Raw genomic sequence first — 72089 nt, 5'->3', positions numbered from 1 at the left:
AGGGGCGAGTTTATTGGGCAGCGTCACTCATCCTGTGAGTGGACACACCGCCATAGTAACAGTATTGGGCAGCGTCACTCATCCTGTGAGTGGACACACCGCCATAGTGACAGTATTGGGCAGTGTCACTCATCCTGTGAGTGGACACACCGCCATAGTGACAGTATTGGGCAGCGCCACTCATCCTGTGAGTGGACACACCGCCATAGTGACAGTATTGGGCAGCGCCACTCATCCTGTGAGTGGACACACCTCCATAGTGACAGTATTGGGCAGCGCCACTCATCTTATGAGTGGACACACCGCCATAGTGACAGTATTGGGCAGCGCCACTCATCCTGTGAGTGGACACACCGCCATAGTGACAGTATTGGGCAGCGCCACTCATCCTATGAGTGGACACACCACCATAGTGACAGTATTGGGCAGCGCCACTCATCCTGTGAGTGGACACACCGCCATAGTGACAGTATTGGGCAGCGTCATTCATCTTATGAGTGGACACACCGCCATAGTGACAGTATTGGGCAGCGCCACTCATCCTGTGAGTGGACATACCGCCATAGTGACAGTATTGGGCAGCGCCACTCATCCTGTGAGTGGACATACCGCCATAGTGACAGTATTGGGCAACGCCACTCATCCTGTGAGTGGACACACCGCCATAGTGAGAGTATTGGGCAGCGCCACTCATCCTGTGAGTGGACACACCGCCATAGTGACAGTATTGGGCAGCGCCACTCATCCTGTGAGTGGACACACCGCCATAGTGACAGTATTGGGCAGCGCCACTCATCCTGTGAGTGGACATACCTCCATAGTGACAGTATTGGGCAGCGCCACTCATCTTATGAGTGGACACACCGCCATAGTGACAGTATTGGGCAGCGCCACTCATCCTGTGAGTGGACACACCGCCATAGTGACAGTATTGGGCAGCGCCACTCATCCTATGAGTGGACACACCACCATAGTGACAGTATTGGGCAGCGCCACTCATCCTGTGAGTGGACACACCGCCATAGTGACAGTATTGGGCAGCGTCATTCATCTTATGAGTGGACACACCGCCATAGTAACAGTATTGGGCAGCGCCACTCATCCTGTGAGTGGACATACCGCCATAGTGACAGTATTGGGCAGCGCCACTCATCCTGTGAGTGGACATACCGCCATAGTGACAGTATTGGGGAGCGCCACTCATCCTGTGAGTGGACACACCGCCATAGTGACAGTATTGGGCAGCGCCACTCATCCTGTGAGTGGACACACCGCCATAGTGACAGTATTGGGCAGCGCCACTCATCCTATGAGTGGACACACCGCCATAGTGACAGTATTGGGCAGCGCCACTCATCCTGTGAGTGGACACACCGCCATAGCAGCGTGTACAACACTCCCCAATAGGAAGAAAACCCGCTGGGTTGTTCATCCTGTCACTTGTACGCACCACCGTCCCTCCTCCTAAGCACAAGGAACCTCTAGACACATCAGCACGACCAACCATCCTGCATTAGGACACTAAGAAGCCACCACTGCCAAGCACATTGGGTTCGGTAGATTTGAACTTGGCTACACACTCAGGAAAAGCTGATTCAGTGTCTGGCGGTGCAAGTATCTCTGTTTATACTGGGCCTGCTGTGTGTGTGTGTGTATTTACTACTTGTATTTACAATTTCTGTCTGCAGAATCCAGCTGTTAGCTCTTGGACCCCGCCTTTCTAACCAATCTGTTTTTCCTCTATTATGTCTGCTACATATATTTATCACTAACACAAACACACATCCCCAGGAAGCAGCCCGTAGCAGCTGTCTAACTCCCAGGTACCTATTTACTGCTAGGAGAACAGGGGGCATCAGAATGAAAGAAACTTTGCCCATTTGTTTCCGCCTCCGCCGAGGATCGAACCCGGGCCCTTAGGACTACGAACCCAGGGCGCTGTCCACTCAGCCGCGAGGTCCATTCCTGTGTGTGTGTGTGTGTGTGTGTGTGTGTGTGTGTGTGTGTGTGTGTGTGTGTGTGTGTGTGTGTGTGTGTGTGTGTGTGTGTGTGTGTGTGGTGTGTGTGGTGTGTGTTATGAACATATAAGTGTTCATTAATCTCTTTAAAGAGCTACATAAAGTCCACCATTAGCAGGATGATAATAATACTTAAAGCTGATCAACCAGACTGTAGTAGGTGCGTGAGACTGAGAGCAGGAGCGTCCAACAGCCTGGCTGACCAGACCACCAACCAGGAAGCCTGGTCAATGAAACGACAACCAGAGAACATAGATCTTCGGAACCTTTATTATTATTAACATCTTTATTGACAAAATTAATTACAATTTTGCCTAATCTGAGGATTTCGATGAAGTCTTATTAAAGTGAGGATAATTCTTCGGAACGTCTTCCAGTTAACCTGAAGGTATCCTCCCTATAAGTGCCGTGTTATTAAGATTGTTTACTAGGCACTTTAAACGTAAGGGAGATTGACAGGATTATTCCTACCTCTCGGATCTACGGTCAGATTCACGAAGCAGTTACGCAAGTACTTACGAACGTGTACATCTTTCCTCAGTCTTTGATGGCTTTGGTTACATTTATTAAACACGTTCACAAGCATGAAAACTTCCCAATCAACTGTTGTTATTGTTATAAACAGCCTCCTGGTGCTTCGGAGCTCATTAACCGTTTAATAATTATAAACTAAGCCGCCAAAAATTGAGAAAAGATGGACAGGTTCGTAAGTGCTTGCGTAAATGCTTGGTGAATCAGGCTCCTGGTAGCTCCGTTCTCTAAGATGTGCCTGTATAGTATAACCTGTACTCCTCTTCAAGGTCTTCGCTTTTCCCCATACACGAGTAACTGGAATTTCTCCCCTTTATACATGGTTTATAAAGGTGAGATATTTGTGATGCTCAATGGAAGACATTGTTGATGTTTCAGTGTAGTTCTGTTCTGTCAGGACCACTTTCATACCCGTTCTTGTGTCGTCAGCCAAAAATGACATGAAACTGAGTTGTGTTCCTGTTTAGGCCCATGTCTGCTGTGAGGACGAGGAAGAATAACAGTGTAATGTCAGTCCTGTGAGAACAGGTGTGGTGGCCTGTGAGAACAGGTGTGGTGGCCTGTGGGAACAGGTGTGGTGGCCTGTGGGAACAGGTGTGGTGGCCTGTGGGAACAGGTGTGGTGGCCTGTGAGAACAGGTGTGGTGGCCTGTGAGAACAGGTGTGGTGGTCTGTGAGAACAGGTGTGGTGGCCTGTGGGAACAGGTGTGGTGGCCTGTGGGAACAGGTGTGGTGGTCTGTGGGAACAGCTGTGGTGGCCTGTGGGAACAGGTGTGGTGGCCTGTGGGAACAGGTTTGGTAACCTGTGAGAACAGGCTGTGATGGCCAGTGAGAACAGGTGTGGTGGCCTGTGAGAACAGGTGTGGTGGCCTGTGAGAACAGGTGCGGTGGTCTGTGGGAACAGGTGTGGTGGCCTGTGAGAACAGGTGCGGTGGTCTGTGGGAACAGGTGTGGTGACCTGTGAGAACAGGCTGTGGTGGCCAGTGAGAACAGCTGTGGTGGCCAGTGAGAACAGGTGTGGTGGCCTGTGAGAACAGGTGTGGTGGCCAGTGAGAACAGGTGTGGTGGCCTGTGGGAACAGGTGTGGTGGCCTGTGGGAACAGGTGTGGTGGTCTGTGAGAACAGCTGTGGTGGCCTGTGGGAACAGGTGTGGTGGCCTGTGAGAACAGGTGTGGTGGCCAGTGAGAACAGGTGTGGTGGCCTGTGAGAACAGCTGTGGTGGTCTGTGAGAACAGCTGTGGTGGCCTGTGAGAACAGCTGTGGTGGCCAGTGAGAACAGCTGTGGTGGCCAGTGAGAACAGCTGTGGTGACCTGTGAGAACAGGTGTGGTGGCCAGTGAGAACAGGTGTGGTGGCCTGTGGGAACAGGTGTGTGAGGGGACGTGACCAGTCTCTGGTGGGCTGGCCGTGTCGGGTGGAGGCGTGACGTCACACTTAATTAAAGTCCACACATGTTGACGCTTGTATGAGCAAGCCTCAAGTCGGGTCCCTTATTACTGCCAAGCTTGGCCACGTTAAATATACCTCAGCTGAGAGCCACTTCAACTCCAGTATTTACAAATGTTTAAGTTTGTAATATTACTTTGAGTAATTATACCAAGCAACGTTGCAGTGATTTTTTTGTTGACACCAGTTCCAGTTTTGGGAGGCGTGGTACTGGCCGCCTCCTTCATAATTATCTATATATTACAACCACCTGCTTGTTAAATGATTTGGCGGGTCGTATTCCAGGGGAAATTAGGATTATAGGATCTTATAGGATCTATTAGGAAATTAGGATTATAGGGGGAATTAGGATCTTATATTATAGGGGAAATTATATAGGGGATTATAGGGAAAATTAGGATTATAGGATCTATAGGGAAATTAGGATCCATATCATCACCGAGCATGAGCCGTAAACCCTGCCCGAAACGCTGTGCTGGTGGCTTTACAAGAATGTAACAACTCTTGTTCCAAGGGTTATCTTGAGATGATTTCGGGGCTTTAGTGTCCCCGCGGCCCGGTCCTCGACCAGGCCTCCACCTCCAGGAAGCAGCCCGTGACAGCTGACTATCACCCAGGTACCTAACTACTAGGTAACAGGGGCATAGGGTGAAAGAAACTCTGCCCATTGTTTCTCGCCGGCGCCTGGGATCGAGCCCAGGACCACAGGATCACAAGTCCAGCGTGCTGTCCGCTCGGCCGACCGGCTCCCTGGAGGGGTAGAAATACCCTAAACTATTTCTAGCCCTTTGAAATGTGTTTTTTTCTTGTCTCAATAAAGATACTTGAACTCTTGTTCTTATAATAATAATAATAATATTTATTTAGGTAAAGGTACATACATAAAGAGATTTTACAAAGTTTGTTGGCTTTATAGATAGAGCTAGTACATACAATGCCTAAAGCCACTATTACGCAAAGCGTTTCGGGCAGTAATTCTTTTTTTAATTCTTTTTAAAAAGTAATTCGGGCTTACATTCTTTGTTCTTTATGTAACGAGGATACAAATTGGACTAGACATTGTCAACTAACTTCCCAGTTAGCCTGAACATATACTAGAACATCTGTTTTTCCTCCCTCCTTACAGTCGTCATACGAGTTCCACTGACGTATTTCATTTTCCAGCGAGGAGCACTTTAATGACACTAGGCTACATGAATGGTGATGTAAAGCGTGCTGTGTGTAGGTGATACAAGACCCGCCAGTGAACGGTGGCAGTGTTGGTGGTCCCTGCCTCTCCCATCACAACTTGAACCAACTCTTAATACACGCTGCCGCCCCACAAATGGCACTACACGCCTCTATTTGATGAGAATCGACTTGATAATGGTCCAGGACGGACCGAAACGTCGTCATCCCTTCACCTTCTAGTGTGTGGTCTGGTCAACTCTATTTGATGCTTATTTGGTAGAATTTAAATTCGCTCATTTGGCCCAGTCTTAAAATATAAATGAAGCTTTTTTTTGGCTGAATTTCTGGTGCGGCTCCTACCAAGCTATTTATTTTTTACGCAAGAGGGTACACGATACAACTGTATCCTCTTGTACAACTGTACGAGGCTACAACTGTATCCTCTTGTACAACTGCACGAGGCTACAACTGTATCCTCTTGTACAACTGCACGAGGCTACAACTGTATCCTCTTGTACAACTGTACGAGGCTACAACTGTATCCTCTTGTACAACTGCACGAGGCTACAACTGTATCCTCTTGTACAACTGTACGAGGCTACAACTGTATCCTCTTGTACAACTGTACGAGGCTACAACTGCTATCTCTTGTACAACTGAACGAGGCTACAACTGCTATCTCTTGTACAACTGTACGATAATACAACTGTCTCTTGTTAGCAAACTTCGAGCTCTCCCTTTCCCCGGCTCATCTTAAGACATATCTTACTCATTTAGGGGAACAAAATGCGCGAATCACATAAAAAAAAACAGGGACTCAATTACTGGGTGAAGAGAGGTAGACATTTATGGATCGGTGCCCAGTCGACCCTCCCGGGCGATAGTGGTGGCGAGACGGGTGTTGGGGGACACTTACAGAGCTGTTATACAATCTACATTAATAACAAAACTGCTAAAGTGTAAAATCTTCCTAATATATCTTCGTTTATGTGGATGAAGGAAGGTTGCCTATAGTCCCCCCTTCATCAGTGCTTGTACACCACCTAACTCAGGCGAGGGGGAGACTGCGACACTCACCTCGCTCATCTCTTGCAAGGTTAAGCTGGCATATTCCTCCAACACGACGTCATGGGACAAGTCTCGCTGAGATGGAAGACACAATAACATTTTAACCGAATAAAACGTTCAATAAAACGTTAACAAATAGCGTTAAACGGTATATCAGACCTACAAGCTTCGAACACTGTGGCTGCCACGTTTTCTATGACTAGCAACTGATTACGTCATTTGGTTACCGCCCTTGCAGGTGTGGGTTCGAGTCCTTATCCTAGCACATTTGTAGCGTTTAATTGTACATTTTCCCCTTTATCATTTTGATGGTAGTACATATATATTATTTAAACATTAATTTTCCTTCGGTCACCCGGCGACTTCACTTGGGTTACGGGCCAGAGGACCACACCTCCACACAGCACTGCTGCCTCGCTCTCTACCCTCACTCACTCCCTTGTGTCTACTTGCATATAATTAATTCCCTTGTTTACGACACTTATTAACGCCCACAAACAGACAAACGGTATGATTATTTCTTAGCATAATAAATCCAAAATATCAAACGCGCAAAACTAAACTCCCCGTAACATCGTTCACTGAGCTGAGCTTTGTAAAAACTTTTTTGTAAAAAGTTTGACGTAAATAAAGATTAAGAAGGGGAAGCCGCAGGGTATGCGGCTTCCCCTTCCCCCAGGTGATCTCTCACCTGAGTTCCTCATGCGGGGATGTGTGAGGCGTCACAGGAGCCGGGCCAGGCCTGGGATCGAACCCGGACCCACCTGGTGGTGTGTGGATACTCGTACCACCTCACCACCAAGTTCCCCGAGCAAGCGCTGCAACATTTGCAACTTGCACATTATTGTTGCTCCCGTGGCTCCGTTCCACAAGGCTGAGGCTCCTGTAGTGATGCTCCACAAGGCTGAGGCTCCTGTAGTGATGCTCCACAAGGCTGAGGCTCCTGTAGTGATACTCCACAAGGCTGAGGCTCCTGTAGTGATGCTTCACAAGGCTGAGGCTCCTGTAGTGATGCTCCACAAGGCTGAGGCTCCTGTAGTGATGCTCCACAAGGCTGAGGCTCCTGTAGTGATACTCCACAAGGCTGAGGCTCCTGTAGTGATGCTCCACAAGGCTGAGGCTCCTGTAGTGATGCTTCACAAGGCTGAGGCTCCTGTAGTGATGCTCCACAAGGCTGAGGCTCCTGTAGTGATACTCCACAAGGCTGAGGCTCCTGTAGTGATGCTCCACAAGGCTGAGGCTCCTGTAGTGATGCTCCACAAGGCTGAGGCTCCAGTAGTGATGCTCCACAAGGCTGAGGCTCCTGTAGTGATGCTCCACAAGGCTGAGGCTCCTGTAGTGATACTCCACAAGGCTGAGGCTCCTGTAGTGATACTCCACAAGGCTGAGGCTCCTGTAGTGATACTCCACAAGGCTGAGGCTCCTGTAGTGATGCTCCACAAGGCTGAGGCTCCTGTAGTGATGCTCCACAAGGCTGAGGCTCCTGTAGTGATACTCCACAAGGCTGAGGCTCCTGTAGTGATACTCCACAAGGCTGAGGCTCCTGTAGTGATACTCCACAAGGTTGAGGCTCCTGTAGTGATGCTCCACAAGGCTGAGGCTCCTGTAGTGATGCTCCACAAGGCTGAGGCTCCTGTAGTGATGCTCCACAAGGCTGAGGCTCCTGTAGTGATACTCCACAAGGCTGAGGCTCCTGTAGTGATGCTCCACAAGGCTGAGGCTCCTGTAGTGATGCTTCACAAGGCAGAGGCTCCTGTAGTGATGCTCCACAAGGCTGAGGCTCCTGTAGTGATGCTCCACAAGGCTGAGGCTCCTGTAGTGATGCTCCACAAGGCTGAGGCTCCTGTAGTGATGCTCCACAAGGCTGAGGCTCCTGTAGTGATGCTCCACAAGGCTGAGGCTCCTGTAGTGATACTCCACAAGGCTGAGGCTCCTGTAGTGATGCTCCACAAGGCTGAGGCTCCTGTAGTGATGCTCCACAAGGCTGAGGCTCCTGTAGTGATGCTCCACAAGGCTGAGGCTCCTGTAGTGATGCTTCACAAGGCTGAGGCTCCTGTAGTGATGCTCCACAAGGCTGAGGCTCCTGTAGTGATACTCCACAAGGCTGAGGCTCCTGTAGTGATGCTCCACAAGGCTGAGGCTCCTGTAGTGATACTCCACAAGGCTGAGGCTCCTGTAGTGATGCTCCACAAGGCTGAGGCTCCTGTAGTGATACTCCACAAGGCTGAGGCTCCTGTAGTGATGCTCCACAAGGCTGAGGCTCCTGTAGTGATACTCCACAAGGCTGAGGCTCCTGTAGTGATGCTCCACAAGGCTGAGGCTCCTGTAGTGATGCTCCACAAGGCTGAGGCTCCTGTAGTGATGCTCCACAAGGCTGAGGCTCCTGTAGTGATACTCCACAAGGCTGAGGCTCCTGTAGTGATGCTCCACAAGGCTGAGGCTCCTGTAGTGATGCTTCACAAGGCTGAGGCTCCTGTAGTGATACTCCACAAGGCTGAGGCTCCTGTAGTGATGCTCCACAAGGCTGAGGCTCCTGTAGTGATACTCCACAAGGCTGAGGCTCCTGTAGTGATGCTCCACAAGGCTGAGGCTCCTGTAGTGATGTTCCACAAGGCTGAGGCTCCTGTAGTGATGCTCCACAAGGCTGAGGCTCCTGTAGTGATGCTTCACAAGGCTGAGGCTCCTGTAGTGATACTCCACAAGGCTGAGGCTCCTGTAGTGATGCTCCACAAGGCTGAGGCTCCTGTAGTGATACTCCACAAGGCTGAGGCTCCTGTAGTGATGCTCCACAAGGCTGAGGCTCCTGTAGTGATGTTCCACAAGGCTGAGGCTCCTGTAGTGATGCTCCACAAGGCTGAGGCTCCTGTAGTGATGCTCCACAAGGCTGAGGCTCCTGTAGTGATGCTCCACAAGTCTGAGGCTCCTGTAGTGATGCTCCACAAGGCTGAGGCTCCTGTAGTGATGCTTCACAAGGCTGAGGCTCCTGTAGTGATACTCCACAAGGCTGAGGCTCCTGTAGTGATGCTCCACAAGGCTGAGGCTCCTGTAGTGATACTCCACAAGGCTGAGGCTCCTGTAGTGATGCTCCACAAGGCTGAGGCTCCTGTAGTGATGCTCCACAAGGCTGAGGCTCCTGTAGTGATACTCCACAAGGCTGAGGCTCCTGTAGTGATACTCCACAAGGCTGAGGCTCCTGTAGTGATGCTCCACAAGGCTGAGGCTCCTGTAGTGATGCTCCACAAGGCTGAGGCTCCTGTAGTGATGCTCCACAAGGCTGAGGCTCCTGTAGTGATGCTTCACAAGGCTGAGGCTCCTGTAGTGATGCTCCACAAGGCTGAGGCTCCTGTAGTGATGCTCCACAAGGCTGAGGCTCCTGTAGTGATGCTCCACAAGGCTGAGGCTCCTGTAGTGATGCTCCACAAGGCTGAGGCTCCTGTAGTGATGCTCCACAAGGCTGAGGCTCCTGTAGTGATGCTCCACAAGGCTGAGGCTCCTGTAGTGATACTCCACAAGGCTGAGGCTCCTGTAGTGATGCTCCACAAGGCTGAGGCTCCTGTAGTGATACTCCACAAGGCTGAGGCTCCTGTAGTGATGCTCCACAAGGCTGAGGCTCCTGTAGTGATGCTCCACAAGGCTGAGGCTCCTGTAGTGATGCTCCACAAGGCTGAGGCTCCTGTAGTGATCTTTCTCCTATTAATATTGACTGCTGTTGGTCAGGACTTCCAGCGTTTCTTAAAGATTTAAGCGTTTCTCTCTGATCAGATGTACGTGAAGTCAATTAGGAATTTATTTTATATTAAATGAATTTAATACGTGATAAATAAAACTTAAAAGATATGTTTTATGCAAAGATGTCTTTATATACAATTTGTGTCAAGGTTACCATAAAGTGCGATACATGTTCACGAAGACCTGTGTTATGTGGATACATGTTCAGGAGGCGCGGTACTATGTGGATACATGTTCACGGGGCGCTGTACTATGCGTATACATGCTCATAGACCTGTGCTACGTGGATACATGTTCACGGGGCGCTGTACTATGCGTATACATGTTCATATAGACATGTGCTACGTGGATACATGTTCACGGGGCGCTGTACTATGCGTATACATGCTCATAGACCTGTGCTACGTGGATACATGTTCACGGGGCGCTGTACTATGCGTATACATGTTCATATAGACATGTGCTACGTGGATACATGTTCACGGGGCGCTGTACTATGCGTATACATGCTCATAGACCTGTGCTACGTGGATACATGTTCACGGGGCGCTGTACTATGCGTATACATGTTCATATAGACCTGTGCTACGTGGATACATGTTCACGGGGCGCTGTACTATGCGTATACATGCTCATAGACCTGTGCTACGTGGATACATGATCACGGGGTGCTGTACTATGCGTATACATGTTCATATAGACATGTGCTACGTGGATACATGTTCACGGGGCGCTGTACTATGCGTATACATGCTCATAGACCTGTGCTACGTGGATACATGTTCACGGGGCGCTGTACTATGCGTATACATGCTCATAGACCTGTGCTACGTGGATACATGTTCACGGGGCGCTGTACTATGCGTATACATGCTCATAGACCTGTGCTACGTGGATACATGTTCACGGGGCGCTGTACTATGCGTATACATGCTCATAGATCTGTGCTACGTGGATACATGCTCACGGGGCGCTGTACTATGTAGATATAAGGTAATATCGTAGGATTTTGGTGTTATCAACAAACTAGGCAGGAGAACTGCATCAGAGGCTACACGCCTTCCCCCGCCACCCACCACGGACTGTAGTCAACTGGAAATAATAGCCTATTTCCTAACACGATTAACATAACCTAACACGCTCAGACCATGTTAAATTGCTGTAGACTTAGGATATACACGTTGTTTAAAGCATAGCTATAATTAGACGATTCCGGGATAGATAAATGAAGTAACGTGACCCAGGCCGACCGCACCCCAATCTACATGATAGCTTATACACATCGGGAACGGAATTTGACTTCATAAACAAAGCGATTAATTGTGAAGAAAACGGGCGGAAAGGTCTTGGAAACACTTGTAAAATACTAAAGTTCAAGTACGTTTATTGAGAGAATATAATACATCTCAGAGGAATAGAGCAGCTTAGGCTATTTCTAACCTACTGCAGAGTCTTTGTGAACAGGTACTCTGTAAAAGTCTTTGTGAACAGGTGCTCTGTAAAGTCTTTGTGTACAGGTGCTCTGTAAAGTCTTTGTATCAGGTGCTCTGTAAAGTCTTTGTGTACAGGTGTTCTGTAAAGTCTTTGTATCAGGTGCTCTGTACATGTCTTTGTGTACAGGTGCTCTGTAAAGTCTTTGTGTACAGGTGTTATCTGAGGCGTGAAGAGAGAGAGAGCTGAAGCAGGCAGGCGTGGCAGCGCTCAGCCTCCACTCCCACCTCTCTGCTCAGAGCAACTCCCCGCCACTCATACTGATGCCCCACCTTCTAAGCGCTCAGGAAACTCAATTGGTATAATAATATTATATTGGTATAATGCTTTTTGATGATGTGTTTTGCAATGAGATGGGAGGCCATGATAACCCATACCCTCTCTGGAGGGCCATGGTGACCCTTACCCTCTCTGGAGGGCCATGGTGACCCCTTACCCTCTCTGGAGGGCCATGGTGACCCCTTACCCTCTCTGGAGGGCCATGGTGACCCCTTACCCTCTCTGGAGGGCCATGGTGACCCCTTACCCTCTCTGGAGGGCCATGGTGACCCCTTACCCTCTCTGGAGGGCCATGGTGACCCCTTACCCTCTCTGGAGGGCCATGGTGACCCCTTACCCTCTCTGGAGGGCCATGGTGACCCTTACCCTCTCTGGAGGGCCATGGTGACCCCTTACCCTCTCTGGAGGGCCATGGTGACCCCTTACCCTCTCTGGAGGGCCATGGTGACCCCTTACCCTCTCTGGAGGGCCATGGTGACCCCTTACCCTCTCTGGAGGGCCATGGTGACCCCTTACCCTCTCTGGAGGGCCATGGTGACCCCTTCCCCTCTCTGGAGGGCCATGGTGACCCCTTACCCTCTCTGGAGGGTCATGGTGACCCCTTACCCTCTCTGGAGGGCCATGGTGACCCCTTACCCTCTCTGGAGGGCCATGGTGACCCCTTACCCTCTCTGGAGGGCCATGGTGATCCCTTACCCTCTCTGGAGGGCCATGGTGACCCCTTACCCTCTCTGGAGGGCCATGGTGACCCCTTACCCTCTCTGGAGGGCCATGGTGACCCTTACCCTCTCTGGAGGGCCATGGTGACCCTTACCCTCTCTGGAGGGCCATGGTGACCCCTTACCCTCTCTGGAGGGCCATGGTGACCCTTACCCTCTCTGGAGGGCCATGGTGACCCCTTACCCTCTCTGGAAGGCCATGGTGACCCTTACCCTCTCTGGAGGGCCATGGTGACCCTTACCCTCTCTGGAGGGCCATGGTGACCCCTTACTCTCTCAGGAGGGCCTTGGTGACCCCTTACCCTCTCTGGAGGGCCATGGTGACCCCTTACCCTCTCTGGAGGGGCCATGGTGACCCCCTTACCCTCTCTGGAGGGCCATGGTGACCCCTTACCCTCTCTGGAGGGCCATGGTGACCCCTTACCCTCTCTGGAGGGTCATGGTGACCCCTTACCCTCTCTGGAGGGCCATGGTGACCCCTTACCCTCTCTGGAAGGCCATGGTGACCCCTTACCTCTCTGGAGGGCCTTGGTGACCCCTTACCCTCTCTGGAGGGCCATGGTGACCCCTTACCCTCTCTGGAGGGCCATGGTGACCCCTTACCCTCTCTGGAGGGCCATGGTGACCCCTTACCCTCTCTGGAGGGCCATGGTGACCCCTTACCCTCTCTGGAAGGCCATGGTGACCCCTTACCTCTCTGGAGGGCCTTGGTGACCCCTTACCCTCTCTGGAGGGCCATGGTGACCCCTTACCCTCTCTGGAGGGCCATGGTGACCCTTACCCTCTCTGGAGGGCCATGGTGACCCTTACCCTCTCTGGAGGGCCATGATGACCCCTTACCCTCTCTGGAGGGCCATGGTGACCCCTTACCCTCTCTGGAGGGCCATGGTGACCCCTTACCCTCTCTGGAGGGCCATGGTGACCCCTTACCTCTCTGGAGGGCCTTGGTGACCCCTTACCCTCTCTGGAGGGCCATGGTGACCCCTTACCCTCTCTGGAGGGCCATGGTGACCCTTACCCTCTCTGGAGGGCCATGGTGACCCTTACCCTCTCTGGAGGGCCATGGTGACCCCTTACCCTCTCTGGAAGGCCATGGTGACCCCTTACCCTCTCTGGAAGGCCATGGTGACCCCTTACCCTCTCTGGAGGGCCATGGTGACCCTTACCCTCTCTGGAGGGTCATGGTGACCCTTACCCTCTCTGGAGGGCCATGGTGACCCTTACCCTCTCTGGAGGGCCATGGTGACCCCTTACCCTCTCTGGAAGGCCATGGTGACCCCTTACCCTCTTTGGAAGGCCATGGTGACCCCTTACCCTCTCTGGAGGGCCTTGGTGACCCCTTACCCTCACCATCCCAAGTCTCTACTCACGTCTTGGGGTCAAGTCACCTCAACAACATTTACAGGGATATAAAGCCCACTTACAAGATGGACAGGTGTTTTAGCACCATACATTAAACGTCTCCAGTCAATACACAATGGTATTCAACAGATCACTATGACATAGCATTACTAATAGTACAGGAATTCCTGTATAAATTCATCATAAATACATTTTGCTCATCAGAGGATGCAACACTGAAGGTCATCAAAGTACGGCTGCTACAACTATAAGCCTAGTAAAGCTAGCAAATAGCAGATTCATCTATTCTGGAATTTAGGCTTGGAACCAAAATCTAAAACTAATTACTGGAGCTGCGGGCCGCTCCAAGCAACAGCCTGGTGGACAGAGCTCTCACAAGTCAAGCCTGGCCTCGGGCCGGCCTTGGGGAGTAGAAAAACTCCCAGAATCCCATCCAGGTAGTTAATTTAGAACCATTTCTTACCCAGAACACTTCCCACCAAACGTCCTCCATTGAAGGCTTCAGTTATTGCCGTGTGAAGATGAGGCAAGAGTGAGAATATATAGTGGCCAGTCGTCCATCCTCCTTGACTGTTTTCGGTACAGGAAGTTGCAGGTGACAATACGGCCGTCAGCCAATAATAAACGTGTCTGCCAGGCTGTCAAAGACGCTGCCAACGACGCTGAGGACAGGAGGGAAGGACTAGGGTCAGGGGGGGGGGAGGGAGGGGGGAGGTTGACAGGAGAGGAATAAGAACAATTAAACGGTGTGGAACGAAGACGGTGCTGGAGAGCCCCTGTGGTTCCCTCAGACCTTCCTCTGTGGGACCCCCGCGCCTGGGGTGGTCCCAGACGTCCCTCTGTGGGACCCCCGCGCCTGGGGTGGTCCCAGACGTCCCTCTGTGGGACCCCCGCGCCTGGGGTGGTCCCAGACGTCCCCTCTGTGGGACCCCCGCGCCTGGGGTGGTCCCAGACGTCCCCTCTGTGGGACCCCCGCGCCTGGGGTGGTCCCAGACGTCCCCTCTGTGGGACCCCGCGCCTGGGGTGGTCCCAGACGTCCCTCTGTGGGACCCCCGCGCCTGGGGTGGTCCCAGACGTCCCCTCTGTGGGACCCCCGCGCCTGGGGTGGTCCCAGACGTCCCCTCTGTGGGACCCCCGCGCCTGGGGTGGTCCCAGACGTCCCATCTGTGGGACCCCCGCGCCTGGGATGGTCCCAGACGTCCCTCTGTGGGACCCCCGCGCATGGGGTGGTCCCAGACGTCCCTCTGTGGGACCCCCGCGCCTGTGGTGGTCCCAGACGTCCCTCTGTGGGACCCCCGCGCCTGGGGTGGTCCCAGACGTCCCCTCTGTGGGACCCCCGCGCCTGGGGTGGTCCCAGACGTCCCTCTGTGAGACCCCCGCGCCTGGGGTGGTCCCAGACGTCCCCTCTGTGGGACCCCCGCGCCTGGGGTGGTCCCAGACGTCCCCTCTGTGGGACCCCCGCGCCTGGGGTGGTCCCAGACGTCCCTCTGTGGGACCCCCGCGCCTGGGGTGGTCCCAGACGTCCCTCTGTGGGACCCCCGCGCCTTAACCGTACAGTATTACTGGCAATCATCCTCTCCACAACACATTCCTCAATGACATTGTTAGTGGCTTCAGTGCACCAGAAGTTAAGGCGCTCCAGAATCAGGTGCAGTCACCCATGTACAACACCACGTGTCAGTATGTTATAAACAATCTTGTATACGTGGGAAATACTCGAACTTTAAGTTCCTAATTAATAACTTGGAGTTTTGTTCCACTGAAAGTTTATTGCACACACCCCCACATCCTGTGCAGATTAGAAAATCAATGCTTCAGGTGCCCAAACGTGTAAGTTACTCGGCCTATGGCGTTAATTTCACCTATTGTCAAATTTGGCAAACTTTATGAGCAATGATAAGTTTGTAATGTTTATTTATATTATAGGTAATTCATGAGGGGATTTTCGGGTGTGTAGTGATGCCCACAGTTTTACGGAGCAATGGAAACATTTTAAAGCAGTAGGTGTATAATACAGCCAATCAGAAGCAGGTATGAGCTGTACCCAAATGTCAACGCTTTGGGAGGTATAAATTTACTAGATACAATAGCTATAAGGCGAGGCTCTGGAGCTACATCTCGCGGCACCCCCCCCCCCTCATACACACAGGTAGGCCCAAGCTGTTCGGTACAACACGAACACAAATAATATCCCACTCGTCCACAGCTTCAGAAGTAAATCGGCCTACGACACAGAACATGAAATTCAATAAATGTTTAAAGTTCACAAGGTACAAATGTCAAGGAGGTGGTGCATAAAGTGCACCATCACCCCCTCCCCCGCCTCTCTCTCTCTCTCCCTCTCTCTCTCTCTCTCTCTCTCTCTCTCTCTCTCTCTCTCTCTCTCTCTCTCTCTCTCTCTCTCTGTGTTGAGGGGTAATTAGCACGTCAGGTATAAACAGGTAGAAGGCGGGGCATAATGATCTAGACCTCACTCCCTGTGGTTACTGATACTGACAGTAAGCACACACACACACACACACACACACACACACACACACACACACACACACACACTCCTGCCTGTTTCTCCAGCATAAGCTGGAGAAACAGGCAGGAGTAACTGGTAGGGCGCTCCAGTGGATAAGGGGGTACCTAAGCAATAGGAAGCAGAGAGATACAGTGAGGGATGAAACCTCAGACTGGCGTGAAGTCACCAGTGGAGTCCCACAGGGCTCTGTACTTGGACCTATCCTGTTTCTGATATACGTAAATGATCTCCCAGAGGGTATAGACTCATTCCTCTCAATGTTTGCTGACGACGCCAAAATTATGAGAAGGATTAAGACAGAGGAGGACAGCTTGAGGCTTCAAGAAGACCTGGACAAGCTGCAGGAATGGTCGAACAAATGGCTGTTAGAGTTTAACCCAAGCAAATGTAATGTAATAAAGATAGGGGTAGGAAGCAGGAGACCAGATACAAGGTATCACTTGGGAGATGAAATACTTCAAGAGTCAGAGAGAGAGAAAGACCTGGGGGTTGATATCACGCCAGACCTGTCCCCTGAAGCTCATATCAAGAGGATAACAGCAGCAGCATATGCCAGGTTGGCTAACATAAGAACGGCCTTTAGAAACTTGTGTAAGGAATCTTTCAGAACATTATATACCACACATGTCAGACCAATCCTGGAGTATGCGGCTCCAGCATGGAGTCCATATCTAGTCAAGCATAAGACTAAAATGGAAAAGGTTCAAAGGTTTGCCACCAGACTAGTACCCGAGCTGAGAGGTATGAGCTACGAGGAGACTACGGGAATTAAACCTCACTTCGTTGGAAGACAGAAGAGTTAGGGGGGACATGATCACCACATTCAAGATCCTCAAGGGAATCGACAGGGTTGATAAAGACAGGCTGTTTAACACAAGGGGCACACGCACTAGGGGACACAGGTGGAAACTGAGTGCCCAAATGAGCCACAGAGATATTAGAAAGAACTTTTTTAGTGTCAGAGTGGTTAACAAATGGAATGCATTAGGAAGTGATGTGGTGGAGGCTGACTCCATACACAGTTTCAAGTGTATATATGATAGAGCCCAATAGGCTCAGGAACCTGTACACCTGTTGATTGACAGTTGAGAGGCGGGACCAAAGAGCCAGAGCTCAACCCCCGCAAGCACAACTAGGTGAGTACAACTAGGTGAGTACACACACATACATACACACACACACACACACACACACACACTGGCGGGACCAAAGAGCCAAAGCTCAACCCCCGTAAGTACAAATAGGTGAGTACACACACACACACACACACACACACACTAAGACCCTCGGTGTGTGTGTGTGTGTGACAGTCATGAGCTAAACGATGAAGGAAGACACTACTTACAAAGCTTCAAATGTAAATATAACAGCCAAAAGGGCTCAGAAACCTATAAACCAACCGTTTAGAATTAGATGTTGAAAGGCGGGAGCTAAGAGTTGTAACTCAACCCTCGTAAGCACAACTAGGTGACCACACTCCTCTGTATATTGACACTGTATATTGATATATAAAAAGTTAACACAGCGTGTAGGAGCTTATGACCGAGCATAAGCCACCACTGGCCGCCGACGGGGCCTCAACCAGGTGTGGTGAAGAGAAACCAAGGAGCTCAATGTATTAGACATTTTATTTATACTGTACAAAATGATTTTCTAGTAAAATTAGACATTTTGTGGAACAAAATAGGCTTTTTAACGTAGCCCCACACCAAACGAGCGTAGCTCTCATCCTGTAACTACACTTAGGTAATTACACACGAAATAATATTCTTACAAGAATAAACATCCGACACCCGTCAGAACTGTGTGTGTCGCCAAGACCAACTCCAGATAAAATTAAGATACAATAAGTATAGGCATCCATCAGTCTCAGGAGACTATGGAGTTGTGCTCTGGAGTAGCCTCTCCAGGGCGCAAAGCCAGGGTAGGTTGATACGGGGGGGGAGAAGCTGTTACCTATGCAGCAGGTCCCCCGTAGATACAGTAGTGGTATGATAAATAGGCAACGTTACTAAAGATGTTGAGTAAACAACACTTACCAGTATCTTTGACGACTAGGCCGAGAGCACCGGTGTGGCGGAAGGTGTAGTCGAGAGCAGCATCCAGGTCGTAGCCGTAGAAGAGCCTCACCGCCACCACCCAGCGGGAGCTCCGTCGCACCACACAATTATCTTCCATCACCACCTCCTCCTCGGCACCCTTAGTCACCGCCTCACCAGGCTACGGCGCGCCTCACCAGGCTACGGCGCGCCTCACCAGGCTACAGCGCGCCTCACCAGGCTACAGCGCGCCTCACTAAAGCATCCAGAGTCATCACCACACCACTCTGAGGGCCCACCGTAGGTCGTGCTTGTCCTGTGCGTCACAGCGAGGCGAGTCTCCCTGTCCCCACAGGTGACGAGTGGTGCACAGGAGCACAGTGCACAGTAGCAGGAGGAGGACTACCAGGAGGTGGACCCTCCACACACACACACACACACACCACCCAGGGCCTGGCTGGGGAGGTCCTGGTGCAAGCTCCACCACCGCCGCCACCACACTAGTGAGTAACCACTGCTTGTGCCAGACGTTGCCGGCGCCCCTCAGTTGTCACCTAGTCTCTTATCTCCACAACCTTCACTAACAAATCACTAATCTTCACCATTTCCTTATATCTAAATTGTACAATTGATTATATATTAACAATGAAGAAGGCAGTTTGTAGGGCGGTGTGTGATGAGGGAGGGAAGAGTGGAGTGTGCCGTCATGCGTGACACAACATGCACGGAGTATGATGAACGTTGGCGCGAATAATTACCCGGAATATCTGAGGCGCTTAGAGACAAGTATGTGTGCTGTGATGGCGGGAAGTGACGGACCTCCACGTGTATCTGCGGGGATTTAAACTTTATCTGGGAGGGAGGGGGGGCCTCATTACCTGGGATTTAAACTTCACCTGGACAAAGACAAACCATTTAGCATGGGTGGAATACGAACAAAGGGTTGACTTGTGAAACCTATTACCGCGTAACATAATATAAGTAGGATCCCTTGATTGTTTCAAGGGTAGGTTAGACATATATATGAATGAGATTGAGTGGTTATAAAAAAGGAGCTGCCTCGGATGGGCCAATATGCCTTCTGCAGTTACCTTCAGTCATATGTTCTTATGACAGGTGGAAATCTAGTACCCGAATGGGTCATATAGACATTAAAAAGAATTTTGTCAGTGTCAGAGTAGTTAACAAATGGAATGCATTAGGAGTGATGTGGTGGAGGCTGACTCCATACACAGTTTCAAGTGTAGATATGATAGGACCGAATAGGCTCAGGAACCTGTACACCAGTTGACTGACAGTTGAGAGGCGGGACCAAAGAGCCAGAGCTCAACCCCCGCGAGCACAACTAGGCGAGTACATTACACATTGGAGTAACACACTTGCATAATAGTTTACACGAGTTTTTAACACTTGATATTACACACACACAAAAGAAATCACACTAACGTGATATATCAACGTTAAAATCATTTCGAGTGACGAGGTGCCTCCAATCAGCGATCAGGGTACACCCAGCAGCACACCTTACCCCTGAACCACGACATGAGTTATACAACCTGGAATTCCAATAAATCTACGGGACGTCTGGAGGCTTCAAGTGAAGGCAGCCCAAGTTTTACATACAGCCCCCCAGGCAAGCACCCTGGTGTAGGTAAACTAGTTCATCATCAACCGTGCCCGGAGACCCTGGCCATATGATCGTAACTATCCCGACTGTGGACTAAAGCTGCCTGACACCCAAACGTGACCCCGCGGCCAGCACATGCAACAACTTTTCCGGAGACCCCCAGGTGGAACAGCTGTCCGCACCACGTAGTGTTAGACAATACCCGAGTGTAAGCCAGTGTCCCAAATGCTCCCCCAGATGCTACGTATCCTTTTCTTCGAGGCCAAAAGTCTATATTATATATATATATATATATATATATATATATATATATATATATATATATATTAGTATATTTTGGTAGCAGTCTTTCCTGTAGACATATATTATTAAATATGACCGAAAAAGTAAGATTAATAATTCTAACACGAATTTTCTCAATCTTTCGTACATTTCTTTTCACTGTTGGAGGTAATTCAAAAATCAATTCTCCAAAATTCATTTTTATTTCATTATATATAATCACAAAGTGTCATGTGCTTCTCCGAATTAAATATTAAAGCCTACGTCATAGGCCATAGATACGCGGTCATACGTCACCTAACATCTTTCCCTTCATTTACACCTTGATGCTCAGACCTTAAACTGTCACGAATACCAACTATTGGACCAAGATACTAGAGATCTTAATAAACTGAGCTGTGGGTAAAGTGCTCGAGATAGCCTACGCTTAACGTGTATATATTTCGTGCTTAATTCCTTCCTTAAAAGGAACAGTTCATTGTTGAATGCTATCTCTTTATAGCAGAAGAGTGAATCACCTAGTTAGGTCCATGCGTCTTGAGGTTATCTTGAGATGATTTCGGGGCTTAGTGTCCCTGCGGCCCGGTCCTTGACCAGTCCTCTTTTCTGTTACACACCCCCAGGAAGCAGCCCGTAGCAGCTGTCTAACTCCCAGGTACCTATTTACTGCTAGGTAACAGGAGCACCAGGGTTAAAGAAACTCTGTCTATTTGTTTTCGCCTCCACCAGGGATCGAATCCGGAACCTCAGGATAACGGATCCAAAGCGCTGTCCACTCAGCTGTCAGGCCCTTGACTATTTTGTCACATCCCTCTGCCACACTTATTTTATGCCGTCTCTATAATTGTTTTAAATATTATACCCTAAAATACATAATTGCTAGCCTTGTCCATTTCTAAAAATTTCGTACCTAAATACAAAACATTTATCATTAATACTGAGTCACTTGCAATATTGATTTCAGAAATAGTAACTCTGAGAGGCGGTGAACTGCTGTACAATTGTGACGTGAACGAGACAAATGCAGACGCCATTCACTATATTCACTGTGAGGCGACATAGTCAAGGAACTTTCTCTAGTAGGTTATTGTCAACAGTTGGTATAGTATAAACACTATATGTATTCCTCTGTACTTGTACTAAAATGTAATCAAATATAATGAATTATTTGGTTTATTATTTATTCTGATTAAGTTCCTCCAAGAATCTTAAAATGCCCGAAGGAAGAGACTATAACGCCAACAATCCGTATATATATGTATAAAATTGACAATATTTATACAAGCCACTTGTATTTATACAGGAGCCTCGTGCCGGCCACGCAACCCTATACACTGTACGTGCAGAGTGTCACTTGCTCCTAGAGTGTCTGCCAAGGGCCTGACGTTGGCTGACGCAAGCCAGAATGACAACGATAAAAGTTGAACCCACTCCTCCCCACTGACTGTCCAGTCTTCCCTCCGTGCCAAAAGAGGCAAATAAACGAACACACATTACATGGCCTGCGGGCCGTTGCAAGCAACAGCCTGGTGGACCAAACTCTCACAAGTCAAGCCTGGCCTCAGGCCCGGCTTGGGGAGTAGAAGAACTCCCAGAACTCCATCAACCAGGTATCATATCTCACCAAGGATTCTATAATTGGCTGCTGGGATCCTATGCAAAGTGCAAAAACAAATTGAGGAATCCCAGATATTTGCCACAAGGTTGGTGCCAGTAATAAGGTTCCTGAAATATGGAGCCCCGTTATAAGGAGCTAACTCTAAAATAGCCTAACTAGAGAAGATAACCTGAGGAAACACGTCGCGACCTATACAACGGTGAAGAACTACCTTCTTTAAGGAATAAATACACAATCTACAAACGAGTTACGGGAAGAATGTACGATTGCTAGGTGCATGCAAGCAAGCTATAATTAATTGTAAATATTGATACTAATTATAATTTAATAATAAATTAGTCCCATTCTAATGCAGTTTTCTTCCAAGCACAGAAATGAGTTGTTCAAAAATCCCACTGATCTAACAGCCGCTCTACACTACTGGTTCTTGCCAACCATCGTGTTCCTGACAAAGGTATTAACTGTAAGGGATCTGTCCTGTCATTTATAAGTCTGTAAATCGCTAGATAATTTTATCTCCTGAATGAATATCTGTGGAACCAGCTGTAGGAACCATCTCTTATCAAGATATTGACTAGATCTAGAATCAGTTCACTTAAAGATATAATCACTGGAGCACTAACTCTGGACAGAAGAGCCTCCAATAGCAACAGGTGGACTCATTGTGCGATAAACACCATCAATACATTCGATATAACAAACACAATCACTGAGAAGGGTGTCGACGAAATACATGCAGACTTTGTTATGCAAGCCCCTTGGGAATCTCCGCCAGCAGACTTTATGATTATGGTTCTTGAGGGAAAAAAGAACCAGACAAATACTCATCTGCTACGTAACATTGCACAGATGCATATAGAAGCAAACTTGGCATCCGACAGCTTTACACACTTCACAGATGGACCAGTAGACCAGCAGGGACAAGAAACCGGAGCTGCAGTTAAAGCAGGAAACTCTGTAAATAGTTGGAGGCTCTCAAATGGGTGTTCGACTTTACAAACAGAGATGCTAGCCATTCAAAAGGCTTTGGAACATGCTCTTGCTGAACACCGACAACATGTTATCATACATACAGATTTGAGAACTGCCATTGAAACCTTGCAACAAGAACACATGCATGACAACATCCATCTGATAACAAATGTCATATCATTAATGCAAACACTCAAACGTCAAGGCCGTCGGGTACTTATTAATTGGGTGCCAAGTCATGCGGGGATAATAGGAAATGACATTGCAGACGAAGCTGCAAAACTTGCAACTAAGCGAAGAAATATAAACATTTATATACCACAGAGTCTATCACAGATTAAGAAAGTAATTAGAAGTAGAGCAATGTAGATGATGTACAGTGACCACAACACAGCAGTTGCAACATCAGGATCTGTAGGTTGATACAAGAATTCAACCAACTACGAACCACTTATTTTGATGAAAGGGAGCAGTAGAGCAACAGAAGTACACTTACATCGCATCAGGCTTGGATTCCCATGTGCATGGGAAACAGGCTTACAGGTTCCGGAAGATGAGAGGAAATGTCAGCACTGTGGAGAAATTCCCAACAGACCACTAAAACACTATCCAACACAGTGCACAGTCACAAACCCAATAAGATTTCAACTTAGATTCAACAGAGCAGAAGTTGTTAAATCTTACTGAAGCGGCCATACGAGTCATAAATACTCATACTCCGCCCAAGTAAAACAGAAACAAGCAACACTTAGTGGGCCAGCCAGAGGCTTAGGGCCCGCGCAGGAATTTCCCTGGCCCCCCCCCCCCCCAAAAAAAATATCATAAAATCGATGTTGGAAGGCAATTCTTCAGCTGCGTGAGAACAGACCAAATGCAAAGAATGACATGTGCATTTGATAAGGAATATCTTCCTCATCACAGTGTAAAGCGAGAGATGAGGTCCACACAGTTAATGTCCCGTCCGTGCAAGACAATGCTTCAAACCAACTCCAATATAGCCAAAATAATCTTTAGGTGTTGATACAAGGCTTCAGAGGTAGTGCTTGTGACTGAAACTAGTCCCATAACCTGGAGGTAAAATCCTACTGGGTTTAGCGTTGTAAGATCCAACACAAGACACAAATATTTGTTTACAAGCAATATCTGTACAAGGTTACTAACTTCTAGATGTTACCACTGCTAGGCTTAAGCTAGGCTACAAGTACCTCTGGCAGTTTGTAACATCTGCAGATGTAGACTTAACTAATTGTAAACTCTGTCAGCAGAACTATTCGCATACTTTGCGTCATTATATAATGGCATGTGAAAAAAATCGTGGAATTCAGAGATAACACCATCAATGGAGTCCAAGAAATGTGTAAGTACTTCATTCATAATGATGTACTGCCGGGAATCTTAGCGAAGTATCCAAAATTTGCTTACTGTAGGTGCCGCCTGCACATGACTAAAGCTGCCGCCCAGTTGGGTGGGTGTGGAGCACATGACTGTAAAGCTGCCGCCCAGTTGGGTGGGTGTGGAGCACATGACTATAAAGCTGCCACCCAGTTGGGTGGGTGTGGAGCATATGGCTGTAAATCTGCCGCCCAGTTGGGTGGGTGTGGAGCACATGACTGTAAAGCTGCCGCCCAGTTGGGTGGGTGTGGAGCACATGACTGTAAAGCTGCCGCCCAGTTGGGTGGGTGTGGAGCAAGACTAGTAACTGTGATTCACCATAGATGTAAAGTGCCTTGTATAGTGACTGTTGTGAGCCTCTTGTTGAATCACTTGTGATATAAAAAAGATTATCGATGTGTATATGTATAAATGATTGTATACATTATATATATATATATATATATATATATAACTATATTCTACCACAACTATATTCTACCCACCTCAAGACTCCGCTCCAATATAGAAGCATCAAGAAATATGGACCAATAGGCTTTCTACAAACACTTCTATTCAATACCCATTGTTTCTGTTCTGTCTTGTGTTGATACTTTTAATACCCTATTAATATCCCCTAGTGTTCTGTCTTGTGTTAATGCCACATCACCCTTCCCACCTCACTCAAATGTAATGCCACATCACCCTTCCCACCTCACTCAAATGTAATGCCACATCACCCTTCCCACCTCACTCAAATGTAGATATAAAATCAGGGAAACGCAAGTTCTAATCAGTTGTGTATTTGTGAAGTCTTTGAAAATGTAATAAGTTTTACGAAACGCGCCCGTGTCGCGTCAGACTAGAAATAAAAATGAATTTTGGAGAAGTGATTTTTGATTTACCTCCAACAGTGAAGCGTAATGTACGAAAGATTGAGAAAATTCGTGTTAGAATTATTAATCTTACTTTTTCGGTCATATTTAATAATATATGTCTACAGGAAAGACTGCTACCAAAATATACTAATATATATATATATATATATATATATATATATATATATATATATATATATATATATATATATATATATATATATATATATATGTCGCACCTAGTACCCAGAACGCACTTTTCAGCCTACTATGCAAGGCCCAATTTGCCTAATAAGTCAAGTTTTAATAAATTAATTGTTTTTCGACTACCTAACCTAACCTAACTTTTTTGGCTACCTAACAAAACCTAACCTATAAAGATAGGTTAGGTTAGGTTAGGTAGGGTTGGTTAGGTTCGGTCATATATCTACGTTAATTTTAACTCCAATAAAAAAAAATTGACCTCATACACAATGAAATGGGTAGCTTTATCATTTCATAAGAAAAAAATAAGAGAAAATATATTAATTCATGAAAACTTGGCTTATTAGGCAAACCGGGCCTTGCATAGTAGGCTGAGAAATGCGTTCTGGCTACTAGGTACGACATATATATATATATATATATATATATATATATATATATATATATATATATATATATATATATATATATATATATATATATATATATATATATATATATATATATATATATTTATTTATATATATATATATATATATATATATATATATATATTTATTTATATATATATATATATATATATATATATATATATATATATTTATTATATATATATATATATATATATATATATATATATTTATTTATATATATATATATATATATATATATATATATATATATATATATATATATATATTTATTTATATATATATATATATATATATATATATATATATATATATATATATATATATATATATAATGTGTGTGTGTGTGTACATTTATAAATAACATAAATAATTGTGTAATTAGTTTCAAAAGATTGTCACTTGCTGAGCTAAACGAACTATGAGGGTTCAGTTCCTGAACCCATTATGTGCCTCTGTAACCCTTTCCACCACGCGTATAGGGTGCATAATTCAATTTGTCTACTCGTTTATAACTAGCTCACTGGTGATCCATCATTACATATTGGTACTTTCTACTAAGCAGTTAAGAACTATAATTTCAGGAGGATGGATTGCTTGTACAGATATTACCCGGGATAAAGTATTAATGACAAGGTTGGTCTATCGTCCCTGGGGGGGGGGTTATCTTGAGGCTATCTTGAGATGATTTCGGGGCTTTTAGTGTCCCCGCGGCCCGGTCCTCGACCACGCCTCCACCCCCAGGAAGCAGCCCGTGACAGCTGACTAACACCCAGGTACCTATTTTACTGCTAGGTGACAGGGGCATAGGGTGAAAGAAACTCTACCCATTGTTTCTCGCCGGCGCCCGGGATCGAACCCGGGACCACAGGATCACAAGTCCAGTGTGCTGTCCGCTCGGCCGACAGCACACTGCCCCCCCCCCCGCCACCGGGGTGGGGGGGAATACCTAACCTTGTGGTTACTTTTTCTTTCCAAGGTTCCGAGGACCAACGTCCCCAGGGCCCGGTCTCTGGCCAGGCCTCCTGCGGTTGGTGATCTGGTCAACCAGGCTGTTGGACGCCGCTGTGAGTTACCCACATTATACATTTATATGCGTAAATAATAAGCCATTGACTTTCTTAACATTAATAACCCAAATTAGCCCAGAAAGTCGCAAATAGCTATATTGAAAATTTAAGAGCGCCGAGCTCTCCCAAGTAGCCCAAGTCGCTACTTTTAGCCCAATGTGGCGACAGTTATTAGACGATTTGGCGGGTCATATTCCCGGGAAAATTACGAATAAGAACCTGCCCAAAACGCTATACGTGCTGGTGGCTTTACAAAAACGTAACATCATATATTATACATTATATATATATATATATATATATATATATATATATATATATATATATATATATATATATATATATATATATATATATATATATGACAGTGTCAGACCACGGAGGAAAATTGAAACAGGAATTTCCTTAAGTACTTTCGTATATTAATACATCTTCAGAAGGAGTGATATATATATATATAGACTATTATATAGTCTATATAGACTCCTGAAGGAGTGATATATATATAGACTATTATATAGTCTATATAGACTCCTGAAGATGTATTAATATACGAAAGTACTTAAGGAAATTCCTGTTTCAATTTTCCTCCGTGGGCTGACATGTCACATTTTTAATCACGTGTTTATTTTCGTGATATACACACACACACGCATATATATATATATATATATATATATATATATATATATATACATATATATATATATATATATATATATATATATATATATATATATATATTATATATATAATATATATATAACATAAAATAAAAAGAAAATTGGCTTATATAACTACCTTCCCTGGGTCAGTTCTAGAGGGAGTGAACACAGTTCACAGTTCATAGTGCTCACAGTTCACAGTGTTCACATCAACAGCTTCCACACACACACGGTAACTCTACACGCAATATATCCCTCCAGGCACACAGTTCAAGGCTCCACAATAACCTAGACACTAGCAGTGAACACACACACAGACGGTGAACACGGTGAACACGGTGAACAGGACCAGCCCGGCGGGACATGAACGGTGCTCACGGACGAAAGATGGAAACTGACAGGAAACCTGCCACTGGTTGCCTAGTCACATCCCATACATTTAATAAACACATATATATTCCTGCAGTAGTCTAAATATATATATAAAGCTATATATAACTTGTGAGTAAGTCTATGACATGCTTGCATGCATAATAGGAATGAGCTACAGGAATATGATCAATAATAGGGATTAGACTTTTTTAAGTGTTGAGTCAAGAGGAACGCCTTTGTCAACGGTCCTCTGTCTCAACCACCATCCCTATAGTGACCTCCATGGGGACAGGAAGCCGCTGGCTTGTCAAACAGACCCATATTATTCCCGAGGATTTTTTTTCCTACTAGAATTTTGAAGAGTAGTACTGAATTACGTAGCAATCTAATTAGCTGGAGGAATACATACACAATACAACTATTCCACACAGTACTTATATATTAAAATAATTTAACATTTTGTATATATATATATTTGAGTTCCTAGTGGCCGCATCTTTTCTGACTAGGCTCAACAGTGAAAATAAATATTAATGGCTTTTAATTTCATTTCGAATGAGGCTATGTAATAATTACAAATTTTCCTTTTAACAGGTTTTCAATGGTTTCGGGTTAATTCAAGGATATATCAAAGTAGTATAAATATCAAAAGTTAAGAAATTTAAATATTCAAATTTCTAAAATTATCATTCACGCTAAAGAGATATTTGAAGGCATTTAGCATACAAGCAATTTTAAATTGGACGACAATGTAACAGCAAGAGTGTTCGGAGGGACGCATTATTACAACAAATATGTGTACAGTTTATATTTAATTATTTTTAACGTACACATCTATTAATTATCTAAACTCAATCGTTTTGTACGTATTTTGAAAATTATATCGATATATATATAATAAAAATCAAATAAATATGAACAAAATTGCCATCAACACATTCGAACAGGTCAACGTGGTTAATGTAAACAAACTTGGAGGAGGTTGTGGCAGCCTCCCAAACACTTGGAGGAGGTCGTGGTAGCCTCCCAAACACTTGGAGGAGGTCGTGGTAGTCTCCCAAACACTTGGAGGAGGTCGTGGTAGCCTCCCAAACACTTGGAGGAGGTCGTGGTAGTCTCCCAAACACTTGGAGGAGGTCGTGGTAGCCTCCCAAACACTTGGAAGAGGTCGTGGTAGTCTCCCAAACACTTGGAGGAGGTCGTGGTAGCCTTCCAAACACTTGGAGGAGGTCGTGATAGCCTTCCAAACACTTGGAGGAGGTCGTGGCAGCCTCCCAAACACTTGGAGGAGGTCGTGGTAGCCTCCCAAACACTTGGAGGAGGTCGTGGCAGCCTCCCAAACACTTGGAGGAGGTCGTGGTAGCCTCCCAAACACTTGGAGGAGGTCGTGGTAGCCTTCCAAACACTTGGAGGAGGTTGTGGCAGCCTCCCAAACACTTGGTGGAGGTCGTGGCAGCCTCCCAAACACTTGGAGGAGGTCGTGGCAGCCTCCCAAACACTTGGTGGAGGTCGTGGCAGCCTCCCAAACACTTGGAGGAGGTCGTGGCAGCCTCCCAAACACTTGGAGATCCGCCGGGTTCAATCTTGAGGACCAGTGGACGTCTGGACACCTCCTCCACTTGGGGGCCGCCGGATCACGTTCTGTTGAGTGAATTTTGGATTATGATACTGCCGTTTAGCGTTCCTATTCATCGGTTTGGATTGTTATTTGCTTGCCCGAAACGTTATGCTGTTGTTGTTATAGATTCAGCTACTCTGAACAAGTTCCAAGTAGCACGGGCTACGGTGAGCCCGTAAACGCTATGCGTATTAATGGCTTTAGGTATTTGTATGTACTAGCTTTGCCTATAAATAATCAGAATGTATGTAACTCTCCATCTATCTATGTACTTTCCCTAAATAAAATATTATTATTAATATGATGTTATGACGCCTGGCGCACATATCGCCTTGGGTCACGGGATAGTTGATAGATTTGCTGACATAAATAATTACAGACCAATATCAAATTTACCTATACTGTACGTTCAAAAATATTTGAAAATATTATTTACAAACAGCTCTATTCCTACCTTGTTAAACTCAACATACAAAGTCCCTGCCAATTTGGCTTCCGTTCCCAAAAGAGTACCAATGATGCCATTATAAGATTGCTTAATATAATCTACTCAGCCCTTGACAAAAATGAGTTCCCAATTGGCCTCTTCATTGACCTGAGAAAGGCCTTTGATACTGTAAGCCATAACTACCTCTTAAACTTTACCACTATGGTGTTTGAGGCCTTGCTTTGAACTATAATCATTCCTATATTTACGGGCTCACCATAGCCCGTGCTACATGGACACTTCGTCCTGAGTAGCTAAATCTTTAACAACAACAACAACAACATTCCTATCTTGGTGACAGACACCAATATGTAGCCATCAATAACATAACCTTCCCCACTACCATTAACAGTAGGAGTGCCACAGGGCTGCATCCTAGCACCTCTCCTATTTCTTATATACTGTACATCAATAACATGCCAAATGTTTCTAATTTTCTTAAACTTATACTATTTGCTCATGATACTACCTTCATCTATTCTAACCCCAACCCCCCACACTAAATAATATTGTCAATAATGAATTTAAAAAAATCCACTCATGGATGTCAACCAACAAACTCACACTAAACATAGAAAAGACTTACTACATTTTATTTGGAAGTAAATCATCAAATCAAATTCAACTTCAGATAGACTGTTAACATTAGCAATAAAAATGAGGGAAAGTTCCTTGGCCTATACATAGACAAGAGACTGAACTTCAGCACCCACATACAAGACATAGCAAAAAAAAGTCTCAGAAATGGTTGGTATATTTTCTGAAATCAGATACTATATTATGTTCCCCACTCTGCTCTCCTCTTATTATACTATGTGCTAATCAATCCCTATCTTGCATACAGTATCTGTACATGGGGTTCAACCACTGCAAATTACCTCAAGCCAATCATGACTTCAAAAATCTGCTATCAGAATTATAACAAACTCTGTCTTCATACAACACACAGCCCCTCTGTTTAAGTCCCTTAACATGCTAAACATACACTCACTCCACACATTCTCATGTACTATTTACATGTACAAAACTTTGTTCCTAAATGCTAATCTTGATCTGAAACTTTTCCTTCATAGGTGTAAAAGAATCCATGAGCACCACCAGAAATAAATATATCTTTGATATTCCCAGAGTCAAACTAAATCTGTACTAACACTCCATGCAAATAAAAGGACCCAGTTTTTGGAACTCGCTCCCTGATGATTTAAAAAATTGTCCAGCATATGCCCTATTCAAAAGTAAAATAAAAAAAAAGTACCTAATTTCATCCTCATAGTTTCCTACCTTGTGCTTCAAACTCACACTGTACTGTATTTTGTACAACCCACTTCCTCAATATTAGTACATACTTCAGACATATAGTGGCACTTCCGCTCGCTGCTTGCTTGTCTTACTAAAAATCTGTCTATAGACACTTGTTTTTCCCCACGTTTTAATACTTGTCTGTAGTGAGACATCACATTGTCTCACAATGAATGATCTCTTGTTTTTCCTCTGTCATCTTCACAAATATTTTTGTTGGTTGAACTTTACCACTGACTTTCTTGGAACTCATGGCACCCTTATATATAATAAGTTTTTATGTTCTGAATGCAAAAAAGCACAGAAACAATGAAATTCTTAACAAAGAATTCAAGCGCAGTCATCACTAGGCAGGAGACACTGGTAAACTGAAGAGTGCCACACACACTCAGTCAGCCCATACGTGTATCAACAAACTTGAGTACCGAGTCAAATTTTTCGAAGAAACTGAGCTCGAGAACCGAAAAATTTGAACACTGAGGTTTCACTGATTATCTTTACCTGTGTAATCACCTCTGTCAATTTATATTGTCGTTATTTGTTGATATAAAACCTTGCTACAATGTACTTTTTCATCTTACCTGATATGTTAGATTAAGAACTGGCCCGAAACACTATGCATGTTAGTGGCTTTGCAAGAATGTACAAGTACCAATCTTTTGTAATCTCACCAACCCTCAACCCATTGTACCTTCTTGTGAATAAATTATTATATTATTATTATTGTTATTATAGATTTTGAATGTTTTCTGGCTGGTTCTTCAAGCGGGGCGACGGTGTCCGGCGCTGGCTTGGTTGAGAGGTGACGGGAGTTGGTTGGTCTTGGTGGACTCCTGGTTGCCTCAGACGTGGTGGGCGGCTGGTTTGCTCCACCGGAGGGCACTGGATAACTTTGCGTTTTAATTGTGGGGGGCCGAGTTTTTTATTTTGCTACCCAGTGTTCTCTGTGTAATTACCTAAGTGTAATTACCTAAGTGTAGTTACAGGATGAGAGCTACGCTCGTGGTGTCCCGTCTTCCCAGCACTCTTTGTCATATAACGCTTTGAAACTACTGACGGTCTTGGCCTCCACCACCTTCTCACTTAACTTGTTCCAACCGTCTACCACTCTATTTGCGAAGGTGAATTTTCTTATATTTCTTCGGCATCTGTGTTTAGCTAGTTTAAATCTATGACCTCTTGTTCTTGAAGTTCCAGGTCTCAGGAAGTCTTCCCTGTCGATTTTGTCAATTCCTGTTACTATTTTGTATGTAGTGATCATATCACCTCTTTTTCTTCTGTCTTCTAGTTTTGGCATATTTAATGCTTCTAACCTCTCCTCGTAGCTCTTGCCCTTCAGTTCTGGGAGCCACTTAGTAGCATGTCTTTGCACCTTTTCCAGTTTGTTGATGTGCTTCTTAAGATATGGGCACCACACAACAGCTGCATATTCTAGCTTTGGCCTAACAAAAGTCATGAACAATTTCTTTAGTATATCGCCATCCATGTATTTAAATGCAATTCTGAAGTTAGAAAGCATAGCATAGGCTCCTTGCACAATATTCTTTATGTGGTCCTCAGGTGATAGTTTTCTATCTAGAACCACTCCTAGATCTCTTTCTTTATCAGAATTCTTTAAAGATTTCTCACATAATATATAGGTTGTGTGGGGTCTATGTTCTCCTATTCCACATTCCATAACATGACATTTATTAACATTAAATTCCATTTGCCAAGTGGTGCTCCATATACTTATTTTGTCCAGGTCTTTTTGAAGGGCATGACAGTCATCTAAATTTCTTATCCTTCCTATTATCTTAGCATCATCAGCAAACATGTTCATATAATTCTGTATACCAACTGGTAGATCATTTATGTACACAATAAACATCACTGGTGCAAGAACTGAACCCTGTGGTACTCCACTTGTGACATTTCTCCATTCTGATACATTGCCTCTGATTACTGCCCTCATTTTTCTATCAGTCAGAAAATTTTTCATCCATGATAGAAGCTTACCTGTCACCCCTCCAATATTTTCCAGTTTCCAGAACAACCTCTTATGTGGAACTCTGTCGAAAGCCTTTTTTAGGTCCAGATAGATGCAGTCAACCCAACCATCTCTTTCCTGTAATATCTCTGTGGCTCGATCATAGAAACTGAGTAAATTCGATACACAGGATCTTCCAGATCGAAAACCATACTGTCTGTCTGATATTATATCATTTCTCTCTAGGTGTTCTACCCATTTAGTTTTGATTAGTTTTTCCAATACTTTCACTATTACACTTGTTAATGATACAGGTCTATAATTGAGGGGGTCTTCCCTGCTGCCACTTTTGTAGATTGGAACTATGTTAGCCTGTTTCCACCCGTCTGCTACGATTCCTGTACACAGGGATGCCTGAAAGATCAGGTGAAGTGGAATGCTGAGCTCAGATGCACATTCTCTCAGTGGCTCAGTGTGGGGTAGATCCAGTGCTTGTCACCCTGAGGGACTCCTGGGGCTCCGCAATCATCTGCCTGTCTGTGCGTTTATTTGCCATGAGGCACATTGAACTTGAACTTAGTTTCCGTTGTTAAGCGACACTTAGTTTGCCATTAGGCTTCACGATTAACCCTTCACGGGTACGCCAGGGCGCATCCGATCCCACGATTGTCGCCGCCCTTAAATCAACAACACCTTAGAGATCCATTTCCATCCAAATCCATTTAAAAATTAAATCCATTAAATCCATTTAGGATTTAGATTCCTTATTTAACATTGACACGTAGTAGACGTCTGACTCCTGTTTTACCTGTGGGTCGCTGGAAAACGTATTGTAATTTCTGGCCATTGGGCATTTATTTAACAGCCAGATCTGTTATGACATCATGCACACATATTGCCTTGGGTCATAGGAAAGTTGATAGATTGTTCCGTTTTCTAGTAAGATCTCAGGGCCTGGAGTCGACGGGCCCTGGTGTGCCGTTTGGACGTAGTAGGCATATTTCATGTAAGGCTGTCCTGTGTGTGTGTGTGAGGTACAGTACCTGACCTGTTTAGAGTTGCCAGGTGTGCCACGAGGTGGCTAACTGCTGCAAGGCAAATTGATTTTACCATTTGGGTTTGTCCTTTTTTTTCTTTTTTTTAATTCTTATTTTAGATTATCTTCTGGGAACCAGTTCAGCAGGGGGCATACAACTTGGTGTAATTCCATTGTTGGCCTTGTCTTTAAAACAGCAACACCTTGGCATCGGGTGGAGATAACTTGTGCAAATTACACCTACAGTATTGCAAAGGAGGATAACAACATGTTAAGGACACAGTTTGCCATTTGCAAGTGTTTCTTCACAAACAACATATTCATAAAAGAATATAATATGCATGTAACGTACCAAGGCAGAGAGCAGTTTTTACATGATTATTCAGAGGTAAGTGAAGTTAGAATTAGCCAAAATTTACTTTAAAAATTGACATCAATATAAGGTTTTAGATAGGAAACTTGTGTTACATGTATTCAATCAATATATGTACCTGCTGACAAGTTTAATTATAATCCTATGTAACTTCTGTCTTGTGCTCATTTTGAACCCACCGTCATTCTTGGTGACTCCCGTGCTAAGCACAAATTATTAATTTTCACTTCAATAATAGGAATATAAACAAATAATATTATTTCTATATACCACACTACTATAGCCACCTTTCAGAAAGGACAGAACAAGAGCAGGCGGGATAATGCTGTATATGAAAGAGGACCTGAATCCAACCACCAGTGAGGAATTAAATGCCATGGGATCCTCAGGCTGTATGGTGCAACATGCTAGCTCGATGGTAGCAAATGAACAGTGGAAGTTTGTTACAGGGCAGAGGAAGTTGCTGATCTGCATTATGTGATCAATGTGACATCAGAAACCCAAACTCTTAAAATGGGGGGACAATAACTGAGACCAGAGATTGGGTAAATCTGACATCACTAGCAGAAGGAGAATTTCTTGACCTGATAAAGGACTCCTTTCTCATACAGTATCTGGCAGAGCCCACATACACACTAATAACACTCTAGATCTTGTACTAACATCAGAAGAGGGAATGATTGATCAAATTCAGGCAGGGGGAAAAGCTCATGCTCTCATGTGATCACAATATTCTAAGATGGATTACAATTATAGAAAGCCACATAAAGGTCCATGATGATGACCTTGATTACCCTCCTTTCTAGATTATTACACCTCCTGGAGGGAGCTGATAGGTTACCATGGCATGGAAGCATCAAGGAAAAATTTCATGGTGATCATCATTTAACTCTTTGAAAATATGCGCTAAAATGGAGAAGGAAAAAAAGAAACTAGAAGTATGACACGGGTAGTAAAAAGAGCTTTGATAACTAAGTGGAACCTCTGGAGATGTTCAAATTCACAATGAACATCATTGATTATGAGATATAAAAAGGCATTAAATTCAGCCACCCAGGAAATCAGATCAGTTAAAAAAATACAAAAGAAATTTTCCCAAAACATAAAGAAAAATCCAAAATCTTTCTCCAGGTATGCTTCTATGCCTATACAGTATAAGAAGTAACACCAAAACAAAGGACTCTGTAGGACCCTTAAAAGATGAGACCAACCAAGCTATAGTGGACGATAAAAGAGCAGCAAATGCTCTGAAGGGAAACTTTACATCAGTGTTCACACTAGAAAAATTAGATGACATCCCATAACCCACACAAATGTTTGGAGGCAAGGAGAACAAATTAAGGAGTATACCCATAACATGCACCATAATCAGGAAGAGCATTGACAAACTAAAAGACTCAAAGGCCCCAGGTGTGGATGGAATTCAATCCAAAGTCATAAAGAAACTAGCTGATGAACTATGCCAACCACTGAAACTCCTTTTCAGAAAATCTCTGGATCAAGGGATAGTTCCCCTAGATTGGAAATATGCAGATGTTACCCCTATTTAAAAAAAAAAAAAGGCAAAAAGAACTTCAGAAAACTACCACCCAATCAGCTTGACCCAACATGTCTGCAAGCTTGTGGAAAGAATCTTAAGAAGGAAATCGTTTACCATCTCACAGTGAACAATTTTGTAAAATCAATGCAACATGGGATTGTTAAAACTAGATCCTGCCTCACAAACCTTTACACATTTTTGGAAACAGTCACCAGCTACTCAGAAAAGGACTTCCAGTAACTGGAAGATAGATGGATACATGGAGTTTACTAAAGCCTTTAATAAGGTGCCACATGAAAGACTAGCAAGGAAATTTCAGGCACATAGAATAAATGGCAGAATACTAGAATGGTTAAAACAAAGAAAACAAAGGGTTGTGCTAAATGGGAAAGAATCTGACTGGAGAAATGTGGTGAGTATGGTACCACAGGGCTCCATTATGGGTCCAACCCTTCTTGTCATATATATGTATACAGCAATGACAGATGAGAATACAGTGCTGTACGTATTACAAATCACATAATCAAATTTGCAGATGACACTTAAGATTTATGGTAAAGTGGGAAGTGAAAATGATATTGAGGCCTTTCAAAAATATCTACATGAACTTCACAAATGCTAAGAAGACTGGCAAATACTTTTTAGTATCGAAAAATGTTAAACCTTGCATGTGGGGCATAACAACCCACATCACAACTACCAAATTAATAACATTACCTGTCAATTACAATTTCTTTCTTTATTATGCACCCCATACCCATCCCGTGGGCAGTGGTGTAAAGGATTACAGAGGCACATAATTGGTTCAGGAACTGAACCCTCTAGTTCATTTAGCTAAGCAAATAAAAAAAATTTGACGCTAGTTACAAAATTATTAATGTTATATATACTGTACATGTACACATTCTCATACATACTTGTACATATATATATACATATACATATACTGTATACATACACATATATATTTAATCACCACACAAATATACACATCAATAATCTTTTGTGTCACAAGTGATCAACAAGAGGCTCACAACAGTCACTATACAAGGCACTTTACATCTATGATGAGTCACACAGTTACTAGTCTTGCTGCACACCCACCCAACTGGGCGGCAGCTTTACAGTCATGTGCATGCATTACCTACAGTAAGCGAATTTTGGATACTTCGCTAAGATTTCAGGCAGCACATCATTATGAATGAAGTACTTACACATTTCTTGGACACTATTGATGGTGTTATCTCTAAATGTCAGCAGATTGATGAAGAACAGGATCTTAGAGTCAGGATCCACCATTCACTGAAGGTCGCACAACAGATGCAACTTTTATAATGGTTATAAACCTATGAAAATGCCTATTCACCAAAACCATAAATGGCAAGACTGCTGAACTTCAAAATCCAGCTTGAAAAAAATCCTCAGGACAAATGGGGGGACCTTTGACAAGCTGCTGGCTTTCTCGTCAAAGCCACTATAGTGTTAGTGACCTTCAGGTAAATTCAGGCAAAGAGTCATGAGAATGTGCAGTGTGGGGTTGGCTTTAAAGTTATTTTCTTTAAGATTGGAATAAATAATATAAATATTACATCAGTGGCTAGATTGTACTGTGCACCAGGCATCTGACCATGTACAGTATTATAGTATATGGCTCATTTTTAACCCTTTTTCTGTGCTACTTAAAATTGTATGAATGACAAAACATAGTTATTGCTGCAACACTATTTTCCCTAGGTAACTTAAAGATATTATTTTAATTTTGTTACATTTGACCAAACATTTGATCTTTAGAACTGGAATTTGAACTTGGTGAATGCTTCCACTTGGTGACACGAAGATAAAGTTATCCTTTGCCATAGCTCAAAATTATACCAAGAATACCTCCCTCTATTCCCCACATTCACACCTCACACCTATTTCTACATAAGCTATAGTACAGTCTGGGTATATTGTTTTGCAGCAGATATCATGACATGATGAAGATTTTTTACTGATAAAAATGTTATGTGTAAAACACTGGTTTCCTATAGGGCTTCACAGATGGAAGCTGCTTCACAGCTGCTTTGTTTTGGCTTCAACCTATATTTCTTTAGCAGTCATGGTAGAGTAGCAACCGTGTTCCAAGAAAGAAATGCTAGAGATGTAATGCTGGTAATTATCAGGAGAAAGCACAAAATCATTATGACTATACAGCACTTGGAAAGGATGTGAGGATAAGGATTTAGGACAGGATGGAGGAAAGGAATGGTGCCTAACCACTTGGACTGGATGGTAGAGCGACACTCTTGCTTCTTGCAGGTTAGCGTTCAATCCTATGTCATCCATCCAAGTGGTTGGGCACTAGCATCGAGTGAAATAAAATGCCCCGCTTTCCTCCTTTAATTCTTGTCTTTCCAAGTTCACAAGGGTGAGGGGGGCTTAATTTGGAATGTCCACATCTCTCTCAACTCTCTGGTCAGTGGGGGATGGTACCTGATGGTGGCCATGGCATTTGATAGTGGGTGCTTTAGAGTTTAGAATGATTCTTGGCAATTTCAGAGTTACATACTGTATTAGGATTCATTTGGAGAGAGTTGGATTGACTTGTATCATCTGTCAGCGAGCTGTTTTTGTTTGTAGAGTAATGCTTTCCACGGGGCTCCCTGTTCCTTAGGGGACAAATAATTTACAAGAATACTCATCCACAATGGATGTAAAGTTACCTAGTAATCTGACAAATTCATAATGTCCTATTGTGGTTAGTGCCAAGACTAAAGAGAGCTACTACAGAAGGGCATTTTAGAAAGTTGTGGTTTCATTCACTTTACACTCTTTATTTGGGCAGGTTTTGCAGTCTAAAGGATGCCAGAACCTGGAATTGCTTCTTCCTAAGGTCAGTTTTTTCATGATCTTTACCACATTTAGTGTAAGTACTGTATTAAGATTTATTATGTACCTTATCACCTGTAATTACTTCATTCATTCTGCATTGATCATTCATGAATATTCAATACTGAACAATTATTTTTGTATTTATTACCTCAGTACCCATCCCTACATCACCAGCAGTGTTGGGTATGGAAGTATAATTAATTGTCTCATCCTCCAGTAATGAGAGCACTGTACTTATGGCAACTATTTGGTCTAACGTACAAAAATGGATTGTTGGACCCCAAAAAGTCAACATTTTGTATTACTGAATTAGCCCTAATGACATTCTAAAATGGAAAAATAACTAAAGTGCCCAACCTAATCTGTCCAAGGTATAAATAAGCAATATATGCTATACTGTATTAAGTCTAATATAGTGCAGAGATATGATATTCTAGGCCAAGAATTTTTTTTTGGTGCCTCTCTACAAAATTAATAATACCTGTACAAAACATGAACATTGTTGGCTGCAACTATCCACTTTTTTTTATTTTTAACCAAATAACTAGTATAAGTATTATCATTTTAGGAGGATGGGTTGAATAAATCAAACTAATCCAGCACTAAGCAAATACTTTAGGATGGTATTTTATTGAGAAACTATGTCATAGGAAAGAAGTCACCGTTTTTACCATGATCTCTCACAACAAGCACATAATATTCCCAAGGATATGATAGAAAAGTTACTGGGTAATATAAAATTATCCATAATGGTGAAGCCATGTAAAATGAATGCTGAAGGAGGGAATGGCCACTATGATACAAGACAGTGTTTTGTTGGCTGTAAGTTCAAGAAGCAGCCCTTAGAATATCTGGGCAGTTGTGTGGTGCATGAGATACAAGGGATGACTAATGCAGAAAGAATTGCTTGAAGAATGGTTGTGGATCATACACAGTGAACAAACCACACACTAGAAATTGAAGAGACTATGATGTTTCAGTCGGTCCTGGACTATTATCAAGTCGATTGAGACAATCGATTTGATAATGGTCCAGGATGGACTGAAACATCGTCATCTCTTCAATTTCTAGTATGTGGTTTGGTCAACATTTTTCAGTCACGTTATTGTGACTTTTCATCTGCATACACAGTGAAGTTGTTTCTTTGGTAGTAGATGAGAGCAAACTAAACAAAAAAGTGCACACTTCATTTAATGAATCAGTTAAGTGAGGAAAGTGAATAATGATTTATCACTACCAGTGTTGAAGTTGTTCACTTTAACTCACCATTTTTAAATTAAGTTTACATGAAAGTGATGAGAGACCACTCCGTCTTTCATTCACTCTATTTGCTACTTGAAATGAGTAGAAGGAAATGGATAGAAAAGTTGATAATGAGTCATATTTTGTTTTCAGTTGGAAGCAGAATCTTTGAGGCGCAAGCAACTTCACGATAACAGTTGGAAACGTCAGTTGAAAGTGGCTAAAGAATATAAGCCTATGCATCCACAGATATTTACATTGCAGGTTTGTAGATGAAGCTCATTATATTAATGACTAGAATTTCCATTCCTCATCACTTTGTAATATCCTAACATTCCTTAGTACTTCTTCCATCTGTTTAGCACCATTTAGGGTGATCCTCAAGGGTCAGTCTTTTCCTTTTTCGTACCTGCGAATTCTCCTGTAGTCACAGGCATTCTTTTTGGTTGTAAGACCTTCCACTAGCCCTACAATTTTATCTACTACTTTTGCCTCTTCTACAGATCTTTCTGACCTAAATGTTATTTCCTTTTCTTTGCAACCAAAAATTAATAGGGACTTTGATCGACTGTGTTTTGCACCAATTTCCGGTTTGATGCCAGTTTCTTTCTGACTTCCAGCCTAATGTTTGTTTTATCCTGATTGCTGCAGTGTTTGGCTTCCTTTACTGCTTCTTCTATTGTTTTCCTTTTCCCTGGCCACTTGTGTATAGGCGAGTTGCATATCTTTCTTGCACTGTTCTATTCTTTGTGTAACTTCCTCCATCTGTACTTTTTTTATTATTATTATTTTCTACCACAGACGTGGCCACACATTTACAATGCTAATCAGCATATATATATTTTCTTCTGTCCTCCATGGACAGGATTAGAGATGTATATCTCTATCTGTACTGACAAAAGCTGTTTTTCCTGTTGGATTTTCTTACCTGACCTATTATAGTCATTTATGTTTAAATTTGCTTTAACCTCTTCCAAAGCTATTTTCAAGAGTTTATTGTCATCATCATGGCTTTGCATTTAGTTTCCCCATTTATTCTTGTCCTTGCAAAATTCTTTCACTATCCCTTTAAGATCTGATACTTTGCTACTCAAGTGGTCATCACTTTCTCTCAATTTACTGATTATTTCTACATGATAGTTGACAGTAATGTCCAATTCTCCCAACTTGTTGTGTAGACTGTTTAATTAATACTTTCCTTATTGAATCCACCAAAATCTAGCTCTGATTTGTTTTTCTGCTTGGCGGTGGCCGTCTTGAATTTCGTCGTCTGCAATGTTTACACTATACAACTTTTGCTCATCCACATATTTTCCTTCCCCCCCCCCCCCTCTTGGCACATTCATGTTATCTCACCTACTTTTCAAATAATGTACACTACACCTTTATGTTTCTTGGGACACCACTCATGGTCATCAACCTGTTCTACAATAATTAGGAATTTTAAATATCCTGGAGAGCCTCTGATGCAGGTGTTGACTTTGTTATATTTTTATATTTTTATTATTATTATAATTATTATAATAATAATAACAGTACTGTAATATAATGTGTGTACAACCTTAATACAGTAATTTTTGTATATCACAGTAAGTAGAGTTTTAGTTTTACCCTTAAGTATTAATGTAGTATAATCACTCTCTTACAGCCATCATTCTTGGCTCCCAGGTTTCATGAAATAGTCAAATGCAGTCAAGAGGACAAGCAAACACTTGAGGGCATTACCAGTTGCATCGAAAGTCACCAGAACCGTATTTATTCCTTCCCTGTGTTCACTGAAGAATTTTGTCAACTTTTTCTTGAAGAGATAAGAAATTTTGAAGAGTCCCCACTTCCAAAAGGTCGTCCCAATACCATGAATCAGTATGGGGTATGTAATGAATATGTATAGTAGCTGCATTTTGAAAAACTCTCTTCTTTTTACTTAAATTCATTTAGACAATACAGGAGGCCATTGCTATTTACAGGAGGTATATTCTTTAAATACTGTATGTGAATGGTAAAACCTCAAATAAAAATATTAAAGGTTATTTAACCATACAGTATTTTGAAAATAATTGATTATGAAAATCAGTAGTAATAAATGAATATGTACTGGAATGTGCATGGGAGTATGTGTGAACTTTACTAATTCTGCTAGTGAGGGCTGAGCTTCAGCTCTTTGGACTCGATTTTCAATCTTGAATCGATTGGTGTACAGATTCATCAGCCTATTGAACTTGGCTTCTTGGTGCATTTCATTTGTTCCTACTCGAGACATTAAAAAACAAACTTGTATTTTAAATATCTTTGCGGTTCATTTGAATACAGTAGAACTTCGATTCGGTTAATCTCTGGTTAGAACACACACTTTCCATGCTGGATTTAGTGACCTGACACTTGATTTGACAAACAAAAAGCGAGGAATATGTGGATTTACTTAAGATGTTTGGACCGAGTTCACAGATGAAGGCAACATTACAACAAATATAGTAGTTGGGGCCTTGGGGAAGTCACTGAGCATATTTAAAACCATATTCTGTAGTTCTTTCATATTTCCAGTTGCAGAGGTTTTCATTCAGTAAAACATGGGAAATATGCTAGATGTGGTTAAATCAATTTACAGACAAGTTCTCTTGGTTGTTGCCCTTCATATGAGAGGTTAAAATTATAATTTCACTGAGTAAAATCGGCCCTAAGATCATGGTAAATGTTAGGGGTATGAATGGTAGCTCCCTTAATATGGCTCCAATTATGTTTTTGATGTTTTATATAGTTGACTTAGTATTACAAGAAACAGTTGGAGACTTAGGAAAGCTATTGAGGATTTAAAACCAAATTCTATACAGTAGTTTGTTTTCATTTTGAGCTGGCAAGGTTTTTGTTCACTCAGGTATTGCCTTGCTCACTGTTTCAAAATGAGTTTTGAGGCTCGGGACATGAGAAATAAGCTAGATGTGCTTAAATGTTTTTGTAGTCATTTCATTTGATAATTGTCTATTATATTATTGGCCGAAATGAAAATGTTGCTAAGTGAAATTAGCCCATAGGGCATGAGAAGTGCATCCTGGAGGCATCTCTGGTTGCAACGAATCCCTCACTGCAACAAGTTGATCCAATATAGTTTGTTGATTTGAGGTTGTACTGTACTTGGTTTCAACCATATGTCCAGTTATTGGTGTACCTCCTATTCCAAGTGATCAGTCCTTATCTGCTTATTCACCCTGAGAATTTGTTGGGGCAATCTAGTTTTCCTGTTTCTTCTGTCTTCCATGGAGGTAAGGTTTAGTTTCTTTATTAGTTTCTTTAATCTTTTCTCGTAGCTCATACCTCTCAGTTTTAGCACTAGTTTGGTGGCATAGCTCTGGACTTTATCCTGCTTCGTTTGTATTTGACGAGATAAGGACTCAACGTTGATGCCTCATATTTAGGAATTGTTCTGACATATATGGTAGAAAAAGCCCTGAATGACCCCATAAGAGTTCCAAAGGCAGTTCATATGTTGATCAATCGAGTATATGTCACTGATATTTGGATATTTATTTAATGTGCAATTCAAGAGGCAGGTTCAGTTGTAGGACAAGATCATGCCTATCCTATTTTCTTAGATTTTGTGGGTCACTGCTGTTTGAAAAAAAAAAGTTGGGCAGACTTCATTTATCTGAACATAAGACAAACATTTGATAAAATACAATATAAAAGATTTTCCTGTAAACTGTAACACAGGGAGAGTAATGGGAAGGCATCTAGTTAGAGGAGAATATTTCTGGTTGGCTAAAAAAAAAGAATAGATGTGATTAAAGGCAATAAATGAGGCTGGAGAATATCACCAGCGGGGTCATACTGGGCTTGATACTAGCTATGGTATAAGTTAGTAATATGAACATGGTAATGTTCTTTATATACATGAATAATTTCCCTGCAGGAATATGGAGTTTTATGTTTCAGATGTTAAGCTCTTTATTCTTCCCAGTAGACTCACATTGGTATCCTAGCTCTTACAAGATCAATCATTAACTATATAAACTCTCATCTAGATTGGTCAAAATTAAATCCCCTTATATGGAACCAAAAGTCTACTTTACTAAATTTATAATTCTTTTCATCATCACTTAATATCATCACTTACCTTTTCAGATTAATTTAGATGAACTTGGGTTTGACAGTTTTATATCAAATCTTCGTACAACATACATCACACCACTTACAAGATTGCTCTTCCCAGACGTGGGAGGTGATTCTCTAGACTCTCATAAGGCATTCATTGTTACTTACAAAGAAGGTGAAGATGTGGATCTGGATTACCACTTTGACAATGCAGAGGTGATTATTAATATTCTAAACGCTTTTCTGTGGGGAGCCCTACAGTTCCCCGGAGCTTACCGGGCTGATATGTATGTATAAGACCATGGCATCAATTGGTGGAGTACTTGCCTACTGGGCACCACGAACCAGAATCTTGCCCCCCTCAGAGATGCATGAGGAGCAATGGCCTATGGAAACCCCAGTAGGTTTGGAAGCATTCCGTGTCTACCATAAGTCAGGCTGCGAGCAGCTGCATCCAACAGCCTGGTTGATCAGTCCGGCAACCAGGAGGCCTGGTCGACGACCGGGCCGCGGGGACGCTAAGCCCCGGAAGCACCTCAAGGTAAGGTAACCATCGACTGAGGTTTGGCACCCTTGTGGCTTACCTCCTGTGAGACCCGGATTATGCCTCAATAATATATTCCTCTTTTGGGTTTGGCTCCTCTTTTTCTTGAGTGCGTTATGAGGTGCCAGAGTCTTCCTGGCTGGCAGGTTCCCTTTCCTTTCATTGGGGGGGGGGGGGGGGGGCGAGGTATGTGTTCTGTCGGACCTGCACGCTTGAATGGTGGGAGTTGACTACAGTCATTCAGGTTTACCTGGGGGGCAAGTTTGAGCACCTCAATGTGTGCTTGTTTGCCTCCGTGCTTCCTCGTGATATCGGCGAGGTGCAGCTTCACGTGCAGGTTCCCTCCCTTTCGGTGTCCCTGGTGGCCGAGGATTTGCGCATCCGTGGGCATTTGGCTTCGGTCTTGCGTTTCTTTTTCCTGGTGAAGCTATCTTCGGACTGGCTTGAAGAGGATGTGGAGGAGCTAGATTCCAGGCCAGTGTTCAGTGCGCTTGCCTCAGCAGCTCGGGCAATGGCTGCCTTGTTGTTGTTGTATGTGTCGATTCTGAATGAAGCAGAGTCTCTGTTCTTTGCTTCTCGACTGACCCTTTCCCAACTGCGAGGCATTCACAGTAGATGCAGAATTGGTCGAGGTGGAGTTCCTTGTACCTCTTCCACCCGGTCCAGCTTTTACCTCGTGTCCTGGCTCAGTTGGAGACTTACTAGGGGAGAGTAGTCCTGTTGGCTCCTTGGTGGCCAGCCCAGCCTTGGTTTCAGGTGCTGCTTGCTTGGTGTCAAACCCCACGATGTTTTCCACGGCTCCGCCTCTTTCAGCAGATTCGCCCGGGCAGGTACCTGGCTGGTTCGGTCTTCTCCTCCGCACTTCGTGTCACTTCACCACTTGTATGGTGATCAGGTGGCTTCGTTGATGGTGTCCCACCTGCGAGCTTGGTTTTGGGGACAGTATGAAGTTTCCTGGCGCTCTTTTTGCCATTTTCTCTCCTTAAGTTGTCCTCTATTTCGGATAAGGTTGTCTTATCCTTTCTTTCTTAGCTTTTTCAGGACTGTTATTTGATGCCTGATGCTGACCCCTTGTATTGTCCTGCGCTGGCGGAGCCTGCTTCAGCTTGTGTTCGGCTGTATGTTACTTCCGCTCCGTTCTGTAAGTTTTCCCGTCCTTTGTTTCATCTCCGGCTTGCTCATGCGCTGTCTGAGCCATCCTGGTTCTTGGACAGGGTGCTCTCCTTTCTCTTCTCCTCGGTTTGTGGTGGCTCCTTTGGCTCAAGATTGTTTTACAAGGCTTTTTTCCTATTGTCATTGGCTTCTGGGGGTCAGGTCGAGGAGCTTCATGCTCTTCTCCAGCACAGGTTTCTGCTCTTTCGGTCCTGGCAGTTGGTTTGTTTGTTTGCAGCCGTTTCCTTTTCTGGCGAAGAATGAGTCGGCGGCTTTCCAGAGGGGTCCTTGGGTCATAGATGGTTGGTTGGTCAGGCCAGAGGTATATCATGTGTTGTGTCTGGTTGGGGCTCTTCGCCGTTACCTGCATGCCATTGCCTCCGTGGCCAGGAATGCACTTTGGGTTGCCCCTTTTTTCCTTGTTCCCTGTTCCAGGGCTCCAGTCTTCCAGGTCGTCCGCAGGGTTATTCGGTCCAGCCAGCCTGCGGTCTATTCCCGTGCCCATGACAGTTATATGTTTGCTGCTTTGGCTGCCATCTTTGGTAACATATCTTGGGCTGACATTTGGGCATGGGGATTTTGGAGGTCGAACAGAGTCCTGGTCGCGCGGTTCTTAGTCATTGTTCCTGGCCCTAATCGGGTGTGTGTGTCGCTTTGGGTTGCAGGTTGCAGCCAGTTGTCTTGACTTTGAGTTGAGGCGCGTAATGGTAGCCATCTCCCAGGTAAGTCCTTGTCACTTTTCTTTGTTTAGGTATCTCCGGGGAGCCGTAGGGGCTCCCCACAGAAAACCAGCGTTGAATGTAATGAAACGCCATTTTCTGGGTGAGCTCCCGAGGCTCCCCGGCACCCTCCCTCCTTCAGGTCGGTGTTTTCACACTCTTTTTGATGCTCAGCCTCAGAACTGAATGCTGTAGTAGCCAGTGCACGGGGTCCAGGGGCCCCTTCCCTCTACGGGGCGGCTGCATAGACAATCGGCACAATGGAGTTAGTGACATTTGATTGTTTGCTTGTTTTAGTTTGGGAGCTCTTCGGTTTTTAGGTAGCTAAAATAGTTAGTTTTTACCATGTGGGTTTGGTTTTGTTGCGCCTACCTTTCTGGGTGCCAAACCCCAGTCGATGGCAGACATGGAATGCTTCCAAACACATGGGGGTTTCCATGATCCATTGCTCGTCATGCCTCTCTGAGGGGCCAGGTTCTGGCTCGTGGTCCCCGGTAGGCAAGAACTCCATCGACTGATGCCACAATCTAATACTATTCATACATATCAGCCCGGTAAGCTCCTGGGGGAGCCTCCAGGGCTCACCCAGAAAATGGCGTTTCATTACATTCAACGTTAGTTTTTATAATACATTTATTTGAATGTTTTGACTATTGTACTGTTTGTTTCCATGTATAATTTATACTTTGTGAAGGTGATTATGTTTAGATGTTAGCAATGAAAGTAAGTACTGTATATAGATAGGGTAATGGTACTGTAATATATAAAGACATTTTTAATGTCCTAGGTAACTCTCAATGTTTCCCTAAACGAAGACTACAGTGATGGAGACCTTTACTTTGGACCAATGAGGACTGAAATTTCTAATCAACGATTTGGTTACACTCACAAGCTAGGCAAAGGATTATTGCATCGTGGCCAACAACTTCATGGTGCACTGCCCATCTCGGATGGTGTTCGGTAAGAGTGGGAGGCTCTCTGCATTCCAAATTCTGCAGCAGAGCATTTGTAACAGTTTCACATGTTTTATATTTCCTCAAGTCTCCATATCTTATTGTTGCACCAACATTTAGTTTCATAACAAAGAGCATACTCTACATAAGTTGGTTCAGTGGTGATGGGGACAGCATGTGATGGTAGTGGTCTAGTTCACAAGATCACTGTGAAATGGGGGAAATGACAGTGAAATACTGTACTAAATTCTTTGATTAGCAATACAGACATGTTAAAGAATTTGATTAAATTTAGGACTTTGGCATAAAAACAGTGAACGGTCTTTGTGGAAACCGATAACAAATTAACATACGTTATTTAAACATGTACAGTATATACAAAAAAATTGGTTTTGTACTTTTTTTCGGTAAGAAAAGGGAAAACCTTTGGCAATAACAAATATATGCAAAAAAACCTTGATACAATTGAAACCTTGAAAGTATCATGTACAAATTCCAACATTAGGTGCATTTAGACCCAGGTATGGCCGATGTAACTATAGCAGTCAACAAACTGTACCTTGCTACTAGTTTTATTTTACATATTAATTTTACAATATTTTTGTTTCGGCAGATATAATCTTATTGTATGGATGCGGTCATCTCAAGTCAGAAATGAACTGTGTCCAATGTGTGATGAAAAGCCAATTCTAGTCCCTGTGAAGCATGGGTATGGAGATGGATTTATTGTCAATACTGCAGATGTTTGCTCCACTTTCTAGGGCTCAAAGTTTTCCAAAATGTAAACTAACCTAGTAAATAAGTACACTGGCTCTACCCTTCATATATAGGAATACTGTATCTTCCAATATATTCATAGATACTTGCATGCTCATTAAGTGCTACATATGTGTTCAAACATTATGTTGTGACCAAAAACAGTGCTCCATTGGTTTTTATAGAAGAATTGTGATATTCTTGAATGTTATCATTATAAAAAGAAGCATTTTGCAAAGTAATACAGTAGTACCTCTTATCCAAATTTATAAGGACCAAGGAAATTTCAAAGAACTAATATTTCTGCCATTTGGACAACTCCTAGGCCACAATCCAATTTACCTAATACAATTAAGCATCTCAACTGTGAAGATGCAAAATTGAAAGAAATTCAAAATAATGTACACTACTTGTATAAAAATGCAAAACATTGCTAGAAATCTTAATGCCATGTTGTTACTCTTATAATGGTCAGAAAAAATAATTTTAGAGAACGTTTGTCCTCATCAATCTGCCCCCCCCCCCCCCCCCCCACCCCATGAATGCAGTGCTCTTTAAAGTTGTCTCATATTGGAAAGTACTTTAAATATATACTGCACTAATGATTTTTAATGTACTGTATACATTACATTTTCTTTACAACTAAATAATAAAGACAATTAACTGGGTAAATAAAATGATATTTAAAAGCAATACCATGTTAAGCTAGCATTGGAAGCTACAGGCACAGTATATAATATCCAAAATTGCCAGTGGGTTCAGACCCAGCCACTTCTGATTTAGGTGTTCGCATTAGATGCTTAGATACCTATACTTTACTATCAAATAAAGTACAGTATTAAATCATTGTTATGATGTTTCGGTCACTATGGCCCAGTAACCGGGTTCTTGATGGGGTCGTATACACTAAACGAGGTTAATCCAAGTCAGTAGTACGTTTTCAAGAATTGGCTATATAGTGCAATAAGAAAAGGGGGGATGAACAACACACACAGTTCCCTTCACCAATATACAATATTTTCACTTTCAACATTAAAATATAATAAATAGATTATTACTACACTTATTTACAGTGATGTCACTTTCACACAGGACACTAAAAGCGCTCACATGCAATGTTCGCCAACCCCAGTGTTTCCACTGCCCAGTACCTCGTCCACTTGTACTGGAAAATACTGGCGAGTTCACCTTTTACGTGGGCCAGCCCACCGACACAGTATCACGAGGTGCCTATACCCCACTATCACTCTCCAGCCACTCTCTGGCAGAGGACTTCAGCCACACACTGATCGGGGTCACTAACAACCACATACAAGGGTAGCTAATTCCTGGCAGAAGCCTCTAGGAACATGGTAGCAGCACTTCACCACAGGCACCTCACTGTCGTCCGTTACTCTCATAAGCCAATCCCGGGGTACGCCGATCTCTACCAACACTGCGAAAATTAGCAGCTACCACACTGCTCAGATCGGCGGCTGCTTACTAATCGTCTTGCAGGACCAAGCTGAGAGTACATGAACTGCCTAAGGTAAACTGCCTTCCTACTGGCGATTGCCTCCACATGTCACCTCTGTGGACACAAACGTTATCAGTTACATGGACTGTACACTGGGAAAACCATGAGGTAACACTCACTCACCTGGGAGTTGACATTATGCTCCGTAGCACAACAGATGGCGCTGATCTTGATACTCCCACCACCAGAGGTCAACCACAACGACCTCTCTTGCTAACCTGGGCAGGAAACAGAAGCAATTGATCGCTGCCACGCCACCACCAATAGATGCCGTGATTTACGTAGCAGCCAATATCAGGGGGTTGGAGTGCAGACCCATAGATGGCGCTGGAATTGCCACTCTACACTTCGACGAAGATGACGAGACTGTAACATATGATATTTCCTGTTTTCATGGTATGAAGAGGCATTAATCTAAAGAAAACTGGGAAGCAGAATTGGAAAATGAAGCTAAAAAATATTATAAACAACACACACATTGAACTCCAACAAATCATCCACAATGGTGGATGATATGTTGTACTAGACTAGTACTCCTTGTGAGTTAAATACAGTACATACAAAATGCATTACCTTTTAATTACCTACTGCCACCTAGCTTTGTTCTCTACTATATCCTGTGTACAAATCATGCTCATTCCTCACACACTCATTCACCATTTCTACCCCCATCTCCTCAACCTCTGTTCCTTCCGTTGAAGCTCACCTGTTTATCATCCCATCATTCGGCATTATCAAACCACTTCAGTATCTTCTCTTATTATTTCTGTACTGTCTTTTCATGCCTTATCTTGTATATCAGTAATACACCATATATTTTCTTGCGTTGAATGGATGATCTTTATGGCAGGTGACCATATTGAACATTTTTAAACTCCTGTATAAAGATTTGTATATAAGAGGTTAATGTATGGGATGAAGAATATGTTTGGGTGAAATCTTACAAGCCAGTTGGGTAGAAAGAGAGCCAATATATTATGTGGCCTGAGAATGCATAAGATTCCCTTGTGGAGAATGCACAGGATAGGCAGGCACCCAAGATAGTTATGAAATATATATATTGATTTTTCTGTTTTACATTCTGTAAATGTTTTCACAGTTAGACATTTACATGATATTTGCTTGATATTTGCTTGATATCTGTAGATGACTCTTAATTATATACTGAAGTAATATACTGGAACAAATCATAGGTTGTTTTCTTTATCCATGTACAAAATAGCATTTTTCATTATTGTTTATTCACTTAAATTTTCTGATTAACTGAATGAAATCACAAGAGTAACCTTTATAAAGACAATACCAAACAATTAAGACAAAATATAAACATTTTATTGAAATACTATGACCATTGAAGATATGGGTTATGGTGGATGTTAGGAAAGTCCTTTGTGGAGACATGTGGCACCAGAAGTTTTTAAATAAGATGTTTAGCACTGACGGATTACTTTGATAGCAGTTGCAAATAATTTATCGAGAGACGACATCAGTGAAGAGAATGCAGAGTATAAGTTACACTGTGACTAATAAAATCTGAACTAAAGCAGTTTCTTGAGGTTCTGGAATTAATTAATATGTGCAACTTATTAAAAACTAACTTGTACTGTGAGGAGGTAATTTATTATTATTTGCCTTGCCAGGTGTGGTATATAGATCAATGAGGTTATTGGGTCATTGCTGTGAGTGGCATTGTTAGGACAGTCTAGTGGAAGATCAGCACATAATAACCTTGAGCCTTTTTTTTTTTTAACCAAAAAGGAGCAGGTGATAGAGCACATCAACACTGACTCAAAAATATATTAGTTCTACAAAAAGTGAATTGTGGATGCCAAGTTTACTTGTCAATAGATAAAACACATCTGGGCAAGCTTGACCCAACCCACAATATAGGACTGATTAAACATTGAGACCATCACATCTATACCAAACATAAGCTTATATACCAAGTCCTTTCATTCTGTCCCTTAATGCTAAGACAAAGATACTTCATAAGCATGCAGACACCATATATTAAATTGCTTTCTAATAAATTAAATACATCAAAAGAGAATAACACATTTTGACCTAGAACCAGAAATGACGTGTAGTTCGTCGGTGTACACCTTGAGGTAATGTACAGTACAGTACATTCTTTTAAATGCATTGAAATATGACCTTGAAAAATTACCCCCTTTTACTATTTAGTAAAAATCTCACAAATGCAAAGAAAACACTTGTGCATTACATATATGATGTTATATTACATCATACAAATTTTTTCTTAAAACATAAGTAACATTCAGAATCAGGCATATAGAATGACATTATAAATCGAATTTTCAGTAAATAAATTAGTATATACTGTACATTGAATGCACTAAGAAAGTAGGTGGTGGAGGAAGACTTAATACAGTTTGAAATGATAGATATTACTTAGACAAATGTTTGTGGTCCTGAACACCAGTTGTTTGAAAGGTGAGAGGCGAGATTCAAGAGCATATTTTAACAAGTGCATATTGATCTAATCCTTAAAATATGGCAGAATTTGCTGTTCTCTATCCAGGTAAGAAGCAAGGAAGACGTGTGATGTTGCAATTTCTGTACTGTATGTTCATAGCATAACTACATACAGTAATACTATTCACATTTAAATTTATCAATAACATGACAACAATTACTGTACTCTACATTTTCAGACTCAAAACACATTTATAGTCCTCTGGAATTGCTGTATCTCTCATATCCCATAATAGTTGTAATAAAGAAATGAGATCAGACTCTCCATCAAGCAAAAAGTTGCTCTTCTACTGGATGCCAAGCAAAAACACCAACAAGTAGCACCTCGACTACTACTGTACACTGATTATCCTGTCATAGATATATCCCTAACAAACAAAATTGATCAGTGATGGAACAACCTTGCATAGAATAAAATCAAAAGAATAAAACTAAATTTACATGGCCATCTTCCATCGGAAAAATTTGAAAGAAAAGTTGCAGTTAATTTGAGACTACAGAATAATACCTGGTCACCTAATGCAAGCTAGAAATGATATGCTATTCACCAAAGATAACCTTCACAGTAGAACATATAGTATATGTTCTTCAGTGAGGTTCTATTGTGAAGGTGCAATGGTGGGTGAGGAATAGGTTTTATTTCTATTTTGTATGCCTATGCATAACCCTACTTTATCCTCCAGGGCTCATTTGGTGGACGATCAGACCCCTCTTTAAGTCCTGTTACAGCACACAGTCAACCAGGGCCAAGTTGTTTTCCTATAGCAGGTGAATCAGTCTGACAGTTACCAATTAGCTACCTCCTAAATGAGTTAATATTATGGATGGTTCTGATTCTAACATTGAGAATACTTCTCACCAAACTGTGCTGGACTTTCTCTCATGCAGCTGAACACACTCATCAACTGCTATAATTGTACCAGCAGAAAGAGCAATAAATAATCTTGTCTATCTTATAACAACCAAATATTTATATACCCCTTTATAAAGCATTAAAGTCTCAAAATCCACCATACTGTATAAAGTCTAATACTGTAATGTAAATTTAAATTCTGGCTCCCCAAACATAGACTATTTTGACCAACTTTTTGAACGAAAATGCTGTTATTCATAATCTGAAACTCCATCACAGACTCCTCAAAGGGTCAACAATGTATAGGTACAAATGTTATTAAAGTAAATACAAAATTATTCAAAGATTAGAAATCTTATATTAAAATAAAAAATGTACATTTGAATTCATGTATAGGTGTCCCAATCCATTTGAGCCACCTGTGGTTGCCTCCATCTCCCCACCCTTTTGCCCATCTCCATGTACCATGCATGATTTGTGTTCACATGCATATGCCCATACATGATTTGTCCCCATCCACAGGAGCCAATAATTTTTTGTGTCCCCCATCCATTTGAACCAATCATTATTTGTGTTCCCCATCTAAGCCACGTGTGGTTTGTGGCCCCATCCTTGAACCTCATGTGGTTTGTCCATACCACCCTCCCCATCTATGAAAAACATTTAATTTGTGTCCTAATCCATTAGCCACATTTAATTTGTGTCCTAATCCATGAGCCACATGTGGTTTGTGTTCCTATCCATATATATGAGCCTCACATACATGGTTTTTCTTCCCATCAATGATCTATAAGGATCTACACATGTTCCTTAATGGATGTTTATTTTTGGTTTAAATTTGTCTTCCGTAAACCATATTAAGGTCGCCATCATATCTTGTGGCCTCAATCGGGACAGGCAGCCGATGGCTTGTTAAAGGTCCCTCCATTATTTCTGAGGATTTTTTCCAACTGGATTTTGAACTGAAGTACGGTAATGTGTTCCCATTTACGGCTTTGGCGGGTAGGCAGTTCCAGGCATTTATAACCATATGGGTGAAAAAGCATCCTATATCTGTTCTATAGAAGTTTTTGAATTTAAAGTTGTTGTCCCTTGTAAGTTTTACATTTGATTTTTTGAAGAAGTGGTTGGGATTAATAGCCTCCGATCTGTTCAGTATGTTAAAAATTTCGATGAGATCAGCCCCGTCATGTGTGATCTGCAGTGCTGTTAATTAATCACGTGGCCTTCAACTTTTCCTGGTATGAGAGTAGACTTTGTTCTGGGATGATTTTTGTCGCTTTATGTTGAACTTTCTCTAAAGCAGATACATGTCCTACTGAAAGTGAGGTCTCCAGCGTGGATATAGTAGTTCAAACAGAGACGCACCAGAGATTTGCACAGTTGCATAACAACTTTCTTTTCCTTGAAGCTAAAGATTCGTTTAACTATTCTTAAAGTTTGGTTGACGTATTTTCGGCAGCTCCCACTTAAACCCATTTCAGTGACTGGTGGATCTTGGCTCCTAGGCACTTTAATTCATTAATCTGCTGCGTGGTATTCATGAAACATTTTCAGACTTCAGTTAGTGTTTTACCATCATTTACATGTTTAATATGTTCATCTCGATCTCGACGCATATTGTAAAAACTTGTTTTTTACCTCAAAGTTCATTTCAAGACCAAAAGATTCAACTTACGCCACCAGATAAGATAAGGTAAAGGTTAATACTTCTACTCTCCGTGAAACAATGCTGCTAAGCAAATACAAGAATACATGAAAGGATTTTGTTTTATTAACACATTTGGGTACATCTGCCTTTGTGCAGCTACCCTAGACTATAAAAAGGAGAGTACAGTGTGTCAAAAAACTAGCTCCGTGATGCTAAAATCCCCTCACACAGGATGGTTAGTCATAGAACGGCATGTGATAAGTAATCTGTCTGCACTGACAAACTCTGGGTGCATTATGAGGATATCATCAACACAAGAGTGAATAAGGTAGCAGTGATACTATAAGTCCCCATTTCGCAGGATGGTTAGTCATACAGGGCCATATGTTCAGTAGCCTGCACTGGCAAATTTTGGGTGCAATATGAGGATATCCCCAAGAACACGAGAGTGAATAAAGTAATTGCAAAGCTCCAGGTACCTCATGCCAACGGGTCTAATAACTGGGCATTCGGTGATGTAGTGTACAAGCTCATGCCCCAGTTCCTGCGCACAGAGTTTGCACCTGAAGTGCTCAGGATTGTGAGATCCGTCACCTGTAGCCACCTGCCACAGGTAACCATAACCCAACCTGATCCTGGCAACCACTGTGTCGCACAGTCTGGTGGGCGTTTTGTGCTGCCCATAAATATAGGTTTCAGATCTGAACAAATCATAGCTTTTTATACTGGCGCTTTCAGGTCGTTGGGAGTCAGTAATTTCTTTCCTATCAGACCTGAGTATTTGGAATAATATAATTTTGACAGCAGAGATGGGGATACCTAGATCTAATTCAACATTCTTTGTTACATGCTAGTTTGGCTGCAATGTCTGTCTGATTATGACGGGTTATATTTATGCGTGATGGTATCCATACAAAGGAGACTCGAGACCCTTTACTCTGTGCAGCGATTAGGTCATTTATAATTGGTAGTATGAGGTTCTTGCTGTCGATCTGCCAGGAGAGGTTTTCGATTGCTTGAAGAGCAGACTTTGAATCAAAATATTATTCCTCCTCCAATGTTTTTTAATGTACTGGTAGCTAGTTGTAATGCTGCTAGTTCTGCTTGTGAGGAGGTCACCCAGTTGTTTAACCTGACACTGACAGTCTTTGTGCAAAAATTATTTCTATAAAACCTACATGCCGCTGCAGTCCGTCGAGCAGAAGATTGGACTGTCGGTGTAGACACAGTGCTCGTGAGATCTTAAATTTTCGATGGAGGAGGCAATTGTTTCAAGTGTGACAGCTTTGAGAAGAGCAAGATTCTCATTATCTTTGTTTGTGACGGGTGTGTATGATACTTGAATAGTGTAGTACAGATAAAGAGGAATATCGGAGACAGGTAGATTGCACATAAAAGTTGAGTTTGATGAGATTGTAGGCATTTTTCCCTAGCCATTTATCATAAAAGGAGTGAGTTGGAATGTCGGCACCAGTCAATAGGGTGTTAATAGCACTAAATAATTTGTCTCTGAGCAATGCAAAAGATGTAGGGTCTTTCATGACTTTAAGGCAAAAGGTCGTGTTGACTTGCATGATTCTCTCTTTAAAGGAAAGACTAGATAATTACCTAAGTGTAGTTATAGGATGAGAGCTACGCTCGTGGTGTCCCGTCTCCCTAGCACTCTTTGTCATATAACGCTTTGAAACGGTTTTGGCCTCCACCACCTTCTCACCTAACTTGTTCCAACCGTCTACCACTCTGTTTACAAAAGTGAATTTTCTTATATTTCTCCGGCAACTTTGTTTCGTTAGTTTAAATTTATGACCTTTTGTTCTTGAAGTTCCCGGTCTCAGGAATTCTTCCCTATCAATTTTATCGATTCCTGTTACTATTTTGAACGCAGTGATCATATCGCCTCTTTTTCTTCTATCTTCTAGTTTTTGCATATATAATGCCTCTAACCTCTCCTCGTAGCTCTTGTCCTTCAGTTCTGGGAGCCACTTAGTGGCATGTCGTTGCACCTTTTCCAGTTTGTTGATGTGCTTCTTAAGATATGGGCACCACACAACCGCTGCATATTCTAGCTTTGGCCTAACAAAAGTCGTAAACAAATTCTTTAGTATTTCTCCATCCATGTATTTAAAAGCAGTTCTGAAGTTAGAAAGTGTAGCATAGGCTCCTCGCACAATGTTCTTAATGTGGTCCTCAGGCGAGTTTTCTATCTAGAACCACCCTAGATCCCTTTCTTTGCCAGAATTCTTTAAAGATTTCTCACATAATTTATAGGTTGTGTGTGGGGGTCTATGTTCTCCAATTCCACATTCCATAACATGGCATTTATTCACATTAAATTCCATTTGCCAAGTGTTGCTCCATATACTTATTTTATCCAGGTCTTCTTGAAGAGCATGCCAATCATCTAGGTTTCTTATCTTCCCTATTATCTTAGCATCATCAGCAAACATATTCATATAATTCTGTATTCCCACTGGTAGATCGTTTATGTAGACAATGAACATTACTGGTGCAAGAACTGAACCCTGTGGTACTCCACTTGTGACATTTCTCCAATCCGACACATTGCCTCTGATTACGGCCCTCATTTTTCTGTCAGTTAGAAAATTTTTCATCCATGTTAGAAGCTTACCTGTCACCCCTCCAATATGTTCCAGTTTCCAGAACCTCTTATAGGGAACTCTGTCGAAAGCCTGTTTTAGGTCCAAATAGATGCAGTCAACCCAACCATCTCTTTCCTGTAAAATCTCTGTGGCTCGATCATAAAAACTAAGTAAGTTCGTTACACAGGATCTTCCAGATCAAAAGCCATACTTTATGTCTGATATTATATCGTTTTTCTCCAGGTGTTCTACCCATTTAGTTTTAATTATTTTTTCCAATATTTTGACTATTACACTTGTCAATGATACAGGTCTATAATTAAGGGGGTCTTCCCTACTTCCACTTTTGTAGATTGGAACTATGTTAGCCATTTTCCACACATAAGCTACAACTCCTGTAAACAGGGATGCCTGAAAATCAGTTGAAGAGGAATGCTGAGCTCAGATGCACATTCTCTCAGAACCCATGGTGAAACTCCATCCGGACCAACTGCTTTGTTCTTACGTAGCTCACTGAGCATTTTTTCCACTTCGTCTCTAGACCCCTCTATGTGCTCTATGTTGTTCTCTGGAATTCTTATTGTGTCTGGTTCCCTGAAGATTTCATTTTGTACAAACACACTTTGGGACTTTTCGTTTAGTGTTTCACACATTTCCTTTTCATTTTCTGTGAATCTATTTCCCATTTTCAACCTCTGAATATTATCCATTACCTGCAATTTGTTGTTTATGAATTTATAGAATAGACCTGGTTCTGTTTTACATTTGTCTGCAATCCCTTTTCAAAATTTCTTTCTGCCTCTCTCCTCACTATCGTGTAGTTGTTTCTCGCATCTTTGTATCGCTGGTATGTTTGGGGGGTTGGCCTCTTCCTGTATTGATTCCATTTTTGTATCTTTTGGTCTCTGGCCCTCTCGCAATTTCTGTTGAACCAATCCTGTTTCCTAGTTCTGCATCTCTGTTTTGGTATAAATTTTTTGTGCCTTTATCATATATTTCACAAAACTTGACATACATCTCATTCACTTCCTTCCCTAGCAACAAGTCTGTCCAATTATACTCACTAAAAAAATTTCTAAGGTCACCACCTCTCCTGAAGTCAGGTTTTTCAACTGCTTCAACCTCCTTATTTTCTTCCAGATTATAACGCATTCCATACTTTATTCCCAAAAAGACATGGTCACTTTTACCCAAGGGAGGAAGGTACTGAATGTCAAATATCTCTTCCTCCTTCCTGGTAAATATCAAATCTAGCATGGAGGGAACGTCCCTTTCCCTCATCCTCGTAGCTTGTTTAACATGTTGATACAAGAATGTTTCCAGGATGAGGTCTACAAATCTACAGGTCCAAAAATCTACTGTTTTAGCTTCATATACTTCCCAGTCTATGGATTTCAAGTTGAAGTCACCGACTATCTACAGTCGTGATCTATCGTTATCCGCTCTCGCTATAATCTCTCTCATTATTGTTATAAGACCTTCTCGTTTACTATCTAGCTCCTCCTTGAATGATTCTTCTTGGATGAATGGCCATCTTGAATGTTCTTCTCTGCACTGGAAACATTAAGGCATCTTTTTCACTTCCCTTGGCACATTCCTGTTATCTCGCCTATTTTTCAAAAGCACTATACCTTTATGTTCTCTGGGACACCACTCACTATCATCAACCTGTACTACAATACTTAGAATTGTTGAAATATGCTGGAGCTCCTCTGATGCAAGTGTTGACCCTAGGGGTGTCACCTTTTGAATGTCAAATGTATGTCGATATAGGTGATCCAACATTCATGTAATCACAATACCATTTCAGCTTATGTACACAAAGTTATTATTATTGTGAAAACTCTTTGAATGCGAAGGTTTCTTAGAACACAGACCTTATTTTGTGTAACATTTATGGCTGAAGAAAGGTTTTTGCAATACTCGCATGTATTGGTAGATATCGAGAATTTTTGCTGCGTCTATTGTTGGAGACTAAGTTTCTTAATTGGTATACATATATTGTTGCATGTGATTTCTTACAACACATATATTGGATGCGAAACCTTCTCGCAACACGTGTTATTAGATATGAAGCATTTTTGCAACTCGTGTATATTGTTGGATACAAAACTTTCTTGCCGCACGTCCAAATGCATTGTTGAATATGAGACTTCCTTGCAACACACACGTATTAAGTAACGTAAGTGTAGCAAACATATTATTATAAACGAATTATTGTTATATGTTAGTGACAAGGTCAGCCTTCCTGTATCTTACTCTTAACATTTTAGTATCAAACCTTACACAAACTATCCATACACAGCTGAAAATATAGACTGTAAGTGGTGATTTAAGCGAAGTTATACTCCTTTGAGTGTATTAAGAGAAGTAGTTATTTATGTTCAACTGCGCTTGAATTTGTTTGAGCCCTGTTAATTGTTTAAATAAATGGGTTTTGTCCCGTTATATCAGTTTACCTTAGGAGCCACAATCTCTTTTTATGGCTTCGACAGCGACAGGAAGCAAGCGGCTTGTCAGTGTTTTGAGTCATATCTTGTATAAATGATTTACGGATTTTAGCCCCGTTGCATTAATTACATGATTTTGAACCCCGTTATATCAATAACAAAGTTTTTAGTCCAGTAGTATCAATAACAGGGCTTTGATTCCTGTAATTGTATCAATAATATGGGTGCTTCTACCCGGATCTTGGGTACATATCCAGGACATTCTTCGTTATTTATTAATTAATGTATTATATATATATACAAACATGCATAATGGGTTGTAAGAAAACATACGATTAAGTGAAACATCGTTGGAAAGCGACTAACACGTATATATTATTAAACATCCGGTTAGTGAGTCCGGTGGTCTTGTGCGAGGCTAGGAACCTACATGACGTCCTCCACTAAGAATCTAACGTTCGAAGCCTCATCACAGCCACACAACGCCATTAACAACCCAGTGATTCGGGCCCCTCCTACTGGAATGGTGTTGTCTGAGAAGATGACACTTGTTGTTTTAGCCTAACATGTGTAGTTTAGGTTAGGTGTTAAATTTTACTTAATTTTCAGTATACACACTGGATTTAAGTCAGGGCTAACATATATAGTATGATAAGGTATCAGTAAGTAGGCTAGAGATATGGCCTAAGAGAGTGAAGGCGAAATATTTATTTTCTGTAGGCTATTACATAATAGCAAACTTCCAATAGCCTGAGATCAAATAATAACTACTCTTAATAAGAAATAATGTTGTTTTATTATCCCGTAGAAAGTATTACACCATCAGAGAGAGTAGCCGACGCAGTTCATACCCGGCTCTAAGTACTGGTGGTGTGATAAGATTACTCGATAAGCAAGGAACAAGCGAGTCAGTGACGACTGTTCACATAACCAGTCACCCTTCTTCCACAACATCGAGCGCAGATTTCATCGGTGTCCGTAAATTTCTTCAACATAAAGCGATGTATTTCATCAAAAAGTGAAACGACAAGAGTCCTGAAAGTTGTGTTTTTGTGTGGAAGTAGAGATTAACCCGTGCCTCTTGGGCTGTGTGTGTGGCTGCTACTCCCCGTGCTGGACGGTGTCTGAGGGCCGGCGGTGACTATAGTGTGGTGCCGGAGAATGTGTCGAGGATGGAGCCTGGTGCTGGCGCTGCTGCTGCTGGTGTCTGCTGCCTCTGCCGCTCAAGACAAGGAAGATGAAGCGGCGAGACAACGGCAGGAGAATCTCGCTAAGTTGGCCAGGATTATGGAAATGGAAGGAGCGTACGGTAGGTTGCCATGTTGTGATCCAGAGGACTGGAGGCAAGGAGGTATGGTAGTATTGCAGTAACATCTGTATGATAATAGTAGCCATAATAATTCCTGAATTTACCTGAGGGCCACTAATAATAGGGGCCTCGACAAGGACAGGATGTTGGCGGCTTGTCAAAGGTCCTCCAATTTTCCCTGATTATCTTTTCCAGTTGTATATTAAAACCCAACAGTTTTGGCATTTACGGCTTCGGCGGGTAGGCGGTACCATGGGTACCATGGCGATGCCAGCAATAACTAATTCGTTTTGTCCGGGACAGGAAGCGTGTATATATATACACGTTGCTTGGATTGGTCGGTACAGCAGGAGCCTCGCTTCGTGCAGGTAGTAGATGTAGAAGTAAATACGTAGTAACCGTAGTATTGATATAGGAGTATATAGTCAAACTGGTTTGGCGCTTTCTCCTCATAATTACCTTACCTTGGTATAGGCGTAACTGTAGTGGTATGTCATTAGCAGTCGTAGTTACATGCAACTGTAATAGTTGTATGGTGGTAATAGTTATGTAGTAATAATAGCTGTATAGTAGTAATAGCTGTATAGTAGTAATAGTTATATAGTAATAATAGCTATATAGTAATAATAGCTATATAGTAGTAATAGCTGTATAGTAGTAATAGTTATATAGTAATAATAGCTATATAGTAGTAATAGCTGTATAGCAGTAATAGCTGTATAGTAATAATAGCTGTATAGTAGTAATAGCTATATAGTAATAATAGCTATATAGTAGTAATAGCTGTATAGTAATAATAGCTGTATAGTAGTAATAGCTATATAGTAATAATAGCTATATAGTAGTAATAGCTGTATAGTAATAATAGCTGTATAGTAGTAATAGCTATATAGTAATAATAGCTATATAGTAGTAATAGCTGTATAGCAGTAATAGCTGTATAGTAATAATAGCTGTATAGTAGTAATAGCTATATAGTAATAATAGCTGTATAGTAGTAATAGCTATATAGTAATAATAGCTATATAGTAGTAATAGCTGTATAGTAATAATAGCTATATAGTAATAATAGCTGTATAGTAGTAATAGCTATATAGTAATAATAGCTGTATAGTAGTAATAGCTATATAGTAATAATAGCTATATAGTAGTAATAGCTATATAGTAGTAATAGCTGTATAGTAGTAATAGCTGTATAGTAGTAATAGCTATATAGTAATAATAGCTATATAGTAGTAATAGCTGTATAGTAATAATAGCTGTATAGTAGTAATAGCTATATAGTAATAATAGCTATATAGCAGTAATAGCTGTATAGTAATAATAGCTGTATAGTAGTAATAGCTATATAGTAATAATAGCTATATAGCAGTAATAGCTGTATAGTAATAATAGCTGTATAGTAGTAATAGCTATATAGTAATAATAGCTATATAGTAGTAATAGCTGTATAGTAATAATAGCTGTATAGTAGTAATAGCTATATAGTAATAATAGCTATATAGTAGTAATAGCTGTATAGTAATAATAGCTGTATAGTAGTAATAGCTATATAGTAATAATAGCTATATAGCAGTAATAGCTGTATAGTAATAATAGCTGTATAGTAGTAATAGCTATATAGTAATAATAGCTATATAGTAGTAATAGCTGTATAGTAGTAATAGCTATATAGTAATAATAGCTATATAGCAGTAATAGCTGTATAGTAATAATAGCTGTATAGTAGTAATAGCTATATAGTAATAATAGCTATATAGCAGTAATAGCTGTATAGTAATAATAGCTGTATAGTAGTAATAGCTATATAGTAATAATAGCTATATAGTAGTAATAGCTGTATAGTAATAATAGCTGTATAGTAGTAATAGCTATATAGTAATAATAGCTATATAGCAGTAATAGCTGTATAGTAATAATAGCTGTATAGTAGTAATAGCTATATAGTAATAATAGCTATATAGTAGTAATAGCTGTATAGTAATAATATCTATTTAGGGAAGTTTAGGTCTTATATTTATCCTGCAGTTAAAAAAAAAACGTTTCCAGTTTCTTCAGATTCAGTAATACAAAAGTCAACTTTGTGGTGGTCCATCACTACATACTGGTACTTCCCACCAAATGGTTACTGTGATCATTCTACGAGTATGGCTGAATAATAGCTATATAATAGTAATAGCTATGTTGTAATAAGGATCATAATGCTGAATAAGAAAATTAAAACTAATTTGTTGCAATTTACCGATATTAAGAGGGATACATTCTTAAAGATAGGAGATATAGCAATTAATTTAAAGTAGAAAATCATTAAGATGCATAGGATTTGAAAGACATCTACTTTAAACTAAATATTCATTAAAGTTATAGAAGTTTCCTATACCTCAGCATTGTATGTCAATTAAGTAACACTTGAAATTTAGTTTGTACCTGGATAGTGTTATTTTATAATAGCTTATGTCTCTGAAGTATAGACAATGGTTATTATTCCCTTATAACTTTGCTTTGACCTCTGTCTTAGCCAAGGGAAGATGTCTTGAAGGTTACTTGAAGGCTGCCGACTCCATAACAAGAGCTATGGCCGTAGCAGCTCTTGATAAGGAGTCGGCAGCCTTTAAGTAACCTTCAAGACATCTTCCCTAAGCTATCTAAGGGAAGATGTCTGAGCAAGGTTTGAGAGGAATAATAGCCATTTACTACACTTCAGAGACATAAGCAATTATAAAGTAACACTTCCCTTGGAAACAAATTTTGTTGTATAGTGTAATGATACCAATCGTCATTGTATTAATTGAAACGTAAATAATTTTTATATCAGTCGTTTTAATGTAATAAATACAAATATAAAATAAATACTACTCACAAACATTTATATAAAATTAAACAGTGGCTAGGCTTACTCTTCCGTTCATTCGTTCACACATGAAAGAGTATACTGTAATACTTTGAATACCGGTGTAGACGAAAGTATTAAGTAAAGTATTCGTAGTAGCATATAAGAAAAAGTAGTACATAAGAATAAAGGTAACTGCAGAAGGCCTATTGGCCCATACGAGGCAGGTCCTATTTATAACCAAAGTGACAGCAGAAGAGGATAATTGACTGGAATGTACCTCAATGGGGTCTTGAAGCCGACGGCTTGTCAAAGGTCCTCCTATTATTCTTGAGAATATTTTTCCAGCTGAATTTTGAAATGGAGCGTTGTCTTATATTTACGGCTTCAGCAGATAGGTGATTCCATTGGTGTATTACCCTATAGGTGAAAAGTTTCTCCCTTTTGTCTTGCACATTGTGGCTTGTTGAGCTGGAAGTTGTTGCCCATAGTTGGAGTTAAATGGATCTTATAAAGGAATGATTTTAGATTAATACTTTCCAATTGTTCAGAATGTTCAAGGTCTCGATGAAGGGAAGGGAACTATCAGGAGAAAGCGCCAAGACATTACGACTATATAGCACTGGGAAAGGGTCAGGATAAGGTTTTGGGATGGGACGGGGGGGGGAAGGAATGGTGCCCAACCACTTGGACGGTCGGGGATTGAACGCCGACCTGCATGAAGCGAGACCGTCGCTCTACCGTCCAGCCCAAGTGGTTGGTCTCGATGAGATGAACTGTGTGGTGTGTGGGCTGTAGTGGTGTTACTCCTCATGTCCTCAACCTTTCCCATATAAGAGTTAACTCAATTGTGAGATAAGTTTTAGCGTTCTGCGTAGAACTTTTTACAATTGAGTTTCGTCCTTTTGAAGGTTGAGACTCCATGCTTGGATGCATGCAGTAGGTGGGGGGGGGATGCAAAAAAGATTTAAACAGCTGAATCACCGCCTCTTTTGGCTTGACATATATTAATAGAAGTAATACAGTTGATTAATCAACAAAAGTGCAGAGATGAGACTAGTCCATTAATCATGCATAAAGTCCTTACAGGTGAATCGTCATCTACTCTTTTAAGTAGACGATCTTAATATTCTTAGTTTCTCTGCGTCGTTGTCAGCCCTTGTGCTCTTCACTATCAGATTAGTTTATGGCAAAATAACATTTGACTGAATGACTGCTTCCTGGGCAGGTAGAGACCAGCAGCAAATCACAATGAGTGTGAGAATACACCCAAGTCATTCAGTCAAATGTTGTCTTCACTATTTCTTCCATTCACTATTTAGCATACACAGGTCCCACATTTGATAACCATACAGATTGGTTCACTGTTAAATATTAAATAATTGTATTTCATTCACTGGACTATGCGTCTTCAGCCTCGCAATTATTTTATTAAATAATTGGACTTCCGATTAGGCGTCAAGACGACAAAATTCACTTATTGAGACATAAGTTCTTATTGTCAGGTCTTTATAGACCCTTAGCAAATAAATATTATGACCCAAATGCTTTCCTAAATATTTTGCAGAAGTATCTCTGCTTAGTATTATTTTCAGATTTGTGTAGACTTATGTGCTTTTAAATCACTAAGACTACATCAGTAGCAAAAACAAAAGCACGGGTCTTATTACTGCGTTTGATCCTAACTCTATCATTCGTAGGTCAAGCACGTGATAAAGCAAAATACGACGAGAAGACCCAAGGACATGGCTCAAACAAAATATACAATGGTAGCCTAACAGTTTAGTTTAGTTCATTTATTATGCACCCCATACCCATCTTGTGGGGGGTAGTGGAAAGGGTTACAGAGGCACATAATGGGCTCAGGGACTGAACCCCACAATTCATTTAGCTAAGCAAGTTACAATCTTGATGAGCTAGTTACAAAATTCAATATAAGTCGTCACATCAACAATGGGTTCGAGATCGACCTCAAGTACAGGTTCTAAATTAAGCAACTGACATATGTGGAGAGCTAGTGTCACAATTGATATGTTTGTCCTGCACACCGCCCCCCATCCAGTGGGCAGCGGTGGATAGGTTACAATACCTAACAGCAGGTGACAATGCTCAGGTGTAGTATGCAGGGAGGCCTACTCAGAGACCGGGTCGCGGGAACCTTCAGCCCCGGAACTAACAGGGGGCTGACAACAGAACGGTACTCACCTAGTTGTGCTTGCGGGGGTTGAGCTCTGGCTCTTTGATCCCGGCTCTCAACTGTCAATCAACTGTGTACAGATTCCCGAGCCTACTGGGCTCTATCATATCTACATTTGAAACTGTGTATGGAGTCAGCCTCCATCGAAAAAATTCTTTCTAATATCCCTGTGGTTCATTTGGATACTCAGTTTCCACTTGCGTGCCACCCGTGTTAAACAGTTTATCCTTATCTATCCCTGTCAATTCCTCTGAGAATTGTATAGGTCGTGATCATGTCTCCCCTAACTCTTGTGTCTTCCAGTGTCGTGAGGTTCAGTTCCAGTAATCTTTCGTTATAGATCATCCCTCTCAGCTCGGGGGACTAGCCTGGTGGCATCTTCTCTTATCTTGAGGTTATCTTGAGAAGATTTCGGGACTTAGCGTCCCCGCGGCCCGGTCCTCGACCAGGCCTCCTTTTTTGTTACACATCCCCGGGAAGCAGCCCGCAGCATTTGTCTAACTCCCATGTACCTATTTACTGCCAGGTGAACAGGAGCATCAGGGTGAAAAAAAACTCTGCCCCATTTGTTTCCGCCTCCACCGGGTATCGAACCCGGAACCTTTGGTCTACGAATCCTGAGCGCTGTCCGGCCCCTTCTGAACCTTTTCAAACTTCGTTTTGTGTTTGACTAGATGTGGACTCCAGGCTTGAGCTGCATATTCCAGTATTGGTCTGACATATGTGGTATACAAGCTTCTGAATTATTCCTAAACACAAGTCTCTGAAGGTAGTTCTAATGTTCGCCAGCCTTGCATTCCCCGCTGATGTTATCCTTTTGATGTGGGCTTCAGGGGACAGGTCTGGTATAATATTAACCCCCAGAATTTTCTCTCGTCTTGACTCCTGAAGGATTTCCTCTCCCAACTGGTACCTTGTGTTTGGCCTGCTCCCTACACCTATCTTCATCACTTTGCACTTGCTTCAGTTAAACTCTAGTAGCCATTTGTTGAACCATTTCGTCAGTGTGTCCAGGTCATCCTATAGCCTCTTGCTGTCCTCCTGTCTTAATCCTTCTCATAATTTTAGCACCATCAGTAAACATTGAGTGGAATGAGTCTATACCTTCTGGAAGATCATTCACGTATATCAGAAACAGGACAGGTCCGAGTACAGAACCCTGTGGGACTCCGCTGGTGACATCACGCCAGTCTGAGGTCTCACCCCTCACAGTTACTCTTTTGCTTCCTGTTATTTAGGTACTCCTTTATCCATTAGAGCACCCTAACCTAACCTACCACTTACTCCAGCTTGTTTCTCCAACTTATGCAACAGTCTCTAATGGGGTACTATGTTGAAAGCTTTCTGACAGTTCAAGAAAATGCAGTCTGCCCATCCTTTTCTTTCTTGCTTTATGCTTGTTGCTTGGTCATAGAATTCAATTAAGCCTGTGAGACACGACTTGCTTTCACTGAACCCATGCTGGTGACGTGTTACAAAGTTCCTTCTCTCCAGATGTGCTACCAGACTTTTTCTCACGATCTTCTCCATCACCTTGCATGGTGTACAAGCTAAGGACACTGGCCTGTAGTTTAGGGCCTCCCGTCTATTCCCCTTTTTGTTACTATGACTATGACTATTTTGGGACTATGTTAACTGTCTTCTAACTCTCTGGTAGATCTCCTGTTTCCAGTGACCTGTTATACACCATAAATAGTGGCATGCAAAGTGCTTCCGCCCCCTCTTTTAGCATCCATGGTGAGATTCCATCAGGATCAACAGCCTTAGTCACGTTAGATCGAGCAGATACCTCCTAACCTCATCTCTGGTAATTTCAATATCTTCCGAGTCTGCTTGGTTTATCGCCACCTTTCATAGTTCAGGGACTTCTTGCTCTATTGTGAAGACCTCCTGGAATATCTTGTTCAGTTCTTCACACACCTCTTTGTCGTTCTTTGTGTACCCATCTTCTCCCTTTTTTAGTTTCATCACCTGTTCTTTCACCGTTGTTTTCCTCCTGATGTGGCTGTATAACAGTTTTGGTTGGCTCTTGGCTTTGTTTGCTATGTCGTTTTCAAACTGCCTCTCTGCTTCTCTCCTCACACTGAGGTACCCATTCCTGACCCTCTGGTGTCTCGCTCTGCTTTCTGGTGTCCTGTTTGCTGGGGTTTCTGTTTGTAGTTTCTCCATGCCCTTGTGCTCAGCTCCCTTGCTTCCTCACATGCCTGACTGAACCATGGATTCCCCCTTTGCTTTTCGTTTTTTTTTCTTTCTGTGCCGGGATAAACCTGTTTTCTGTCTCCTGACACTTCTTGGTGATTGAGTCCATAATACTTTGTACAGACTTTCCTCTGAGCTCTGTCCCACAATGGTATTTCTATTAGAAATGTTATAACCTTATTATAGTTTCAGCCTTTTATTTTTCGGTCCATTCCTTGAATGGGTTAATCCTACTTCCACCGATACTCAAATGTTAGGACACTGTGGTCACTCATGCCTATGGGGGTTTCTGATTTGACTTCCTTTATGTCTGACTCGTTCAGGGTGAATACCAGATCAAGTCTGGCTGGTTCATCATTTCCTCTCATTCTTGTGGGTCCCTTGACATGTTGGCAGAGAAAGTTTCTTGTCGTCACGTCTAATAGTTTAGCTGTCCATGTTTCTGTCCCTCAGTGTGGTTCTCTGCTTCCCAGTCTATCTTTCTATGGCTGAAGTCACTCATGATAATAGTTTAGATTTCTTCCTGCAGGCAATAGAAGCCGCTCTCTCTATTATGTTAATGGTTGCCATGTTGTTCCTGTCATACTCCTGTCTGGGTCTTTTGTCATTTAATGGGGCGGGGGGTATATATTACTACTGCCATTATCCTTGGTCCACCCATTATCATAGTGCCTGCTATGTAGTCTCTGAAATCTTAACAGACTGGGATGTCCATCTCTTTGAGACTCCATGCCTTCCTATGCTTCCTTGTCATCAGAGCCACCCCACCCCCTCCTCCTCTTCCCTCCCTCTCTTTCCTTACTATATAGTAGTCCTGTGGAAACACTGCATTTGTTATGATGCTGGAGAGTTTTGTTTCTGTGAGTGGTATTACATCAGAGTTTTTCTTCTCGTGTCCTTTGTACAAGTTCACTTATTTTATTCGTAATCCCATCTATGTTTGTATATATCACCTTGAAGCTCACTTGCATCTGTCAATCCTCACTTACTCTTACTCTTGCTGGCTGTTCCTCTGGTGCAGACAGTTGTTCCATGGACTGGGCTGCGTGTGTGGGGTTGGTGTGCAGTGTGACCTGTCAGACCAAACTTACTTACGGTAAGGTAGGTCTCGTGAAGGTGACCAGCGCACCACGATTGATTGATGACAAATTAAGCCACCCAAGAGGAGGCACGGGCATGAATAGCCTGCAAAACACACCACTGTTTCTGTTTATATATATATAGCCTATACATATAGGCTAGTGTATATAAGCCTATACACGTTAGGCTTATATCGAGGTCTTCTGAAGGTCGAACTACTGACTTTTCCTAGGATGCAACCCCCCAATCATCAACAGTTGACTAATTCACGGGTGAAGAGATATTAGGTAAAAGAAAACGTGCTTTCTTCATTTCTGTCTCGCCTGGGATTAGAATCCGGAATTCCCGATTATGAGTCGAGAGCGAGGCCAACTGTGCTACGGAGACTTGTTAGGTATTTCTGTAACGATGTCTGTACGACCGTTAATTTTTCACACATTTCTGAATATGTGTTTACATCTGTGGTGTGGCTCCGGGTGTAGCCACGCAGGAAAGCCTCACATTCAACACAACATGTCTGATTTGGGAAACAAATCAACACAGGACGACATAGATCATCCCAAATCTTAGTCAACTCTCATACCGGAAAATATGCAGAATAGTTTGTAATCCGAGATTAAATTAAATAGTCACTCAGATCCAGGTATATAATACCATTTGTATACTATAAATGGTAATTGAGCAGTCACTAATAACATTTAAAAAAATCAAATGTTTATTCAGGTCACGTACATACATACAAGGTGTGATACAAGCATTGATGAATTTATAGATAGAGCTAATACATACAATGCCTAAAGCCACTATTACGCAAAGCGTTTCGCGCAGGAAAAACACTAAAGACTAAAACTTAATACTAATTGAGATTAAAGTATAAATGGTGTTGAGAACATATAAAAATGTTGAAAATGTAGTGTTGTGAAGTTTGTTACCTGCCTTAAGTATCCCAGACTATTTCTGAGGCTAGCTAGTAGGCTGTCTAGTGGACGCTCTGTGCTGTCCCTCCATATCCTCCTCACTACTAAACAGCACAGCTCCTAATACTAATGCACTATGCTATTGCAGGGTTAATAAATGGCTCTTCTGTCAGATCTATTTTCTTGGAGAAGTGTAATTTTAACAGTAGAAATTGGGATATCTGATCTAAATCGATTTCATGTTTTAGCTGGCATGCCTGTGTCATCATGATGGGTAATACCTATGTGAGATGGTCTCCATGCTTGTGTACATTAGTTCAAGTGGGAGGGAGGGAGGAAGGGAATTATCAGGGGAAGCACCAAGTCATTACGACTATAAAGCACTTGGAAGGGGTCAGGATAAGGATTTGGGATGGGACGGGGGGAAAGGAATGGTGCCCAACCACTTAGACGGTCGGGGATTGAACCTCGACCTGCATGAAGCGAGACCATCGCTCTGCCGTCCAGCCCAAGTGGTTGGACACGCACAAGATGTTTATTGAGCTGGGTGACCGTTTTCTTTTCCTTGAAGTTCACTAATAATCTGCTTCTCGTATACAAAGTAAAACGCTTATTTTCCAAGAGCCTATGGTGTTATTGTGTTATTTGTGGTGCGGAGTGTTATCAGCTGTTATCTAGCAGGTGGGTGTTATGTCAACCCAGCAGAACCACGCATTCACCTGCGCACACATAGTTACAATGAAAGACTCACGTCCCTAGAAGACAGAAGAATTAGGGGAGACATGATTACTAAATACAAGATTCTCAGTGGAATTGATAGGATGGATGAGAACGGAATTCTTGGCACGGGTAGTACTCGAACGAGGGGTCATAGGTGGAAACTAAGCACCCAAATGAGCCAGAGACATTATAAATAATATTTTCAGTGTCAGAGTAGTGAACAAATGAAAGGCACTAAGAAGTGGGGTGGCGGAGGCAGACTTAAAACACTGTTTAAAATGTATATATAATAGAGCCCAATAGATTCAGGAACGTGTACATCAGTTGAGAGGCGGGACCAAAGAGCCGAAGCTCAATCCCCGATAGCACAATTAGGTGAGTACACGAAACGTCAAAATGTGATGATATATCACATTAAATCCTTTAAGAGCCAACCGTAGGACCCTATAGTTCTTAATTTATACATGTAAATTATACATTGACCTAGAGGAAATCGCATTTTAATTGTCAATATTTGCGGTTTGACTCAGAACTGATAAAGAGCATAAGAACGGAGGACTACTTCAAGAGACTGATGACGTTAATTGAAAGTTCCTCTTCTAAGCTGTCCGAGGAGGGCCGGACGACTCAAACAGAAAACGGAACAGTACGTCACTTTTGTGAGTCGATTTCATTTCAAATTACGTCCAAATTTGGCCATAGTGCGCATACGAGCCAAAAGTGACGTTATTTTTAAGAGGACGGGTTGACCCAACA

General features: G+C 42.3%; 3 protein-coding genes across 10 annotated transcripts in view; 2 read left to right on the top strand and 1 right to left on the bottom strand.

Moving 5' to 3' along the window:
• LOC123765545 (uncharacterized) overlaps positions 1 to 18990 on the bottom strand; it is a 238530-nt gene extending 219540 nt beyond the window's left edge. The window contains exon 1 of one of the 2 annotated variants that reach the window (XM_069334060.1): positions 18381 to 18990. In XM_069334060.1, the coding sequence (XP_069190161.1) occupies positions 18381 to 18519 (139 nt within the window). In that variant the 5' untranslated portion in view covers positions 18520 to 18990. The remainder of the gene's footprint in view (positions 1 to 18380) is intronic. The other variant, XM_069334059.1, reaches the window with a different exon arrangement.
• A 9924-nt stretch (positions 18991 to 28914) lies between these two features.
• Positions 28915 to 51221, top strand: LOC123765547 (2-oxoglutarate and iron-dependent oxygenase domain-containing protein 2). Of its 7 annotated transcripts, none has more exons than XM_069334054.1 (8): positions 28915 to 29513; positions 34526 to 34667; positions 39017 to 39064; positions 40459 to 40569; positions 41954 to 42175; positions 44422 to 44607; positions 47594 to 47766; positions 48373 to 51221. In XM_069334054.1, exons 2-8 carry the CDS (start codon positions 34548 to 34550, stop codon positions 48518 to 48520), a joined length of 1008 nt encoding a protein of 335 aa, XP_069190155.1. In that variant the 5' UTR covers positions 28915 to 29513; positions 34526 to 34547; the 3' UTR covers positions 48521 to 51221. The 7 variants fall into 7 exon arrangements, with proteins under 7 accessions (XP_069190155.1, XP_069190154.1, XP_069190153.1 ...); XM_069334053.1 differs by having other exon boundaries at positions 28916 to 29254; positions 34477 to 34667; XM_069334052.1 differs by having other exon boundaries at positions 28916 to 29260; positions 34477 to 34667.
• A 9757-nt stretch (positions 51222 to 60978) lies between these two features.
• The window catches only part of mesh (sushi domain containing 2 mesh), a 57914-nt gene continuing 46803 nt past the window's right edge, over positions 60979 to 72089 (top strand). The window contains exon 1 of the mRNA XM_045754215.2: positions 60979 to 61390. Within this exon, the coding sequence (XP_045610171.1) occupies positions 61243 to 61390 (148 nt within the window). The 5' untranslated portion in view covers positions 60979 to 61242. The remainder of the gene's footprint in view (positions 61391 to 72089) is intronic.

Source organism: Procambarus clarkii, chromosome 30, assembly GCF_040958095.1.
Source record: "Procambarus clarkii isolate CNS0578487 chromosome 30, FALCON_Pclarkii_2.0, whole genome shotgun sequence".
Classification (NCBI taxonomy): Eukaryota; Metazoa; Arthropoda; class Malacostraca; order Decapoda; family Cambaridae; genus Procambarus; species Procambarus clarkii.
The sequence above is the reverse complement of the archived record's forward strand: the minus strand, read 5'-3'. Positions and strand labels throughout refer to the sequence as shown.

Excerpts from the sequence above, each read along its gene's own strand:
- LOC123765547 (XM_069334054.1), top strand. The coding sequence starts at position 34,548 with ATGTTAAGGACACAGTTTGCCATTTGCAAGTGTTTCTTCACAAACAAC. Across the intron at positions 39,065-40,458 it reads TGGAATTGCTTCTTCCTAAG|TTGGAAGCAGAATCTTTGAG; the intron begins GTCAGTTTTTTC and ends TTTTGTTTTCAG. Across the intron at positions 47,767-48,372 it reads CCCATCTCGGATGGTGTTCG|ATATAATCTTATTGTATGGA; the intron begins GTAAGAGTGGGA and ends TTGTTTCGGCAG.